The 50484-nt window shown below is 35.5% G+C and overlaps 3 protein-coding genes and 1 long non-coding RNA gene across 7 annotated transcripts; 3 read left to right on the forward strand and 1 right to left on the reverse strand.

The window, feature by feature from the left end:
- The first annotated feature begins 3613 nt into the window (after positions 1 to 3613).
- Ahcy (adenosylhomocysteinase) lies at positions 3614 to 10723 on the forward strand. Its single transcript, XM_090168111.1, has 8 exons — positions 3614 to 3844; positions 5440 to 5630; positions 7367 to 7495; positions 8986 to 9198; positions 9404 to 9611; positions 9951 to 10156; positions 10266 to 10460; positions 10530 to 10723. The coding sequence occupies exons 1-8, from the start codon at positions 3817 to 3819 to the stop codon at positions 10659 to 10661; spliced, it is 1302 nt and encodes a 433-aa protein (XP_090024237.1). The 5' UTR covers positions 3614 to 3816; the 3' UTR covers positions 10662 to 10723.
- Positions 10724 to 13311: 2588 nt separating this feature from the next.
- Positions 13312 to 19289, reverse strand: CCT1 (chaperonin containing TCP1 subunit 1). The gene is made up of 12 exons (XM_090168112.1): positions 19113 to 19289; positions 17525 to 17610; positions 16718 to 16846; positions 16186 to 16283; positions 15620 to 15730; positions 15118 to 15299; positions 14921 to 15047; positions 14619 to 14794; positions 14426 to 14549; positions 14143 to 14335; positions 13744 to 13907; positions 13312 to 13671 (listed from the first exon to the last, which is right to left on the reverse strand). Exons 1-12 carry the CDS (start codon positions 19180 to 19182, stop codon positions 13482 to 13484), a joined length of 1650 nt encoding a protein of 549 aa, XP_090024238.1. The 5' UTR covers positions 19183 to 19289; the 3' UTR covers positions 13312 to 13481.
- A 393-nt stretch (positions 19290 to 19682) lies between these two features.
- Cog4 (conserved oligomeric Golgi complex subunit 4) lies at positions 19683 to 43466 on the forward strand. 4 transcript variants are annotated; one of them, XR_016479865.1, is made up of 24 exons: positions 19683 to 19878; positions 21748 to 21830; positions 29295 to 29409; positions 29879 to 29980; positions 30332 to 30411; positions 30614 to 30960; positions 31338 to 31444; positions 31978 to 32027; positions 32098 to 32194; positions 32751 to 32793; positions 33400 to 33518; positions 33913 to 33998; positions 34071 to 34296; positions 34357 to 34419; positions 35780 to 35836; positions 35939 to 36085; positions 36150 to 36242; positions 36404 to 36505; positions 36569 to 36697; positions 36756 to 36847; positions 37369 to 37413; positions 37829 to 38043; positions 41780 to 41879; positions 42774 to 43466. XR_016479865.1 is itself a non-coding variant. In XM_090168115.1 (22 exons), exons 1-21 carry the CDS (start codon positions 19780 to 19782, stop codon positions 37409 to 37411), a joined length of 2280 nt encoding a protein of 759 aa, XP_090024241.1. In that variant the 5' UTR covers positions 19683 to 19779; the 3' UTR covers positions 37412 to 37413; positions 37829 to 38386. The 4 variants fall into 4 exon arrangements, 3 of the variants coding, with proteins under 3 accessions (XP_090024241.1, XP_090024240.1, XP_090024242.1); XM_090168115.1 differs by lacking the exons at positions 41780 to 41879; positions 42774 to 43466 and having other exon boundaries at positions 37829 to 38386; XM_090168114.1 differs by lacking the exons at positions 37829 to 38043; positions 41780 to 41879; positions 42774 to 43466 and having other exon boundaries at positions 37369 to 37461.
- Positions 20212 to 20836, forward strand: LOC149951627 (uncharacterized). Its single transcript, XR_016479836.1, has 3 exons — positions 20212 to 20280; positions 20400 to 20554; positions 20703 to 20836. It is a non-coding gene; the product is annotated as an uncharacterized LOC149951627 (long non-coding RNA).
- Positions 43467 to 50484: the final 7018 nt, after the last annotated feature.

The following is a 50484-nucleotide window of genomic DNA, read 5'->3' on the forward strand; positions in this document are numbered from 1 at the left end:
ACCCTTGCTCGTTCTTTTCTTCAAACCGGGTACTACTGGAAGTAGACCCTTGCTCATTCTTTTTATCAAGCCGGGTACTACTGGAAGTAGACCCTTGCTCATTTTTTTGGTTTTATTTTTGTTTTGAGTTCATAAATGATCCCACGAGTATGGAGGAAAGTAAAAGGTCACCACCCGGTAGTCCTACTCCCGGGTGGAAGGCTAATTACAACGGGGATTCGCCTGGTTCCCCGAAGGGATCGTTAGCGATACCGTATTTTCGCTTCCCCGGTACAATTCAGCCCTCAGCACGACACCTTACACCTTAACTTAAGGAAGAAGCAGAGCCTTAGTTGGCCAGCATGAAGGGTTACCCCTCCACCTGTTACTCCCTTCCACCACGAAGAGGTACAAGGTTGCAATTTATGGAAGGGAAATTTGTACTTACTTATAGCATTAGAAGAATAAAAAAACGAAATTCAATAATTCCCTTTCTTTAATAGGCGTAGTCATGCACTTAGAAACACCTTGTTATAGAAGGTTGTCGTCTGAAACCCTGCGACGTCACCATTGTAATTTGCCTATTGATAAAAAACTGTAACTGTCATGGCGGCCACTATTAACACTACAGCTGTGACGTTACAAGTTTTCAAAATCGTATCAGACGACAACACCCTATTGTTAAAACGTATTTCTACATGTAGCTTACTTCTTACATTTTAATAACGCACTTTTGATACTAGTTTTGTTCTTTATCGAAAAAGATAAGACACCAATGCTTAGTGAAAGGAATCAATTGGGTCAAAGTAATAATAGAAACTACGTTTATGAGCATAGATATACACTCTTATTAGAAACGTTTAATGGGCGCCGCCATTATCGTACAGGCAACCGACGAGCAAGCGCTCTACCGCAGAAATTTCATCCCCCCAAAACCGGTTTTTTCATCACCCTCCCCGTAGACTGTGGCGGTCGATTGGGGAGGCGTGTTTAAGAGTCTATAGGAAACGTATATAAAGGTCTAGATAAAATATTTCAAAGGGAGTGAATACGGAGGTGACAGTTAGTAGAAACGTGTAATTTCTGCAGGCTATCGGTAAGAAAGCTCGTGCTATCGTCGCGAGAGCCATTGTCTCCTGCTTAAAAATTATACTAAAAGTCACCAACAGATTTTGTCTAAAGACTACGGCCTGCGGAAAGGTCAAGCCATAGAAATCTCATAGGTAACTAGAATGCTGCCGTGTAACTGGCAAATGGGCCAAACGCCGTGGCAGACGATAGCCAGATCTCAGCCAATCAGAGCTCAAAGAGTGGTTCTGCCATCAATTTAATGTCACCAGAGAGAATGACGTCACCTATCTCCCGCTATATTAGCGGATCCAAGGAGGATTATTATCCTCCTTGGCGGAACCACTCTACGGCCTCTCATTGGCTGAAGGTTCAAGGCGAACTGGCGTCAAGCTCGGCCGTAGGCGGCAGCATTCTAGTTACCTATGAGATTTCTATGGGTCAAGCACTTAGTACTAAAATGCTAAGAGAGCTCGCGCTCTTGGTCACGTGCCTTCCTCGGTGTCTGCTAGGTTTCAATTCCGTATTTTATGTTAAGCTTAGACGCCCCGAAATTTATCTAGACCTTTATATACATTTCTTATATCTATGTTTATGAGGCCGATTTTTGACGGCCAATTACCCGGATACGGTACAATTTAGGAAAACTTTTTTCAGAACCTTTTTCGCTCCTTGTTACCCAAAGAACACGCCTGTAAATTTGTGCCAGACTTCTTTAAAACACCCGGTATAAAGAAGGCCTAGGTACGACAGTTATGGCGATACTTTCGTTATCCGCCAAACAAACAGCACTGTCAAACTTACAGCTTCTAATCGGTTCGCTTCCCGCCATTCGAATAAGCGTTCTAGTTATTTCTAGGAGGATTCAAGTGTACACTTGAATCCTCCTAGGTTATTTGTTCGATTTATATGCATGTATCTTCCCTTTTGCGTGACATAGATTCCCCTCAAATTCGTAATAAAAAAGAATAAACTTGTATTTTGTTACGGTCTTCACATCTCTAACTCAACTTGCATGTATCGATGCTCAAACCAAAAGCCCGTCCTCAGTTTTAGAGGCTTATTGAGCAGATGTTAAATAAATAAATTATAATTGACTTCCAAGGTACGACAGAGATGGCGATACTTTCAGCCATACCAAAAGCACGGTCAAAGCTATAGCTTCTAATTGGCGCGCATCACGCTATAGATGCTTCTATAAAATAAAATGATTAAATAAAAAGTAAAAAATTGAATATGTTGCTCTTACGTCACAAAACACGGCTTTATTAGTATATTCTTCGCACGCGCGCTAGAAAAACCTATATTCCTCACGACTGAAGTGCGCGCTCGTAGACTTGTAAAAGTAAGAGGCTGTGACGTAAGAGGAAATATATTCTAATTTTTACTTATTATTCATTTTATATTATACAAACCTCTATTCGAATGAGCGTTCTAGTTATTTATCTGATTTTTATGGACCCAGGGTCAAATAAGTGTATACCACTTGTATTTACTGGTGTATACATCTTGTATTTCCTGTGAAATAAACTACCATTATTGTTCTTTATATTCTGTGTTTGTAAATTTTTCTTTTATGGCTTAATTATAAAATTAAATAAATAAATTTAGAAGGCAAAGTTAAACCAATGAGGTAGAATATATAGAGATCCAAAACCAACTTTCAGGACCTACCGTTTCGCGGGACAGTATTTGTTGACTTGGAGAATTAAGCCTAGTAAATGAACTTAATCAAATCGTGTTGGCGCCATCAATCGTATTATTGGAAAACAAAACCCTAATATATTTTTCAAAAGTGTCTGCTTATAGAAACAGATGGCGCCAACACGATTGGATAAAGTTGAAACTTAAGCCTTATTCTCCTACTCAAATAAAACGTGTCCCGCTTATCCCAGATTTGTTTGGATATCTATTTATTCTACCTCATTGAGTTAAACGTCCGTCATTCACTATCTTCACCCACATTGCATAATATATTGAGGTTTAGTTTTCCAACAACATGATAGATGGCACCAGCACGATTTTTTTTTGCTCCTGTTCTAGTAAGAGCTAAGGCTGAGTCTTAGATTTACTAACCTTGGGCCTAACTCTCCAACTCACCAAATACTGTCCCGCGAAACGGTAGGTCCTGGAAGGCGGATTTGAATCGCTATCCTCCTTGCTCTTTTTTTTTCTATCTCATTGTATTGCACTTGCGCAGGGAGTAGTGGCGTACTCCTGTAATCCCAAGCGTCTGGGAGGGAGAGTTTGTGGATAGCCGTGTGAGGACGACCACCAATCCCCCAACGGGTGGTCGGAATACTTCCGCCACGGGTGTCCCCACCCCTGTCGCCACGTATCCCCCCCGTTGGCGTGGCCGTTACACATATATCGCCCTGATTCAAGGTTCATAAATACGCTAATAATTTATTATTAATCAGTTATTGTGTGCTGGTGTCTAAGGCCTTGGGTCGGCACCGATTTGTGTCTATCAAGAAAAAAATTGCTGTTGCGGCATCGTGGGGTTTGTGGAAGTTGTGGCGGTAATTTTGCTCTTAAAGATTATTCGGTGTACTACCACTACGACTGTATAGTCACGCCAGTGGTTCTGAGTCTACTGACTGAAACCAACAACAGTTGCTAATATTGTATTTCATATTTTTCGATTGATTTTATCTTATCAAAGCTACGGACGTCAAGAGTTTAAAGTCTATTATAATTAATCTTTTAAGTATAAATAGTTTTAAGTCTCTTCAATAAGTCCTTTTAGTTGCCCAGATATCCTTGAAAATGAGTCAAAAACCTCAATATAAAGTTGGTAAGTTTTCTTAGAATGGTAATTGTAGGAAATGAATAGGTTATTGAAAACGACAAATGTAATTAGTTTTAGTTGTTAATGATATTTAATATGCATTTTTACGTAAAATATCTTTTGGGAATTGCATAACCATTTTTGGTTGCAGCTCAGCATTTATTTTAAACTGGTTTCATTGGAAACCATGTATTTGGTACCAGCATAAGCAACATAATAACAATAAGTATGACAATTAAGGAGATTTACAACCTAACTGATTTTCATAGTTATTGCGTAATCAAGATGTTATCTCAGCACAGAGCCCTCTAGTGTCTAAAATATACGAGACTTCGCTAAGCTGAAATATCTGGTTTCTGATAGATAGGCGGAATATTAGGCTAAAATGATAAAAATTAAAAAAACAATCCTCGGCACAAGGAGCTCATGCTTTTTTATCACGCATGATCAAAACGGTAAGTCGCGAGTCCAAGTCACAGCTTGAAGAGAGTATTAGTGCCGAAAAAAGGTTCTGCTAGAAAATTAGCATTAAAGCAAAATTAAGTGTCATACTTATTGTTATTATGTTACTTATGGTACCAGTCTAATTTTATAATGTGAAAAAAAGACACAAATCTGTTCTTGCCCTATCAAGCTTCAAGTTTCCCACTTGTGAAATATAAAACCGATAAGGCACTATATTCCCTATGTTAAAAGCTTAACATTGTAAAATTTCTGAGCACTGAAATTATATTGTTGGCATTTTATGTAAAAGGGAATATATTTTTCTGTAAATGATAGTATTTAACATTTCCACCACATTTAATCGGGGGTGTGCCACAGATTATTTTTGTGAACTTGGAAAGTAGTGTTAATGTTACTGGTAGATTTGATCATTTTTAACCACAGAAATATCAACCATATTATATTTATTCTGCGTTTCATTGCTTAAACAAATGCTCAATTAAACTAAGATTCAATAACTCACACCACCAATGTTAGTTACTATTTAAATTTTTGTTACATCCAAACCAACTTCCGACGACAGCAGGCGCTAAAGCATCTAGCCAATGAAAATGTACACAAGAAAATCCACGACTTTTGACGGGTTGCGTTCTCTTTGTGTGGGGTGCTGGGTTTGTTGCTCATAGCTGCTAGCGCGTAGCACCCCCTGGTTTTGTTTGAACTTGTTAAGTTTGATAAAACAGACTTGAAAAAATTCACATGACATGGTAATCTTCGTATAAGTTAAAATTTTTATTTACCATGGTTTAAAATATTAATTTAATAGTTGTTTAAAGCATGACTGATACTTCATGGTATTCTTGATTTTATTAAAAACAGTTAAAATTTACATGTTTCGAAGCTTTCGGGTTCGAGACCCCTCGTCAAGCGGTATTTTGAAAACGAGGGGTCTTGAACCCGAAAGCTTCGGAAACATGTAAATTTTAACTGTTTTTAATAAAATCAAGAATACCATGCTTTAAACAACTATTAAATTAATATGGTAATCTTCATTAGCACAAGTGCATTATGTAATTATTTTTTTAAGTGCTATAACAAGTGAAACTGTATTAAAAGTTGAGGAGAATTAATTGTAATTTGAACATTATCCTTTTTAGCTGATATTAGCCTTGCAGCGTTTGGTCGGAAAGAAATTATCTTAGCCGAAAATGAAATGCCAGGTTTGATGTCTTTGAGGGCAAAGTATGGCAAAGAAAAACCACTTAAAGGTGCTAGAATTGCTGGCTGTCTTCACATGACCATTCAAACAGCAGTCCTCATTGAAACTCTGACTGAACTTGGTGCCGAGGTTAGTACCATACACTACTAAGATTGTAAAATTACAAAATTATTCGGTCACATTTAAATTAATTTAATAAAAATTGTCACCTTTAGTATATTTCTTTTTAATTTTAAATAAAATTATCTGTATCATTAAGTTTATTAATATTATGGTTATTTCGATAGATTCCCCAAATTGTACCAATATATAAAATAAATTAGCATTTTTTGTTTTTAAAAATATTTAAGGGTACAATAAAATAGCTTCAAATGTAACATGTTATGTGACTCTCCTTCTTCAAGTGCCTACATAAATGTAGAATATTAACACTTATTATGAGGATTATAAAGATAATTACACGTATTGTGTCCTGAATATGCGACCAACTCATTAACAAAAGTTAAGTACAAAAATATGTACGAGCAAAGGTACACATATTTTTCACTGAATCTGTGATACTCATAATTTACAACAGTGAAGTACACCAGCAAAAAAATATATGAGTAAAGGTAAAACTACATGCATACAGCAAACTACATGTAAAACTGATAAATAACAGCCATATTGGAGTATTAAATTACGACAAAAATGTCTAGTAAAAGTAATCAATCAATAAAAAGTAATGATAATTTAAAGAAAATGAAAGTTTCCTAAATCTAGCCAAGAAACTTGTTTAGTTTTTTTTTAAACTTTCATTTCAGCCCAAAATAGATAGAGTAAGAAGTTCAAGGACAAGGAAAGTTAAGGGAGTGTAAAATTGGGTACAGTTATAGTACAACGGCTTTGGTCAGATAATAATTTTTTAGGCATTGAGCATAAAATGTATGTTTTGGTCATTGAAAGTTAAAAAATTAGATTTTCAATCAATCGACATTACATACTATTTCTTTCTCATTTTTGGAAGGTTTTGGTACAGTAGGATATATTAAAACCAAATGATTCATTTGGATAATATTATAGCTTAAATTCTGTTTGGGTTAGTTCTAAAAATAACTTTTTTACCAAATTTATCACAGCTAACCAAACCCAATTTAAACCTCCTATTTTTACAAATTAAAATGCCACTTACAATTGTTAGTGACATTCCCCCAGGGTATTATCCTAGGTATGATTTAATTTGTGGTTCAGAGCTCCCTGGACAGGAGTAGGGTGGTATAAAAACCCTGAACGCAGGGCTCCCACCAAAATCTCCAAAAAAAATAGGGAAATAGGGGATTTTTCTGGCTAGAAATAGGAACCAAATATTTTAAAGTAGGAACCAAATAGGGACCATTTTAATAAACAAAAATAAGATCTTTATTTAAACTTTTAAAAGCAGCAAATTTTTAAAACTGACTTAGTTTTAATTTAAAAAAATGTTTTATCACAAAAATTAAGTACTTAGTTTTAATTTCTAAAAAAACTTTTATCAATCCCAAAAATGACTAAATTTTTTGTAATAATTCTATCACATTAAGTCGGGGTTTTTTTCGCTTTTCTACGAAATATTTTAAGCCGATGGTACTTTTCACCAAATGTACTAGAAATAGGGTGATTTATTGACCAAATCCTGATTTTATGGTGGTTTAGGGACCTCGAAAAAAAGTACGGGCTTTTAGGCATTTTAGGGACCTGGTGGGAGCCCTGTGAACGAGAAAATGCCGCCTCTAACATTTGAAGATCCCAAATCCCCCTAGATAAAATACCCATAGGCTCTTTCTGTAGTCGCATCTTAAATTGCATAGGTTGTCTATTCTATTTATACATTTTTTTCGTGACTGTAGGTTCAGTGGTCAAGCTGTAATATTTTCTCAACTCAAGATCATGCAGCAGCAGCTATTGCTGAAACAGGAGTGCCAGTATATGCGTGGAAAGGCGAAACAGATGAAGAATATATTTGGTGTATTGAACAGGCAAGTAATTTTAGCACATTTTACTCCATCCCATTTTGGCATTGGTAGTTAAAAATTGTCAACGAATTTGAGAATACCACACTTTAGTGATCGTACGGGGACCCTGACTCCAAACCGGTAAGTTGGGGATCCCCGAGTTTTCAACCCCCGACACGACTCTGGTTGGGTTGTTAAATTTTTGGGTCGTTTTTTTTAAGTCGGGTTTTCGAAATAAACAAAATTGAATACATCCCCTAGCGAGTGCTTAGCTACAGCATACAACCAAAACGGAGAAAGACAGGGCAAGCCAGCAGCTTATTCTCTCAGCAACTTCTCTCGTTTGAAAGTACAAAGGTTGCGTCACACTTGCCTCTCATTCACCCTGGTTTTGACTTCGTTCTTGGTTTTAGCATAAGTCTATAATATTGTTCTATAAGTTGGGGAAGATTTTACTGAGAGCTAGTAACAGAGTGACGTCATCACAAGAAGAAAATATCCTCCTAGTGAGGCGCTGTCAAAGGCTACGTGTGACGCGTTAGCAAGCGGACACAAAACAGTGCTGAAGCCTGTAATTCAGTCTGTCTTGTGAAGAATAGAAAGTGTCAAACTTATGGAACAATATTATACACTTATGGAACAATATTATACACTTATGGAACAATATTATACACTTATGGAACAATATTATACACTTATGGAACAATATTATACACTTATGGAACAATATTATACACTTATGGAACAATATTATACACTTATGGAACAATATTATACACTTATGGAACAATATTATACACTTATGGAACAATATTATACACTTATGGAACAATATTATACACTTATGGAACAATATTATACACTTATGGAACAATATTATACACATTTTTAATAGTCGGCCATTGAAGCGACTACTCTTGTCACTTTTATAATTAGAAAATGCTTAATTATAAAAATTCCAAAAAACCTCGACCAGTTTTTTTTAGTAAAATACATTAAATCAGATTTTACTTCACTCCCATGAAGTATAAAATTGTATATTCCACTTTTACCCATGCCAATGTTTTTGTTAGTTTTTCAACAAAGAGCATATACATGACAAACTACTCTAGTATCATTTCTTAAACAACTGATTTAAATTGTGTAATGAATTTCAATAGATATTTGAAGAAATAAGTTTTCCAAACCGGAGTAAAAAAAATTTTAAGATTCAATAAAAGTTTATTTTGATGTACAAAAATGTACATCATGAAAAAAACCGTTAATTGTATATAAATCAGTAAGGTTTTAATACAAAAAGTAAATTCTTTTTACTTTTCGTACAGTTTGTGCAAAAATTAGTAGAAGCATTGATTGAGCAGTCCTAGGTTAGAAAAAAAATTGTTTAAACCTGGTTTTATTTCTAATACTGGAGTAAATTTATTGTCGCTTTTGTAAGTTCATTTACCATTAGTGTTGAAAAAACCTAAACTACCAAGGTATAATTTTTTTAAATGTTTTTATTTCATTTTTAGACCATAGTCTTTAAAGATGGAAAACCCTTGAATTTAATATTGGATGATGGAGGTGATTTAACTCAACTTGTTCATGAAAAATATCCTCAACATTTGCCTGGAATTAAGGGTCTCTCTGAAGAAACTACAACAGGAGTGCATAATTTGTATAAAATGCTCAAGAACGGTACTTTAAAAATCCCAGCAATTAATGTCAACGATTCTGTAACTAAGGTAAGACCAAGTTTTGGAAAAATCCTTCGTCCGGTTTATTTGCTGGGGCTTTCTGTGAACTTTTTTTTTATGAAATTATGTGAATTTAGAAACATATTGGTCGATCATTGTATGTGTACTGGCGATTCTAAATGATTCTCAAACTTAAATAGTTATTTTTAGCGCAAAATCTCAAGGCCAAAATATATTTCATTTTAACTTTTAGAGCAAGTTTGACAATCTCTATGGATGTAGAGAATCGTTGATAGATGGGATAAAGCGGGCCACAGATATAATGTTGGCTGGAAAAGTGTGTGTTGTTGCTGGATATGGAGATGTTGGTAAAGGATCAGCTCAGTCTCTCAAAGCATTTGGAGCTAGAGTTCTTATAACTGAAATTGATCCGATAAATGCCCTTCAAGCAGCGATGGAAGGTATATCATTAAAATTTTTCATTAAAAAATTTTCCTTAAACAGGCGTTGGTAAATTGTTATTTTGAGGGTAGATGACAAATTTCTTGCTTTGCAGGATTTTTTGCACTGTGATCATGCAAAGTATATGAATCTTTAAAGTGATGTGAAATTTACTACCATCCTATAACCGATTTAGTCTGATCTTGTTGTTCAATTAAGTTGATAGGCTGTTTTCTAACTTTTTCTTTAGCATAATGTAGAACTATCGTTAGGGTTGCTTCTGGTTGATTTATACCAGGATAATTAGTTTTACTGTGGTAACCAAACAATATTTAAATTGCTTGCTTTATCAATTTTAGGTTATGAAGTTACTACTATGGAAGAAGCTGCTAGTCAAGCATCAATATTTGTCACAACCACTGGGTGTAAAGATATAATTAGGCAAGAACATTTCTTGAAAATGAGAAATGATTCCATCGTTTGTAACATTGGACATTTTGATTGTGAAATTGATGTTAAATGGTTGGAACAAAATTCTGTTGAGAAAATTAACATCAAACCACAAGTAATTATGGTTTTGTGTTCATTATTTAAATTGCTATGCAAAATTGAGACCAGTCAGATTCCAACTTCTTAAGTTGCTTTTAAAGTTAAAAGGAACTTGTGAATTTCAGGTTGACAGATTCAAGTTACCAAGTGGAAATCACATAATTTTATTAGCTGAAGGACGTCTTGTAAATCTAGGATGTGCTACTGGTCATCCAAGTTTTGTTATGAGTAATTCATTTACTAATCAAGTATTGGCACAACTTGAGCTTTGGTCCAACACCGCAAAATATCCTTTGGGAGTTCATTTTCTACCTAAAAAGGTACTGTATGATAATGCAATTTTGATGATTAATTTCTGGTAATTAATATTCATTCTGTATTCTTTATAGCTGGATGAAGAAGTAGCAGCTCTTCATTTGAATCATTTGGGTGTTAAATTGACTAAATTATCATCTAACCAATCAGAATATTTAGGTGTTCCTCAAGAAGGACCATTTAAAGCTGATCACTATCGCTATTAATATAAAAAAATTGTAAGCAATCATGGTAATAAATTTTTTAAGCGATTGCATTTCTCTAGAAAGTGGCACCTTTCTTATTTCATATTAATTTTAAGACAAAAATTTTAAGCACTAGTCTAATGTAATAATAATAATAATAATAATAAAAGCTTTATTTCAGGATATTCCTATCAGTTAGATACTGGTTTACATAGGTGTCCGTGTTATTAATTTTAATTAAATTAAAATCCAAAACCAAAGAAAGGAGAAATAAAATGCTACAATTTTGTCACCAATTTTCAATTACATATATTTTGAGGTCTTTTTTTTAAAATATTAAAAGAGTTCTGACTTTTTAGCACTGCTTCTAGTGAGTTCCATAACCTTATACCATTTACTCTTATGCTTTTATTACTAAATGAATTATGGTAATTCTGAGTATTAAAGTTAATATTCGTGTTTCTTGTGACGTACTTATTTGATGGCATTGATTGCAGAACGAGTCGAAAATTTCTAAAACATATCTGGGGCATTTTTTGTTATGGATTTTGTACATTAGTAGTAAGGTGTGATAGTTCGCTCTTTGCTGTAAGCTCATCCAACTTAGCTCCTTTCTTGCTTCTGATGCTGAAGATCTTGGTGGTATATGTAATATGGCTCTGGCTTCATTATTTTTCAAGGTTTGTAGTTTCTTGAAATTTGTGATGGGTGCAGCATTGTAAAATATATCACCATACCATAGTCAAACACTGATTGTACCAGGGCGTTATACAAGATACATAGGGTTTCTTGGTTGAGGCTTGATATATAAGGTTTAAATAGCCAGAACTTTTGTTTTACTTTGGTAAATGTATAGTCAATGTGACAAGACCATTTAAGCTCATCGTCAAAGATTAGACCCAGGTATTTAAATGTATTAACAATCCGAATTTCCATTTTTGGCAGCTCCGTTATAATTGATGCGATTTGTTTTTTGGCCTTATTTGGTGAAAAGATCATAAAAGCAGATTTTTTGATGTTGAGGTGTAACCCTTTAGAAAGTAATACATTACGCATCATGAGGATATCATTCTCCAGATTTCCTATTGCATTATTTAGGTTTTTATCTGAATTGAGCAGTGTCATCGTAAGCGTATTCAATTGACTTTGATGTATTTAAGGCTTTGTGGTTATCACTAGTGTATAAGTTAAAGAGTAGTGGTCCGAGCACACTACCCTGGGGAACTCCGGTTTTAACCAATAGTGGCTTAGAGGTGTTCCCATTGACTGATACTACTTGTGTTCGTTCACTAAGATAGGAGTTAAACCAATCCAGTGATGCATTTTCTAGACCAATCCTCTTTAATATTTCAATTAAAGTGTTGTGTTTAACACTATCAAATGCTTTGGACATGTCGAGGAATGCTACTATGACATATTTGTCAGCTTCGAGTTGCTGTATGATGGGCTCATGCTAACTCAGGGTACATGTCATAGTAGAATGGCCTGGAAGAAAGCCGGATTGCATGTGGTAGAATATCTCGTTATTGATATAGTACTCCTAAAATCTGATTGTACGCACATTGTTCTGGTGTCTTAGATAATGCTTGCAGGATTGATATGCCTCTGTAGTTTCCCGGGTCCTTGTGATCACCGGCTTTATGAATTGGTACTACTTTAGCTTCCTTCCACCTAGATGGAAACTGCCCCAGTTGGAAAGATTTGTTTATGATTTGGGTCAGGACTGGAGCTATAATAATTGCTAGTCCTTTAATTATTGACACTGGAAGTCCGTCTGTGCCTATGGCCTGACTGTTGGGGAGTGATTTTAAGTGATTGAACACGGTTTCGGTGCTTACCTCCTGGAAATCGAATTTGGAGTTCCTAGTCTCTGTTAATGCCAGTGGATCTTGATGACACCCTAATGGACTGGGTGCTTGGTGATTAATGAAGTACTCATTTAGGCAGAATGGGATGTCGGATAGATTATTTATTAATTATTTGATTGGTGAAATTGTCTCCTCTCTTTTTAAGTGATATTTTGAAAAATAGTGCTCTAATTATCTAACAAGATGGCACAGCCACAATAGAAGCCTCTTCCTCCTAGCACTCTTGATTTTACTCCATTGATTAAAAGCTGTGGCTCAGCACTGGCATAGGTAGATAGAGGGATCTAAAACCAATCGCATGACACCTGAAATAAATTTATATCGAGTGCCATTGAAGATAATTTGTTGATTTCCAGGGACCTTTACGCCGTAATTTCCAATCGGGGGCGAAATATGCCCCTTTGATTAAAAAAAAGCTTAAATGAATTGCCTCGGAGATTACAACATAATTTTGGTAGCTGTTTCACCCATACGCCATGGACTTCTCAAAGAATTTAAAATAGATACAAAATTAAAAACCAGAACAATCCTGTCATGAATAGGTACTCCCATGCATGAATCTACATGGGTATTCTTGTAGTTGGTTTTCAAAACAATTTTGGAGTAGTAAGGTTGGCGCTTTATTTTGCAATTATCTTCCAATTTACTGTAATCAATTACAAAAATTGTATCTTTGGTTTACATTTAAACAAATGCAATAAACACTAGCTTCTCAAATTTCAGTGTTTTTGCAAATCTGCATAATTTACTTTTCATTAGTCACTTACAAGTTGGTAGTCATAATAAAAGTGCCCAAAAATCTTGTTCATCAAAATTTTAATAATGAAAAGTACAAATAAAAAAGGAAACTAAGTATGATATAAATACATTTAAGGTTTATGCTCATATCCAAACATGGTGTTAGTATAATTTATGGTGAAACAAGTCATAACGTAACTTGTACAAGGTGGACAAGAATTTTTTATTTTAGTAATTACATATCACCGCATTCATCTCTGCCTTGTTCTTTTGCTGGATTTAATTTTATTAAATCATCAATTCTTAAAATTGTGATTGCTGCCTCTGTTGCAAATTTCAGAGATTTGACTTTTGATATAGCTGGCTCTAAAACTCCGGCTTTCTTGTTGTCTCTAACAGTTCCTTCAAAAAGATCGAGTCCAACACTATCAAAGCAAAAAAAGGTATAATTTCAATATAAAATTTAAATTCAACAATCTAATACTATGATTGCTTACCACTTGAGGTGTGCATGCTCTGGTTTTGTCTGTGAGCTATTATGGTAAGCCCTTAACTTTGCCACTAAGTCTGTTGCATCCTTAGCTGCATTTACTGCTAACGTTTTCGGTATGACAAGTAGAGATCTTGCAAATTCTGCAATAGCGAGTTGCTCTCGAGAACTCTTAACATTTAAAAAAAAACAAAAGGTGTTAAGATATCAATTAGTCTTGGTTTTACATCATTTTAGATATTTTACTAAATTATTTTCTTATCAAAAAGGAAAGTCATGTGAAAATTATTGAGACTTTGGTAATCAGTATTCAAGCTTAACTATACAGATACTTAACATTTAGCCACATGCATTCCAAAAAGTTTGATGACAAAAGTAAATAGTCATTGTTATATTATGTACTTACAAGGGAAGTAGCAAAGTTTTCCAAATAAATAGACAATGCAGCCTCAACAGCTCCACCTCCTGGTACAACACATTTTGACTCCATAACTCGCTTAACAACACAGAGTGAGTCATGAATGGACCTTTCCATCTCATCAACAAAAAAATCATTGGCTCCACGAAGAATAATCGAGGCTGCTGAATGAGCTTTTGGTCTATTAAGAGAAATAACATAAGAAACACAAATAATTGAGATTTACAACAGCGATTGACAAAAAACGCAACAACGCAATTTTTTAAAATACCCTTTAATAAGGAGGAGTTCATCATCACAAATTCTCTCTTGTACAACTTCAGTGGCTTCACCGAGGCTACTAACCTCAAAACTTTCATCTCCTTCTATATTAGCCAAGCTCATTAGGAGTGTGGCTTTTAAAGGAAATAAGAATTTAGTTTTTATTGATATAATTAATTTTGTATTTAACAATCAGAGCATACCTCCTGTAGCTTTGGCTATTCTTCTCAAATCAATTTTCTTACATCTGCGTATTGCCATAGCACCAGCTTCCACAAAATATTTTAAACACAAATCATCAATTCCACCAGTGGTAAGAATTACATTTGCACCAGTGCTAAGGATTTTTTGAATCCTCTCCTTTGTAATATCCGACTCTCTATTGAAAGAGTCAAAAACCAGGAAAACAAATTAATCTACAAAAACTAACTTATATTTTAAAAGAAATTTCACATCATGAAATAATATATGATTTAACCATGTAAAGAAAATCTAAACGACTGACCTCTGTCGGATTGCTTCTAGTTTTCCAGGATCAGTAACTAAAACCTGGACACCCAAATGCATTTTCACTCTTTGTAGACTGAAATCCAAGCATGCAATTTTAGCACCTAATATCTGCTTAGGCATCGCTAAAAAAGACACTAGTATTAAGGAGACATATAGATATATATTGAGCAAATTTTTGAAGAGTATGCTCACCTTGAGATGCTACAGTACAATTAAGTGCGTATCCATGAACTAGAATGCTTTCTCGGGTACTTCGTCCATGCGCTTTCAAAACGTTAACAGCTTTGATTGGATACTTAAAACCCCCTTTACCATCACTAATTTTTACAGCATTTGCAGCATCAACAACCATGTTGGCAAAGAAATCAGAATCACTAAGATGTTTTGTTAAGGTTATTTATGCATACATGATTATTATTAATATTTGAAATATTTAATAAACCCCACCCAGTTTACCAGGGATTTTTCCCACCAATCTCTTGACAAAATCTCAGTTAACTTGAAACTATATTGGCCAAACTTTCTGCAACTTCAACCTCTATTTGATTTCTTTCTTGAATATTAAATTACACTAAAGTTAACACATTTTTAATATATATTAAATAATTTGTGATGCTTTATAATAGTCAATAATTAAATATAAAATATTAGCTTAAATGATTGAGTTCCACAATTCAATGAATGAAAAGGATACGGTCCAATTATCTTTGATGACATGGAAGTTTTAGCGCAATTAACTATTGAATCTCTTCCTAATTCATCAACGCTTATGGTTAAGTGATCTTGAATATATTTACAGGCTTCCCTGAAAAATTGTAGAAAAACCAAAGAAAATTTAGTTACATTTGGCTCAGTTACAAGTTATTAAAAACAGAAGTTTTTTAAGAAGTTTCTCATAGTCTGCCTTAAAGTCTCAGCACCAAACACCAAGAAATCAGAATTGATTATAATCACAGAAACCAGAAAAAGGGTTCCCAATAAATTCATGCAAACATTCTAATAAGTAAAAATGAAGTCATCTATAGGCTTCGAGTGCAGAATATTTAGTGGCATTTACGGGAAATAGCAGGCAACTTTTATATAATTCAGGCTGAAACTTTCAGCTGCTGTATGGAATTAATTTTGAGAAGACAACTATCAATTTAAAACTCAGTCAGCCAATGGACTTCAACACTTCTGACAAAAATTTAAACTACACTCGAACCCTATGTTTTGAATATTCAAGACATCTTTGCTTTCAATGAAAACCCTAAATCTTACTTGCAAGCTAAACGATATCCACTTATGATTGAAGTTGGATGAATCTTGCATTTCACTAATTCATCAGCATTTTTTAGTAGCTCAGCGGCAATAATAACCTATAAAAATGGCAAAAAAAATCAAGAATAATAATACTGGTATTGGTAAATAAAGTGACGTGTTTCATAAGCTTATTAAACATTCTGGCTTTCCCTATTACATTACTTATGTATTAACATTGTTGTACTGGTTTAAAATTTTCCAATTTTAAATAGTGTCATACACTGTCGAGATAAACTATTTTTACAGAGATTTAGTAAAGCATATGCTGAAATTAATAATAGCATTAAAGATGATTAAACTTCATATAGCATTTTGGGAACATAGGTAATATAGGAAACAAAGTTTTCCATAATCATGGATTTTCAATACATTTACTAAATCAATTTCCATGGTTTTCAGGTTTAGTACTACCCTACCAAAATTAATAAAAATTGCATTCTAACTCTAATAGTGAGTCCTTATGATAAGCTATTTCATTAGATCTACTTACCACAGATGTTGTACCATCACCAACTTCCTGGTCTTGTAAATCAGCCAACTCTACTAAAATTTTTGCAGCTGGGTGTTCGACTTCCAATAATTTCAATATGGTTGCTCCATCGTTTGTTATTGTTATATCCTAAAGCAAACGAAAAAAGGAAAAAACCAGGGTATGTCTTAAGATCTTCTGCAGGGTCCCAGGCTTTTTGGTGGAGATCGCGATTATCACAATAAAATGTTATTCATTCTAAAATGCATTTTAAGGGGAGTTGGAACTTTACCAAAAAACCATTCACTAATAATCGTACACCTGACATTTGGCAGTAAATTTAAGTTTTGTGGGAAAATTAATGTTAAACTTAAAAAGTCCAAGTTCTTTAAAACAAATTTCGACTGATATACAAATATCTAATGTCAAAAAGTTGCAGTCTTAACCGGTTTTCAAAAATAGTGTACTACATAATACGCCATTAAAATTATCTTATGGTTTAAAAATTGTCTAAAAATTATCTACATGTACAATAATTGTCATGTCTAGCAATGCTGATGGGGGCAGAAATGTAAATTCATTGATCAAACATAAATATGGAAGTTCATACTTCCTTTAAGGGAGCCCTTGGTTACATATTAGTGATTACTCTGCCTTATGAGAGAGGCGCAAATAGCTCATTCAAAAAATGAGTTTAATTTCAAGATAATGATACTTCAATATATCAATTTTATTTTGATAGAAAATAATTTTTTTCAATTTAAATGTACTTTTCTACCATAATTATTGTGATACTTTAATGATGAAAAATGGGAGGATAAAACTTACTCCAATATCATCTACTAACATCTTGTCTAAGCCAACAGGTCCCAATGAACTTTTGACAATATTAGCTATTGAGCTGGCAGCCATAACTGGAAAATTTTTAAAATTTGAAACATCCTTTAATTTCACCAAAACCATACCAATTGTCATAAAAACTAAAATGCATAGATTTAATAGACCTGTCTCTATTTTGAATTTTAGCCACAATAGAAATACATCAGGGTAAAAAGTTTAACAAATGACCCATTCGCATTGGAAATCAAGCACATTTCCAAAGGGTGCCACAATGGACCTCTGGTCAAAGTACTAGTATTTAAAGTATTTCTACCAAACGTAACTGACGCAAACTGAAGAATGACTTCAAATAATTGTGGAGGGACTGGTAAAGGAAGTGGTATGTTATTAGTAGAACACATTTTTTGGAGTAGTTTGGGGTCATTATAGGTCCACCTCCTAAAATCAGGCCTGGATAAAATGGTAAGATGGAGTCTTTCTAGGAAAGCATATACATTATTCTTGCAGGGCACAGCCGAGTTAGTTACTGAGTTGGTAATCTAAAAGATCATGATGTTGTAAATACTATAATTTTCTGTGGTGGTTGGAAAATAAAGTATGAAATACAGAAACAGGGATAAAATTGGAAAAGTTATAAAGTCTAGTTCAGGTGATCATGACTGTTCATAAAAATAAGGAGATCCCTCTTGAAAAGGTTGACGGAGCCAGCACTAACAACATCTTCTGGGAGGGAGTTCCAGGGGATAATGGTTCTACGGAAGAATGAGTATTTTAAGTAGTCCCTTTTAGAGTGAGGTAGATGGAGTTTCCTGCTATTCCCACGAGTGACAAGTGTAGAGGCCGTGTAGGAGAAGTAAGTCTGACCAGAATTACGTAACAGTTTGTACAACAGTACCAAATCCAAGTATAGGCGGCAAGACTTTAAAGGCATCCAATTTAGGGTAGCAAGTCTGTCAGAACGAGATAAAGTCTGGAGAACGAAGGGAATTTAAGAGTCACGAGCTTGAACATTTTCGAGTTGATTGATGTGGTGTTTTTGATAAGGGTTCCAAAGACAGGATGCAGCCTCCAAAAGCGGATGAACGAAGGTGTTATAAAGCGTGGTTAGATTTTTTTTTTAGATGAGAGACCATTTTCTTACAGTTTTTAGTTGGAAAAAAATCCTGTACTGTAACAGTTCTTAAATAAAGCTTATAAAAGTTTTCTCCATTATTTGATCATTTTACAACTTGCAGTTCAACCTTTGAACTTTTATCAACTGGTTACGAGCTCTCATTCACTTAACCATTGGCTATAGAAAAGAGAGCGAGATGAACCTTTCCCTTTCTATTTCAGAGACAATGATTGAATAAATTACGTGAAATAAGTATCTCTAATACCAGAAATTTAAAAACGGAATTCTTCATAATATTATTTTAAATCTAAAATTAAAAATTGTAAACACGATTTTGTAACATATTAAAAAATAAAAAGGGTGCGTCATGTTTCGCATTGTCACTCCTTATATAGGCTTTTCTCTCCCACGTGCATCTGAAGCTATAAAGGATTTTTAGTGCAAATTTCATTTAACACTCACCATTTTGGCTTCTTATAGAAGACCCCGAAGTTCTCGTTCCACCAACACTTAGAGCGCTAATTGCAGACATCTTAACTAGTTAAATTAAATTATGAGATAACAATTAACACAGATATTTTATTTCAATTTAAATCAGTCTGACTATCCTTCAACCGATGAACCGAATGTAACGAGGCAAAGATAAACTAATAAAGAGACTAGCAAAAACAGGACCAAAAACTTTGATAGACGACGTAAAACCTGATTATTTCGTTTTCTAATTGCTCTGACAGCACTGCAGGCTTGGAAATAAGGTTTATTTCTAAACTGGTCTATTTGGCCAATGACTCCCAACTCTTGAATTATTTAAGTGGTCACGTAGAACAGTTGGTTAATAATACGGTAGATAATTTTGAATTAATAAACTGGACACTGGACCAGTGAACCCCTAGCTTTTGAATAAAAAAAATGGTCCGAGCAATTAATAAACTGGTCTTTGACCCAGTGACCACCGCTTATTTCCAAGCCTGATTGGGGGAACGTATTGGTGTATATGGCCAATGACAGTTACCATCGTGTAAATTCAAAAAACAAATGAAAATAAAAATAAAAAATTAGACGCGTTTGATTTTAGTTAGTAAAATTTATTTATAAAAATTTCTGTATTAAACTATCAATAATACTGAAAATGTCATCGGAAGTTCTAGAAGATCGGTTTGTGGACCTTTCAAAACTGCAATCTGTAGATGATATTCAAAAAGCTTTCAACGACATTATCAACGAAGAAGTATGCGATTAATTTACCTAGTATTCAACTTGGAGTAGAAGACCTAGAGCGGGAAATTTAAATTTTTCCCTCTATTCATACTCCATCAAAATTCATGCGGCCATGCCCGTCACAAATTTGCTAAATATTTTACATTTGAGTTTAAGAAAATAATTTAAATTTGTAGTTCTTTTATCAATTATAATGTCAAACTTATAACATTTTTTGTTGAAGTTCTCACTGATTAATCCTGTTCTTTTCACCTGCCTTCATTTTTAGGTCAACAAACAAATTTTAAAATTAACTCTTCATCACACTTTTGATTGTTAGGGAATGTTTGATCATGTACTAGTAATTTAATAAACTTTGGGCAACTATACGTTGAGTGCGTCTCACCGCACATTCCATAATGGATTGCTTCTGGTGAGTAGCGTTGAATCTGTGGCTAGATTTTGATTGTTGCAGGTTCCCTTTCGCGGTTGAGATAGCTTCAAAAGGTTGACAACGCTGCTCAATAAACTCTGTTATTGTCTTGAATGTAGCTAGTTTGTTCTTCGGAGATTCCAATTCCCACTGCTGACGAGAATCTGGATTCTGCTCAAGTACATTTAAGGACTGAATAATATCCACAGTGGTTTCAAGCAACTTATGTAGATCTGACACCGATTCATGTTGCAGCGTCCTTTGAATTAATAAGGTATCCAAATGTGACTGGATGATGTAACGATTGTTAATGACCAAGCTTCTTCATAATTCACATCATTGATGACAAATGAACGAATTAGAGACGCTTATTCTCCCATTAGTGATGTCTTCAAATACTGTAGCCATTGTGCATTTGTCAGATATAAATTGATGAATTACAGCTTGGAAGAGATCTTGAAAGTACAACCAGTCCTGATAGTTGCCGGAAAATGCTGGTAAATCTAAAGGAGGCAACTTGACATTCAAATGTAGTGGATTAATTCTTTGCACATTAGGAATTGGTACCGTAAGGTTTTCATTAGATCCCTTAATGTCTGAATAAGTTTGATAATACTTGGTTTCAAAGCCCTCACGATCAGGTTCTCATCTTTGCATAGCGCTTCTATTCCTTGTTGCACTGTTTGAAATTTGGCTCCATTGTTCTTCAAGGTTTTTGAAACTTGCTTCGAACTGGAATTTTGATGTTGTAGATTGAGTAAGAGACAATTCAATTCTTGTAGCAGCTCCCTTGACACTTCCTCGCTTTCTTACTTATGTGTCCATTTGTTAATATATCCGGCTTGAAGGGCCAAAAATGTTAGGAAAATACTTGTTGAAGGTTGATTTATAGAAATCTTGGCTGACTGATTAAAGTTGATGACAAATATATACTGGTTCAAGACGACTTAAGACCATTATTAAGACTAAGACCAGATATAATTGACCGATTTCAAAAGTACGTTTTTGCATGCAACACTACCTTTATATCATGAGGTATAGCAGGCTTATTTACTTGCTTTTATACCCTAACATGGCGGCGTATTTTCATGTGGAAAATTAATTTTAAGATCCACCAATTTAAAATGTATGCAAGTTTAATAAGTGAAGCTATTATGAATCATTGAACACTAGCTCTATACAAATATCAATTACTATTTATAAACTATTTTATCTTTGTAATAAATATATTTTCAAACATAACTTCAATATCAAACGCGTATCTAGTTTTTGACTGCCTACCACGGTGTCATATTTTTCATTTGGATAACAAAATGCTTAATCATTTTAAAAATATTAAATCCTTAACCCTCAATATCTGTTAAAAGCTATAAATCTTAGTCTCATTAATTTATTGTTTAAAAATTATTATCATTTTTAAAGCTATATTTTATGAAATAATACTTATTTACTAAATAATATTTTCAGACTAAAACTACAAATGAAATGGAAGTACTTATGAGTCAGCATGTGCATTTGGAAGCAAAAATCCTCTCTCTTCATAAGATGTTGTAAGTGGTTACTTAAAAATTGAACCCAATTAAGCTATTTTAGAAAAAGCCATTTTGTAATGTAATTTTTAACAGTGGGGGAGGCAGGCTAAGCCCAGCTGTTACAAAAGACTTTTTGATGATAAAAACTAAAGGGCAGTGGCGTAAATAGCGCCCCGCAGAGCCCGCGGAGCAGGGGGGCCCCCAAACGTTTATGATTATTATTATTATTATTATTATTATTATTATTATTGATGAAGGGGTGAAGGGCTTTGGAAATGCCCGTTCGTGCACGTCGACCAGAGGTCCATTGTGCAAAACCCGAACCTTAAGACTTAAAAAGTCCAATATCCGACACAAAACGGAGAATCCTCTTGGCCGGCATATTATAGAAATCAGAAGTTTCCAGTTGATGCATACGAAGATGCTCGAATCTTTGGGCCGCGTAGTAATCGCAACTACAAAGCACATGAGAGGCGGTTTCCTCCTCAGCCTGACATGCCCTACAGATTGGATCATCACTGATTCCAATCAGGTGAAGATGTCTGTTAAGGAGACAGTGACCTGTTAGTAGGCCAATGACCAACCTGATATTAGATTTGGAAAGCGAGAGCAGCTCCTTAGCTCTCTGCCTAGAGGGGCCTGAGATAAACTCTTTAGCCTGCCTTTGGCCATCGATCTCAAGCCAAAGCTTGAGTTGACGGTCAGTCATGGAGTTAGAGATAAGGCCGCGAACTATGCTAGAGGGGATAGGAACGGCAGGTTCAGGACCAAAGAACCCAGCCTCTGCCCCCTTCTTGGCTAAGACATCGGCCCTCTCATTACCATAGTACCCCCGATGGCCAGGAACCCAATAGAGCTGAACTTTATTATTGGTGCCTAGCTCCGAGATGAGGTTCAAACAGCTGTAAACCAGTTTTGAAGAGACCTGAAACTGGTTGAGAGCCTTGAGGGCTGCTTGACTATCCGAATAAATTTGGATAACCTTGCCATGAAGCTTCTTCTTAAGACAAAAATCAACACAGAAGCAGATAGCGGCAATTTCCGCCTGGAAAACACTAGCATAGACACCAAGGCTTTCAAAGAAGCAGAGATTGCTAGTAAGACAATACATCCCCGAACCTGAGCCAGAGCGGGTCTTAGAACCATCGGTAAACCAGACGATTTCTCCTCTGGCCCCGAGGGTACTATGATTGGCCCACTCTGTACGGCTTGGAAAATAAGTATTGAAGGACTTACTAAAATGCAGCTTCGTAGTCATCAAATCAGAACCCATGAGATATACAGGTAACTGACATGAAATTTCCCGTTTATGATTAAAATCGGTGCTATTTAAAAGGGCTACGAGTCGTTTTTCGCGGGGGGGGGGGGCACCGGAGTTCCTACTTACGCCACTGCTAAAGGGCTAAAGTTTTAAAATCTTAGGAGCAGAATTATCTGAAAGGCCATTGATTATTTGCAAAATTTCATTTTCATGTGTCTAATAATCTCATTGTGTAAGCGTAAACTATTACAATTTGTTTGGCCATGAGAGCTAAAGAAGTTATTAAGGACATTAGGGTGTACAGTAGTATCAGTCCCGCAGCCCTTATTTCTACCCAAAATGTTATTCATAGTCTCCCACGATATTTTAATATTGATACTTTCGGAAGTAATTATTCACAGTATTTGTTATCTTACTGTTTAAAATATTGCGGAGATATTTATAGTTACTTGCATTATCTATTTTGTTTGTTATAACCTTAGAATTTTTTTTTTACTTAAACGTAATTTTTAAGTTGTTCTGTAATCCAACTGTGGGATTTTTTTATCACCAACATTAATATATGGGAAACATATATTGTAAAATTCTAAATAATTAAAAGCACAATTAACGTAACTAAATTTATATAATGATATGATAATTATGATATTGCGGCAGACTGTTAAATCTTTTAATGTTAGCCTCAGATTTGTTCCTAATTTTGATAATTTTTCCTATTTTTTTTCCAATGGGTGAAAACTCGGAACAACTCCTTCTGCGTTGAGTTTCCAAGTTCTCTCCCCACTGGTTTAAGGGGTTTTCCCCGAGCTCTTTAGTTTGCCCTTCCATAAAAACTTGTAGAGGTTAACCGTAATAATTAGTATAGGGAGCTGTTGGATCGCGTTGCATGAAGGGCTTGCCACCACCCTCCTACACATTGTAACCCGGCCACCTGAATTATTGGCTTTAAAAGTTGCTGGATGACTTTGGCCTATGGTGGTGCCTTGGGTATTAGCCTAGCTGATTATTATTATTATTATATACACTGCAATATCCCAGTTCTTTAATTCTTCAATAATTAATGTGAAATTTATATCAGTAAACAAACTTCAATAAGTTAATCAGAAATACGATTTGGGCTTTTTAACTCTCTGTAGAAAATGGTAACAAGTCTATATTTATATCACCTAAAACCAATTTTTTTAATTGCGGATTAACAAATTTTGATAGGTAGTTTTCTAGACACCCAAACAAATTTCTTATTGTTCCAGAAGGATGATAGATGACACAAAAGTGGAGGCCTTCATTCATTGTAATTTCCCAATTAAGCTTTAAAAAAACTTCATAAGAATATGTAATTTAGTCCAGAATTTGTACCTCAAAAGTTTTTTTAAGCAAGAACCCTTCTCCACCACATCTGCGATTTTTTTGGACTTGGCTGTAAAATGTACAAACATTAAGTGTAAATCTAGTGTGAATATGTCAATTTCATTCCCATGCTATGCTTCCACATGACTACCCAGCTTTTTTATATTACAAGACACTTTTAATAATATCTTACTGGGAAAATTTACATTTTACATGTATTAGTGGTCAAATATGAAATTATCCGTAGCAGATGGCCAATTTTCCCCTAATACTTATCAATTAATCATGTAACATATCTGAAACAGGTGGTTCTAGGCTTCATTTGCTTTCAATACTATAATAATAATAATAATAAAAGATTTTTATTTAAATATCCTTTTCAGTGTTACACTGCTTTACAAAAGGGTCTAAAATTAAATTAAAACAAATTAACATATTTTATTCAAATATTGAATTAACTCTCTGTTGAAACTCTCTAAGTTTTTACATTTTTTAATTTTATCAGGGATTGTATGCCATAGTTTTATGCCGGTTTCTTTTATGCTCCTATTTTCTGCCATTCTTTAAAAGTTATATCCAATACCACGTGTTATAACTGCAATTAATTCCCTTTATGAAAATGGTTTGGAATATAATCTGGTTGATTATTGTTATGAGTTTTATCATACGTAACATAATCACTCATAAGTATGCCATAAAAGCATTTTTGTTAATGAAACCTTGTTCACGGGATATGACGTAAATTACGTCACTTACAATTCCGTGACGAAATACGCGTCATCAACTTTACTGATGGGAAACGGAAGTTAGTGAAAATTCCTCGCGCGTTTCTGGCTTTGCTAATGTCAAGTTTAGCTCGTGCCTCGTGATCACATGATTTCATTCCCATGGTAACCTTTTCTATAGCGCAAGGATTATAAGCATTTTTGCATTTTTGGGTCCGCTTAATGTATGTTCCGCGTGAAACAAGGTCTCATTGAATTTTTTTCAATGGAAATGTTATACAGAGGCATACTTATGAGTAATTATGTTACATATGGTTTTATGCATAAATTGTATAAGAACAAGTTAATGTAGGTTTTCTAGGGCTAGCCAATTTAAAGCTTGAAGTGCTTCTTTGGAACTGTAGTACTTACGTCGTTAGTCATTTTCATAACAAAGCAGGCACAGTAATGATAAATTGACGTTAATTTTTTAATTTGTGTTGAACTTATTGAAAAATAAAAAATGATTCCATAATTTATTATAGGTAATATTAGGGATTTATACAGTATATCATGAATCTATTTAACCCATGAATATTCAACTGGAATACCCTAGGTCACCTCTGGCGACGCGTGGGGCGGAGCCAATTTATAGTGACGGAGTCGAAGTAGAACTCAGTTGTGTCAGCTGTTATTTATAAGCTGGCTTGTGTCAGCATCACAGGAGCTATGAGAACAGCCCCAAGTGCTTCTCTAGAAATTCTCCTGAACATTCTTCCTCTTCATCTTTTTATAGAGGAAGCTGCTGCTATGAGAGCCTATAGGCTCAACCAGAATGGTTGGTGGAAGGCGAATACTTGGGATAATAGCCACACCAAGATCTTTCGGGAAATTTCATGTCAGTTACCTGTATATCTCATGGGTTCTGATTTGATGACTACGAAGCTGCATTTTAGTAAGTCCTTCAATACTTATTTTCCAAGCCGTACAGAGTGGGCCAATCATAGTACCCTCGGGGCCAGAGGAGAAATCATCTGGTTTACCGATGGGTCTAAGACCCGCTCTGGCTCAGGTTCGGGGATGTATTGTCTTACTAGCAATCTCGGCTTCTTTGAAAGCCTTGGTGTCTATGCTAGTGTTTTCCAGGTGGAAATTGCCGCTATCTGCTTCTGTGTTGATTTTTGTCTTAAGAAGAAGCTTCATGGCAAGGTTATCCAAATTTATTCGGATAGTCAAGCAGCCCTCAAGGCTCTCAACCAGTTTCAGGTCTCTTCAAAACTGGTTTACAGCTGTTTGAACCTCCTCTCGGAGCTAGGCACCAATAATAAAGTTCAGCTCTATTGGGTTCCTGGCCATCGGGGGTACTATGGTAATGAGAGGGCCGATGTCTTAGCCAAGAAGGGGGCAGAGGCTGGGTTCTTTGGTCCTGAACCTGCCGTTCCTATCCCCTCTAGCATAGTTCGCGGCCTTATCTCTAACTCCATGACTGACCGTCAACTCAAGCTTTGGCTTGAGATGGATGGCCAAAGGCAGGCTAAAGAGTTTATCTCGGGCCCCTCTAGGCAGAGAGCTAAGGAGCTGCTCTCGCTTTCCAAATCTAATATCAGGTTGGTCATTGGCCTACTAACAGGTCACTGTCTCCTTAACAGACATCTTCACCTGATTGGAATCAGTGATGATCCAATCTGTAGGGCATGTCAGGCTGAGGAGGAAACCGCCTCTCATGTGCTTTGTAGGTGCGATTACTACGCGGCCCAAAGATTCGAGCATCTTGGTATGCATCAACTGGAAACTTCTGATTTCTATAATATGCCGGCCAAGAGGATTCTCCGTTTTGTGTCGGATATTGGACTTTTTAAGTCTTAAGGTTCGGGTTTTGCACAATGGACCTCTGGTCGACGTGCGCGAATGGGCATTTCCAAAGCCCTTCACCCCTTCATCAATAATAATAATAATAATAAGCATTAAGCAGTCGAAGCGTTAGTTCCTAAAATGACGCGTTATGGTTATGTTTCCTTTTTGCAGTACTTATTATTAATCTATTTAAATAAATAGATCTATTTCATATTACTATTAGAATAGATTTTATTAGAATAAAATGATAACAGAGCATTTATTATTTAATAATAATATGGCAAACATTGACTCAGGTTTTCTTCCAAAGTTTCACCGAGGCTTAACTTTTCAGAGATAGTTTGTATGTTTAAATTTTTATAAATCTCACAGGCACTCGATAGCATTGCCTTCAAAACATCGGAGTTACATTCCTTTTCATTTTATATTTATATTCTAGAAAGATTTATAACTGTAAAGTTTATTTTAAACAAAATAACGTGAACCGTATCTGAGAAGTCATTTCGCGGCTATTCTGCTCTCGTAAACTATCTGGCGCTAAAATGACATTTCCGAATTCGTTCTTATTGGCTTAAAGAGTAAATCACTCCGCCCCACGTTCCCTCAGAGTATACTGTGGCTAATGATAGAGTTAGATATTCATGGGTTTAATAGATTCATGAGTATATTCAATGTTTTAGCAGTTAAAGATCTTTTTTATGGTATAGTCAATGTGTTCATTAAATGATAGTTTTTCATCGATCATAACACCTAAGTATTTAAAGGATGATACTCTTTCAATATCATGTTTAGGTAGCCTTTTTATACCTGGGAAAACATGTTTAAGTTGAGGAGAGAAAATCATAAATTTAGTTTTTCATTTCATTTAACATTAACTTTCGATTTATTAATTTATCTTTAAGAATTGTAATATCACTTTCTATATTGCTCATTAGATTTGCGATACACGACTTTAGGCACGTATTAATATCCGCGGTATATATATTAAATAATAATAGGTACCAACATGCTCCCTTGGTAAGTGGAGAGGTGAGATATACCCATTAAGGGCAACATATTGAGTTCTATTTGTCAAGTATGACTTAAACCAAATTTTTTGGATTCCTTTTATCCCATATCTCTCCCAGATATTAAGTAAAATTTTGTGATTCACGGTATCAAATACTTTTGATAAGTCAACAAATACTAGACCAACATACTCTCTCACTTTTAGTTTGTCAATCATGGATTCTAATAGATCCGTCGTGCAAGTTGTTGAGCACCCACTGCGAAAACCCGATTTCAGGGTTGGCACAATTTTGCCAAGGGCGGAAAAAACCAGTTTTTTCCACCTATTGTTTTCCTGTTAAAAACCGTGTGGAAAATCGTACTTCCATGGTTTTTTCCACCTCTAGTGACAAAATTAAATAAAAAATAAATAATAAAAGCAGTATATTTTTCTATTCTATTCACTCCTCTTCTGGCCTTTTTTTCACCTCTCCTATTTGCAATGATCAAATTAGTCACTTAATAGATATATCTATGATTAATTTAGCATGAAAAGAGTATTTTCCTGTTTTTTCCATTTTTTTCAGTTTTTACCAGTTTTTAAACCTGTTTTTGCCAACCCTGCCCTATTGTCTAGTATATAAGTAATAAATTGACAATATCCACCAGTAGGTGGTACATCAAGTATAAATTTATCCCCCCTCATAATACAACTGTTTTTGTTTTTACTCTATTACAAACGCCACTTTCAATACATTGAAGATTATACGGTATTGGTGGTTTAAAATGTAAATCAAAAGAAAATTTCTAATGGTTTGAAAGTATTTAATAATGCAATGGCAGTACAAAACTGCCCTTTTTCATTCAAGCACATTGTTTGAATCAATATTTGAAATAAAATAGGACCTAAAGGTTGAAACAGCCGTAGCATTTTTATTAAATGTTTTCTTTTGTACAATAGTGGTTTTTCAATAATATAGGTTGTAATATTATGTGCAAGACAAGTCCGTATATCATTTGTAGGTTTAAATCCATTTTTCTCTTTTATTTATCATTCTGTTTAAATTATTCTATGAAGGCTTTAGTTCCTATCACCTTCCATTTATTTCCGTAGTTTCTTGGATTTTCTCCCCTTTTGATTGAGGCTTACCATTTTTGTACATTTTTTTAAACCAATGCTATGGCTAAGAAACTAAGTATATTATTGGATGTTAGAATGACAAGTAAAAAACTGTCCACCAGATACAGATAGAAATTGGCCATAATAACCATTCCCATGTCGAGGTATGGATTCCTATACGGTTATTAATGTTAACTTTTTTTCACAAGGCCAAATTTGCAGTTGGTTGGATCTGATGCTGAACAACTTTCAAATATGATTACTTTCACATCAACACTTGCAGAAACTATCAGTAGCAAGGTGAAGCGACTAGATGTTGCAAAGGTTGGTTTTACAAATATATTTTCAATGTGCATGATTACTGGTTAGTTATATTATGATTGTACGTAGGATATGTCAATTAAAATATATTAGGAAAAAAGGTATGAAAATCATTTTTTTTAGGGGGAGAAAATAATGGAGGTAAATGATACATTCAGATTTAACAATCTTAATGCATAACTGTGGTATAGCACTTCTTGGGGCATTTGTAGAGAAATCATAATTAGGGGTAGGTTGAGAAGATTAATGCTCCAAAGTTATTTGTAATTTCTAGTTCAAATCCCAAGTAAGAAAAAATTATAAAATTTTGAGCCTATGGGAAAAAGGTTCATTACATTTGTATTTCATCTGGCACCAATTTTATCAGACTAGGTGGAATTACAAAATTAAAACCTAAGTTACACTTAAATTATACCACAAATAGCTGAATTAATGTGATAGATATGTAATTAAAGTATAATATAATTTTAAGAATCATGTGACTGAATGTTTACAAAGAGTTGAAGATATTCTTGATTTGAAATTTTGTACGGATGGAGTTCAAACAGCACTTCAAAATGAGGACTTCGAACAGGTATAATTTGAAAATTAGGAAGTTTTTGAGAAATGAATTTATACTATTCAGCTTTTTTTAATCAATTGTCCAGCTTTTGGTAGAAAATAACAATTTTTTAGAAATGTATTATCTTATGGCACGCAGTTTAGGGGTGCATCGATATGGATACAGTTGATATATTGGCTATCCGTGGCCAATATTAACAAATTCATCGATCAGAACCATAGTGTATATGATAAAATCTTTGATTTTATTTGTTTACAAAAGAAACCCCCTGTCTAATTAATTGCTAATGCAGTGTTTGATAAATTGACTCTTATTGTTTCTTCATTAAGGCATTTTCTTTTGTATCCACAATTATTTCCACAGGCAGCTGCACATATTCATCGGTTTTTAAGTCTTGATCAAAGTGTTCTTCGAAGATCAGCTGCTGATAGCAAAGAAGGCACGTACCAATTTTTGAAAATTTCCTTGTAGAGACTAGCTGTTTTCCATAAAATTATCCTCTACTGTAAAAAAGTAAAAAACAAGTTTAACTCTAGGGTGCTAGACTCGCTTAATTTGGACAGGCACAAGTTGTCACTTGGAGATTCATCCAAGGTTACAACAAATTTATTTTAAATTAATCAGTAAAACTTTTATTTTAGGTAGCAGCTTGGATGAAGCATTTACTCAGTTACATGAAGCTGAAAACAAACTCAAATTGATTGTCATGCAAAAATTTGATGAAGCTGTTAGAGATGAAGACATTGCATCAGTAGAAAGATTCTTCAAAATATTTCCTCTGTTAAATCAACATTCTGAAGGCTTAAAAAAGTTTTCCATATATTTATCATCTCAAATTGCTGATACTGCGCAAAAGAATCTGAAAATGGCACAAAGCATTCCAATTGGCGATAAGAGAAACAACATAATTTATGCAGATACTTTAACACTTCTTTTTGAAGGGATAGCTCGTGTTACTGAAATTCATCAGCCTTTGGTTGAAACATATTATGGTTAGTTCAATTTATTAAAACATCTAACTCCACTCTGACCCTCTGGGAATAGCTAATCATGCCTTGGTGTTGTGTTAATAATTATTTATAAGTTGAATAATAAAAGACGTGCTGCTTACACTCAGTGAGCTACATGGTAAATCACTTAAATAAATGCTTAACCCTCCTTGGCTCTTCACTAATTAATATCAGCCTGGTGAGATATGTCAAACTCTTCATCATTATACCTTGTAATATTAATGTGAAAACTAAAAAATGTCACCCTGCTTCTTTCCCATGATCACGGAAATTTTTGGAAATCTTTTACTACTTAATAATTTAAACCAAAATTTATTATAATGATTCCATGATTAAAATTTTTTCAACTATTTTAATAGGTCCAGGAAAGTTATTAATTGTTATTGAGTTGCTGCAAAAAGAGTGTGATAGACAATCCAAACGAATTTTGGATGAATTTAAATTATGCAGGAAGCTCACTGAAAAGGTATGATCAAAAATCGTGCAGTTATAGAGATTTGAAACTGTATACCTTTCAGTAACTCTTGTTTGGTTGATGGTAGCCTCAACAGATTTGGAAGAGTTGGTATCTTAGTTATATCAGTATTATTATTATAGTCTTAGCTAATTTTTCTCCTCTATTGCGTATGATTTCTGTCAGAAATATGTAATGGAAATTGATGTTAAATGAAAGCTAACTTAGTGGTTCATAGGTGCATAGAAAACTGGTTTGATTGAAGTAAAGGCCTTTTCACAAGAGTCAACTTTTTGATACAACTAGATGAGTCAACTTGAGTTGTGTCACCTAGTTGGTTTGTGTGAATAAAAGTTCGATGAGTTGATCCACCAAAAAAGTGCGCGAGAAAAAATGGATCAATGATCCATTTTTGCTGACTCAGCCTTTTTATTTGAAAAGTTGGCTCGTGTGAAAAGGTCTTTAGCCAGAGTTTTAAATCTCTATGGATCTGTGAAAATATTTTATGAATATCCTCGCACTTACCCCATGTTGAACTTTTTAAGGTAAAACTTGTCCAACAAGTGATGAAAAATCCAAATAAGTATCCTGAACGGTACGAAAACAACTAATGTTAGAATATTTGTAAAAAAAAATCTGACTACTTAATTGGTATTATCTTATAGAATTGATCCAAGGGAACTGGATATTTTGTTGGGTGAAATGACATTGCTGAATACTAGAACAGAACTTTATATAAGATTTATACGCCGTAGAGTATTGGTAAGCTATAATTAAAGGGCAATGCAACTCGGGATGAAGGTAAGATTCGATTCCTACCTGCATCATGACTTGCGTTGCCTTTTACTGCATCTGTTTTTTTTTATCTTTTGTGATAACCGTAGGCGGGGTGAAAAAGTGGTTACCACTCTTGCCTCACAGCAAGAGGAGTCTGGATTTAATCCCAGTATGTTGTACTGGTTGAAAACCTGGTAACCATTTATTCTAAGTTGAGTTTGTGAGTTTGCGAGTTCTCTCCTATCTGTTAAAGGGGATTCCTTCTATTACTTTGTTTTCCCCTTTTCATTTAAACTTAGAGGCAAGAGTCGAACCGATGCTCGGCTATTTAGAAGACCGAATATTTTTAAACCATCGGCCGCAGTCTGAGGTAGTTTTTGGCCTCTTGGTCGATCCTTGCTTAGAGGTTTTAAAGCAATAGTTATTGTAAGGAAGCTAGTAATTAGCTGTGACAGGGTTAACCGCAACCACATGGTTTAAACAAAGCTTATTATTATTATTCTTATGTAAATGAATTCTTGCTTATATTTTTTTTCCGAAGGGGGACATTGAAACTGCTAACCAAGAAGAAGATAATAGAAAAGGTTGGTTAGTTTATTTCATAATATGAATTTAAATTAATTAGCATTTATAGTTTACCACAATCGGGGTTAGTTACTGGTAATGTTTGAAATTCATCTAATTTGGGAAGGCATCTTACCTGAGAAGAAATGTAAAAGCCGTCTTAGCTTATCACAAAATTTATTCACGTCCCCCATTAGCAATAAGGGACAATTGTCACTTGTGGCTAGTGGAAGGCATGAATAGGTTTATCATAAAATTAACCAAAAATAAATCGTGCTTTTTTAATAGCTTAATGAGAAAAATAAAAAATATAAGTTGCTCTTACATCCCAAGACAGAGCTTTATTATAGTCTTAGCTTATGCAATTTTTGTGCCTGAGAAAATCTTAAATTCTTTGTCACTTTAGCACGCACTTAGGACTTGTAAAAGTAAGAGACAGCCACATAAGAGCTTCATTAAAACAAAAACACCATTTTAATTTATATAAAGATCTTTTGCTTTCTATTGTTTTTCTAGGGGGGTTACATGGTAAATAAAATTTAATGTACTCTAAATTTGTTTTGTTTGTTTGTAAAAATAGTTATTACACCATAATTAAAAATTTCATCATAGTCATTTATTTTCAGATGGAACTAAACAGCTCGAAAAAATGATAAAAGACTGCGAGCTAAGTAAATCAATGCAAGAACTACTCGGTCAATATATTATGATGGAAGAGTATTTTTTGAGGGAATCAGTTCATAAGGTTTGTGGAAGTATTAAACTGTACCATAAATTCTGGTGTGTTGTTATAGTCACATTGTCATTGAAGACTTGTCCTACATGCAGTTTTTAAAATGTATTTAATTGGATATAACAATAAATACTGATCACTGACAACTAGAACAAGAGGTTGTACTATAATTAATACCTCAAATATATGATGTAGCAATATAAACAACAATTTAATGTAAATGGTGTAACAAAAAATGCTTGAACTTTATTTTTGGCCATTATGAATTGAATCATAGGCAAATTTTTCAATACAGAAAAATCCAATGGGTTGTACTTGAGATTTTAGTTTCATTTTTTATTGTAATTGTAACAGTGGTTATAATACTGTACAATGCACTAACAACTTATTTTGAATCTCCTATTAGGCCATCAACATGGATACCATTGAAGAAAGCAGTTTAACATCCAGTATGCTTGATGATGTTTATTACATTTTAAAGAAATGTGTTAGGTATGCTTTAATATTTTACCTTCCAGGAACCAGTGTACAATCTTAAAAGCTTAAAATTTTATCGTATTCTAGGCGCTCTTTAGCAAGCTCAAGTGTAGATGGTATATGTGCAATGGTTAATCATGCAGCAACTCTCTTAGACACAGTGTTCTATGATGTACTTGATGAAAGATTACAGCAAGGTCCATCTGGAATGTTGGATTTAACACAAGCTTATAATATGTTACAAACAACATTTCAACATGGTATTTATCATGTTTCAACTGAGAGTTCAGAAAAGTCAAAAGCAATGTTTCTGGTAATATCCCTTCAATTGACTTTGGGTTATTTTAACTATGTTCCATGTTTTTTCCTTTAGTCATCTCTTAATAATGTGGAAGTTGCTTGTGAATACACTGTTACCCTTCGAAAAAATCTGGAGGTAAATATAACAACTATTGCTATTTATTTTAATTGATTACACCAGGATGATGCAGTTTAAATATATTAAAAATTAAATCCACAAAAATAATAGCTTTCTATAGGTCAGCTGCTTTTCCCATGAAAAATAAGCTTCGAAATTCTATTTTACTAAAGTACAAATTCCAATAGAGGGTGTCCACTAAAATATAGACCACGACGAATTTCTCCAAAACACTTTTAGGTACGAATTGGAAATTTTCATGTAGCATAGAGTGTGTAGGGAGAAACCTACTTTGAAAATTTCGATGACCTTGGACCATGTCTTCAAGATCATTCAAAAACTGTCTCGAGAACCATAAGTGTTAGAAAGTTGGTTCCAATTACAAGTGTGTTCCCCATCACGTTTTAGGCTTAAATAGCGTGGACCCAATTGGATTCAACCAATAGGAAGTCGAGAAAAATTTTACCAAAATCACAAAGGTCATAAAAGGGAAAATTTGCAAGAAAGCACTAATAACTCTAGAGATAATTTTAGTATTACCTTGAAGACATGGTTCAAGTTTGGAGGAGAGAAATATTCTGGAGTGGAAAAGTCGGGCGCTACCTGCGGCTTTGTAAAATTCCCATCATGCACTTTTTGGTCGGACGTCATCAAGCCAGAATGATGGCAGATAAAGCTGACATCCGACCAAAAACCGGGGTAGTCTGGGTAATTCTAACAGCAATAGGCGGGAAAGAACGTTCTTATTACCACTATGGGATTTTCCACTCCAGAATACTTCCCTCCTCCAAGGTTCAAGGTCATACAATTTTCCGAATATTAAAATCTCCCACCATGATGAGATCGTCTAGCATATTTCGATAATGTAGCACAACTTGTTTTGGAGTTATTAGTGCTTTCTTGCAAATTTTCCCGTTTATGACCTTTGTGATTTTGGTAAAATTTTTCTCGACTTCCTGTTGGTTGAATCCAATTGGGTTCTCGCTATTTAAGACTAAAACGTGATGGGGAACACACTTTTAATTGGAACCAACTTTCTAACACTTACGGTTCTCGAGACAGTTTTTGAACGATCTTGAAGAAATGGTTCAAGGTCATCGAAATTTTCAAAGTAGGTTTACCCCTACGCACTATGCTATCTAAAAATTTCCAATTCGTACCTAAGTGTTTTGGAGATATTCGCCCATGTTCATATTTTAGTGGACACCCTGTGTAATTAATGCATAATAGTGCTAGATTTTAGACTTCAATTTAAATAGAGTAATAAAATAATAATAAGTCTGATATGTTTTGCAAACTTTGAGAGTTGTGTTATAGCTCAGCCAGCGCTAATGCCCTAACTATCCCTTAATAGTACCTAATAAGTTATTATGTTTAGGAAGAAATTGAAAAGAATCTGGGTCAACTTCTTCCTCAGGAAAAAGCCAAACTAGAGGTCAGTATTATTGTAAAATATTACTTCACATAAACAAAAAATATTGAGCTAATTATGTAACATTCACTACTAAATACCGTATTTTGGTAAATTCATTTATAGAGCTGTTTATCAAGCCTTAGTGGGGTAACAACAAATTTTAAAAAGCTCTTGGAACCTGGTTTAAAACAGTTATGCAAGACAGTTGTTGAACCTAGAATTAAAACATGGATAGATGCGTTTTTAGCAGCTAGTCATGAAATAACTGATGTAATATTTAGATATTGAAGTAAGAGATACATATTGTTAATAATAATAATTTAACTTTCTTTAGGATGAATTTTGTCAGTATGAAAGTAATGATGGTATGAGACCATTTGTTCAAACTTTCTTGTTGAATGTGGATTTGTTGCTTAAATCTTTAAAGGTACTGAGTAACATTTTCATTTACTAACAGTTACTGGCACTTTTAAGTAGTTTTTGACAGTATTTATGTATAGATTAACTGAATTGTATATTCAGTTGTAATACCAGTAAAATGTTAGTTTTCATAAGTAAACACAAGGCAATAAGTTTTTTTTATTACAGGCAAGTCTTACTCCGAACAATTGTGACACTTTAATTGGTTTGTTGGTATCAGACCTTACAGTACAGCTTGAAAAAGCCATTCTGAAATGTCATTTCAATAGAGTAATATTATTTTATTTAATAAGCTAATCTTTGAAAACTGAAGTGCATTTCTCTACCCTATAGCTGGGAGGACTACAGTTTGACAAAGAACTACGAGCAATAATAACATACCTAACGTCTGTTACCACGTGGACTATAAGAGATAAATTTGCAAGACTTACACAGATTGCAACAGTTCTCAATTTAGAAATGGTAGCATTTCCCAATATTTGTATAATGCATTAACCTATTAACCTTTTTAAAACCTAAGGTGTCCGAAATATTGGACTTTTGGGGACCAAATTCGGGATCTCTAACATGGAGGCTAACACCAACTGAAGTTAGGGACGTATTAAAGCTAAGGTAAAACTAATATTGGTGCAGCCCAAAATTTTATCCAATATAACGTTTTTACTAATTGATTTACTTTCAAATAAGGCTGCATTTTTAAGATATTAAAGGGGCTCCAAAGTTCGGTGGCAAAATGTGCGTAAAGTCAGTAAAGTGCAAAATTTACGGTTGACCCTGCCCGCCTCTGCCAAGGCCGACTGAGGGGTTGGGGGGAATGAAAAGCGTGCTCAATTTTCTTTTTTTTACCACCAAACTTTGGAGCCCCTTTAATATCAATAGGTGTTTCTGTAAAATACAGGTTACACGTAAATTTTTTTTCTACGTCACTAGCTCTAGCTATTGAAGATGAGTACGCGCTTCAATCGATAAATATTTTTAAAATTAAAGTCAATGTGTAAAACTTGTGTGCCAATAAAGTACTAAAAGCTTAAACTTGTGACGTAGTGAACACATGTTATACTTTTTGTTTTATGGAAACACCTTTTGACGTTAATTAACCTTCAGGTATTATGGCATATCTATTTTTTTTTCAGAATGGACTTTAAAACTGAAGATATTAAAAGATTGAAGTTGTAGATGTAAGCATTATTTATAAGGTATTATTTATATAAAATAAAATAAATCTATATAATATTCTAGTAAAAGCTTAGTTATTATTAAACTACTAATAACAACAACAATACTTTAAGTATGCCATATCTGAAAAATTTATTTTATTGGTTAACTCTTGCAGCATGGTATAGTATTCCCTAAATACCAGGTTTATTAGTACCTTTTCCAAATTTTTGCTTATACAGATCATTGAAACCAAACGTCCATTTGGAATAAAAATAGTGGTCACTTATCAATGGTTTCTCCTCAAAAAAATATGCCTTCCTCTATTGCAATTAGTTCAACTGATATGGTGTTTGTTTCATAGATGGATAATTAAAATGAGTTATTTATTATAGTCCATTATGTCTATAAAGACTGACTGGGAAATCCCCTTTTTAGATCTCTTGAGGGACCCCTCTCCTGTCGACATCTATTGTCAGGTCATAAGGTCATATTACAACAACTTTCTTGTTACATTGTCCTTAAGATGTGGATCAGTGTGGTGGTGGTGGTGGGAATGGCCCACGGTATACTGAAAAACAGTGAAGGAGGTATTTTCTGCAAAGCTTCAATACAAGGTTTAGGAGAATTTGCATGGACTACAAGATCTGGTGGTAAGTTCTTCAGGACACCATTAGGATATGGCGAGTTCCCTGGGTAGATAGTATGATGTGAAGGTTGCTGTTGCATCAGTGCCTGTAATCCCAGAGCCTGTTGGGATGGTGTGATAGAAGAGTCGCGTTTTGGTCTTGTACAGGGTGGCTGTGGAAATTCTGGGACAGTGGGTCATGAAGGCACTGTTTCAGTTGCAACTGTCATATTTGCGTCTCTGTTCTGTGCACCTGTGAATTGGACTTGTTTATTATTATTATTATTGATGAGTGGGGAGAAGAGGGAGAGATATGCCCATTCGTGCACATCGACCAGTGATCCATTGTACAACCCCAGACCTTGTGACTAAAAAAGTCTAATATCCGACACAAAATGGAGAATCTTTGGCTGGCATGTTATAGAAATCAAAGGTTTCCAACTGATGCATATCAAAATGCTCCAACCTTTGAGCCGCGTAATAATCTCACCTACAAAGTACATGAGAGGAAGTTTCCTCCTCAGCCTGACAAGCCCTACAGATTGGATCATCATTGATTTCAATCAAGTAAAGATGTCTGTTAAGTAGACAGTGGCCTGTTAGTAGGCCAATGACCAACCTGATATTGGACTTAGAAAGTGAGAGCAGCTCTTACGCTCTCTGCCTAGAGGGGGCCGAGATAAACTTTTTAGCCTTCCATTGGCCATCCATCTCAAGGCAAAGCTTGAGTTGATGATCAGTCATAGAATTTGAGGTAAGGCCGCGCATTATGCTAGAGGGGATAGGAAAAGCAGGTGCAGGACCAAAGAACCCAGCCTCTGCCCCCTTCTTGGCCCAGACATTGGCCTTCTTATTACCATAGAACCCCCGATGGCCATTAACCCAATAGAGCTGAACTTTATTATTGGTGCCTAGCTCTGAGAGGAAATTCAAACCACTATAAATCAGTTTTGGATAAATCTTAAACTGATTGAGAGCCTTGAGGGACACTTGACTAACCTAATAGATTTGGATAACCTTTCCATGAAGCTTCTTTTTAAGACAAAAGTCAACACAGAAGCAAATAGCGGAAATTTCCGCCCGAAAAATGCTAGCATACATAACAAGGCTTTCATAAAAGCCAAGATTGTTAGTAAGTCAATACATTCCTGAACCTGAGCCAGGGTGAGTCTTAGACCCATCAGTAAACCAGAGGATTTCTCCTCTGGCACCTAGGGTTTTATGATTAGACCACTCAGTGCGGCTTGAGAAATAAGTATTGAATAGTTTACTAAAATGTAATTCTGTGGCCATGATATCAAACCCATTAGCCCTCCACCAACAATTCTGGTTGAGCCTGTAGGGTCCCATAGCAGCAGCTTCCTCTATGAAAAGATGAAGAGGAAGAATGCTCAAGAGAATTACTAGAGAAGCGCTATGGACTGTTCTCATAGCTCCTGTGATGCTGACACAAACCAGCCTTTGTAGGGTGAACAGATCACTCAGGACAGAATTAATACGGACTCTAGGCCACCAGAGCACAGCAGCATAAGAGAGCAATGGTCTGATGATCATGGTGTACAGCCAGTAAGTCACTTTAGCCTCTTTAGGGCTAAATCTCCAAAGTAATACCTTAGCCTTCTTAACTACAAAGTCAAGATGAGGCTTCCATGTTAGTTTGCTGTCTAGAATAACACCAAGGTACTTCACATCCGTGCTTTTCCTCAAGATATCCTTAAAAGAGTTTTGTATCCTTTTACGAGTAAAATGAACAAGAACCGTCTTATAAAGATAAACTTCTCTGCACCAGCATTCCACTGACGCAAGAGCCCTTCTTACTAAATCGCTAATAGTGTTGGGGAACTTTCCCATGAAGATGATGGCGATATCGTCAGCATAGCCGAAGCAGCGGCATCCATCTCTGTTTAGTCTCACCAATAGTTCATCCACAACCAGGCACCACAGCAATGGTAAAAGAACACCACCTTGCGAGCAGCCACGGCTGGTGGCGACCACAAGGAATTCACCAACCAGGAAGGATACCACCACATGATTCGTCAGCATGGCTTTGATCCAAAGACACAAAATATGTCATTGATGCCAAAGACACAAAATATGTCATTGATGCCAAAGCACTTTGCAGCCTTCATTAGGGCTGCACTAGACACATTATCAAAAGCGCCTCAACATCAAGGAAAACCGCTAAAGCTATCTCCTTAAAGTTAATAGCCCTCTCAATGCAATTACTTATGCCATGGAGGGCAGTCTCAGACTTGACTTTTTTTAAGCATACTGAGGCGTTTGAGAAATAATCTCCCCCCTAATTTAATTGTCCACCAGTTTTTTAGGAGAAAATAAGTCAAACTTGCAACGGTTCTCACGCCCTCCGATAGAGGTCGCTGCGTCCCGTGCAGACCGCAACAGCCGCTACCAGCGGTGGTATGACGTCAGGGGGGCTATTTAAAGAGTGACGATGCCACGCGGAAGGAGAGTGTGCGTTTTTTCCTAAATTATTGGCCCTGTGCAAAGACGTTTTTAAGAATCGCAAAATAGCGATTCCTCGCTAAATTTAAAGAAAAGGGGCTTGGTTTCGGAAAATCGCGAACTTCGCGCCAAATCGGTGTGCAGAGACATCTCGATTGCAAGAATAACAGGAAAGCGTTCTGTTTATTTTGCGAAAGGTCTATGGCAGTCGCTAGCCGCCTTAAAGCTTGCAAAAAGATTGTTAGAACCGAGAGAATCAGATGTCATCCGCCTACAGTCGGCTTGAAATAGATGGACTTGACTATCACTACGTTTACATGGGGGAGAAAATAAGTATTACAAGAATACGGACTTCTCTCCCCGCGGGAGGTTATCGAAAGTAAAGTCGCCACGCTTGTTTTCATTCCAAGAAAACTCGGATTTTCCTAGAAAAAAACCTCCTAATATGGGTATATAAAACCTACTGGCTACTGTTTCATTCTGAACATGGACAGGAGACGCGCTTTTCGAGCTGCTCTAGCACTTGTTGTTAGTAAATTTATTTTTATTAGAAAATTGTTATTTGATGTAGCGTTTCGAAATACCAGAAATGTTATATCTCGTAGACGCAAACATTTATCGCAAATTATTAAAAACCGCAAAGAATATATTTCGAAATTAATTCTCGAGACCAATGATGATTCTTTCCATGACATTATTCACCAAGTTCCGAAGCCTATACGTAACCCTAAGCGCTATTGGAGTAAAAAGAGGAGCAATGAATGGTGGGACAACATAATGAAACCCTCTAACGACGACGTCGACTGGCATGAAAATTTTAGAATGAGAAAACCAACATTCGATAAACTTGTAGAAATGGTAAAGCCGTACCTAGAACCGAATCTTAGATGGGTCAGAAAACCCGTCCCTATTGATAAGCAAGTTGCAATTGCCCTATACTCTTTAGGGAGCTGCGCTGAATACCGCGTTATTGGAAATCAATTCGGGGTACATAAATGTTCAGTTCATAAATTCATATACCGATTTTGTAACGCTATCGTTGACCATATTATGAAGGAAACTATTGTTTTCCCTAATGAAGAAGAAGCGCTAGAAATTTCGCGAGGTTTTGAAATTAAAGGACACATTCCCCAGATTATCGGCGCCATCGATGGAACACATATTCCAATATTACCACCCGGCGAGGGATATCGCGATTTTATTAATAGAAAAGGGTGGGCATCTTATATATTACAAGCTATCGTTGACAACAAATTTATGTAAGTTTTAAATTTTGTACTTTTTGAAACAATTTACAGGTTTCGAAACATCAGTTGTAAAGTTTCTGGAAGTGCACACGATTCAGCCGCTCTACAGAATTCACATATTTACCGAAATTCTAATACCATTATCCCCAAGGTATGATAATTAATTAGTGAAGGGAAAGGTTATAAACTTAATAAAAACTACCATTGCGCAAACGTTATGTTAGAACCCTACTTTCAAACTGACTAATAGGTCTTTATATAAATTTATGTGTTCTTATTGTTTCCGGAGAAAACGTTGCCTTCTACGTCACCGCGCGTACCTTCCACAGTACTACGAGTAGACCGAGAGCCCGTGTCCCGGAATTTACCTCATCGAGTACATGAACAAAAATTCGCCAGAATATTTTCTAAAATCGAGTCAGTGAATTTGGGCACAATTTCAATTTCTCCTTTTCATTACTTCGGCAATTTACATCTAAAATGATGATCGGTTTTTGTACAGTCTGATGACGAAGGACGACGTCTCTCGATTGATACCACACTCGATGGAGTGCAATTTGGTAAGGAAATCTGATCCGCCCCCTAAATAGCTCGAGTTTAGAACATTTTACTGGTGATTTGTTTTTCAAGAACTCGATGAGGTAAATTTCGGGACACGGGCTCTCAGTCTAGAGCGGTGACGTTGAAGGCAACGTTTCCTCCTGATTCCCGAAATAAGAAGGCCACATTGATATTTGAAAGACCTATTGTATTCGCTTAAAACCCTCTCAAGGTTATTCTATTTCGTAAAGGGATATTAATGTTTTTTATTTTAACCGGGTCGGTCAAGCTTCCAATATAGCGCTTCCGCCTTTGGGTTAAAATATTTTTGTTGCCATCTAGTGTTTTTTCCTTGGGTCTTTCATAAATGAAGACTTGGGGTTTTACTACCTTTTTCGTAATTCAATTGAAAGCGATGTGTAGTCTAATTATCTCTAGTACAATAAACTATTAATTAGAATTGTAGTTTTATGAAAGAACATTAAAGTATCTTTATATTAATTAGGGCACCAAAACTGTAGAAGGTGTTGACGTTCCGTTTTTAGTTTTGGGAGATCCTGCGTACCCACTGTTACATTGGCTCTTGAAAGGCTACACCATGACGTCAAATATTTCGCCAGAAAAAGAATCGTTTAATGTATATTTGAGCTCTTCAAGAATTTGCGTGGAAATTGCATTTGGTAGACTGAAATCGAGATGGAGACGATTGTGCAAAAGGAGTGAAATTAATTATAAATTCATGCCAAAAGTTGTCGCGACATGTGGCGTTCTTCATAACATTTGCGAAAGAGCGAAGGAAAGTGTTAATCAGTCGTGGAGAGATGCCGTCAATGAAACCAACCGCCATTATCCCCAACCAAGGCCTACGGAAGATTTTAGCCAACCCACAGAAAATGCCACTAACTAATATCAGAGACGCGTTATGCAAACAAATGGCCCAATTCTAACTATTGAAAACAATGAGACCATTTAATTAAGACTTGATTTGAGAAAAAATGTCCTTTAATTAAAGAAATTATTAAATTGTCAGACAATTCCTGTTAATTATTTATTTAGAGGGGCGGGTAGCTGGATACACGGAATTATACAGTTGAGAGAAGAACGAATTATTATCGCTCCTGGGTTGATTAGTTAGAGGGTGATTTCTGTACCTGGGAGGGGGAGAGTGGACGGTCGAAACATGGTGCAAATATGGGATGTTAAGTGGTACATTTTGATTATAAGTGTAATCAAAAGTAGTGCGAGGTAACAACGTTGAGTTGGTATGGGCAGTAGAGGGAGTAGCGGGTGGGTTAGCAGGGAATATATTAGAAAACGAATTTTGGGAGTCGTTTGAAAATTGGGTAACAAGCTTATCGACAGCGTCACTAAACGATTGAGCCATGGATTCGGATAACGTTTTCAAATCGCTATTCTGTTTTTCGGCCATCTTCTCTTCCCACTTTCTCTGTTCTTCCAGTTGTAGCGTTTGCCATTCGTGATTAAACTTCAAAATTTCAATCGTGTTCTTCTTTTGTTTATCCAAGTGTCGCGATGACACATGACTCAATGTCTCTTCGTAATGGCACTTACGATTCGGCCTGGAATCTAAGAAACTGTTTTATTGCAATTGTTCAAGGTTCTAAATAACTAACTACGCTACTGAGCCAGTTTCAGCAAAAGTTCCCCAAACGCGAACGTCTAGGCTTCCACCGTGCTTTTTCGGTGACGTGTAAGCGCCTAGAAAATGTACTATTGAAGCCTAGACGTTCGCGTTGAAGAAAATTATGTTGAAATTATAGACTGAATTATCAAGCCGAAATAACAAAATCAAAAAATAGTTACCTTGAGCAACGTTCTGATCCTCGATAGAATCTACACCAGACTCTTCCATAGTCGAAATTGGGCGATCACCAAGAACGCGGTGCATCTCGTTATAAAATTTCACCTTTATACATCCGCTACCCGAATACTTCCCGGTTCGTTTTGGGTCATTCCATGTGAACTCACCCAGTGATGTCACCATGGGTACAGCGATTTTATTCAAATTTTATACCCGTTTTATACAATATTCAAAACTACTATTTATAAATTTTGAGCGCAAAATAGTTAGTAGTTTTAAAAATACGACTAAATAACCACTACCCCCAGTTTTTTGGGTTACGCGTTCAACGAAATCGCCCCCCTCGACCAAATGTTGAATAACTTTCTTTTAAATCATTATAATTATATGAAATTTTGGTTTATATGGTATATTTAGATGCGAAATATCATGGTTATGCTCAAATATTTGTAGACCCTGGGGGTTTTATTTTAATGACCCTGAAATTGAATAAAATGGTTTTTTGGGGGGTAGCGTTCGTTGCGCTATATAGTGACGTCGACAAAAGAAATACACCATTTTTAAAATACAGTTATAAAGTATACCAAGAGGGCTTTCTAGTGATATCAAAAAATCTTTGCGTTTTTAATTTTTCTTCATTTTATAGACGAATACCGATATTTTAAGATTTTACAAAACTACTACTTTTTCCGAACAAAGAGTAAAACTGGGTTTAAAATTAAAAAAAATTTCATTAACTAATTAATTTCAAACACTAAATAATTATAAATTAAAAAAAATTCAATGATTCAAATCAAATTTACTACAATTATTTATGGCAATGGATTCGATAGACTCTATTTTGAGCCACTCACGAAAGAACACGTAGTCGAGTGATTTCTTGATTCTTCGGGATCCAGAGTTTGCTATTTTTGCATTAGAATAGATTGTATTTGGGTTTCACGTCTCGCCGGTTCACAATACAGAGTTGACAGTTTTAAAATAACTGATTTCACATTAAACTCAAAACCTTCATAATATTCAGAAAAAGAATAGAATTTTTAACTAATTTTATCCGACCTGGTTGGGAAGAACGCGATTCGCGACCAAGATGGCGGCGGCTGAAACTGGCTAATAAAAAAAACCAAGGACCGTATATTTTAACACCTTGTCCGTTCAGTGTGACTCTAGAGTCGTTGCCTTAGCAGACGAATTTGGTTTTTCCCCCAACTGCCTGTACTCTATGGATTCGATAGACTCTATTTTGAAAAATTAGCAATTAAATCACTCACACTTTCTTTAACATCAATTAATTTTGTTCGCCCATCCACATGTAGCCACAACTTATGTGAAATGTCATCATCTAATTCCACGTCCGCGTCTTCAAAGAGTGCGATTAGGTATTTTTGAAAATAACTTCTTTCCAGGACACCTTTCACATCCGTGCATTGTCGTTCGTCTGCGGTGCAAACTTGTTTCAATATAGACTCCTAAACGCGCCTTGCCAATCGACCGCCATTACCTTACAGTCTTCGGAGAGGGTGATGAAAATACCGGTTTTAGGGTGATAAAATTTCTGCGGTAGAGAGCTGTAACTTCTACATCCAATGATAATTTATTCCCACGATTTTGATCTATGCCTGGTAAAATTCCTAATTTATTCTTAAGTCCACGCGCTTTCTTAACTAGGTGTTCGGATATGTCAAACTCCTCCGAAACTTAGCTATCGTCCAAGAATTGGGGACTAAAGTAAGCAATTTGGCACTTAACTAACAGAGAGGAGTATCTAACCTTTTCCTTCAAGTCGTTACAGGGCTGTAGCCAAGACATCGATATAGAACGGGCGAACCATATTTTATGAGGGGCAAATTGTCCCAAAAGGGGGCGTCGGAGTTGAGTTGCAGAAAAGGCTAGGTCGGGTGAAAGAAATCCCAGTACTGGAATTAGAAAAACACGGGTCGCAAGCCTCTTCTCTAATATTCAGAACTTTAGAAACTTTCTTTCTGATCCCCGCCAAAGTCTGCATAACCGTTCGTTTCCCATATTGATTTCGCTGATGTGACGATAAACCATGCAACTTTATAGGTGATGTATCAAAGGCATGTTAGGTTTCATTCAAGGCATCGAGTTCTAATTTTTTATCCTCTTCTGTGTTTGGAAGTGGCTGGTTTTCTCGACTTAAACTATCGGTTACCTCGCTCTGTGACGAGCTTAATTCTGTAGTAGCACTAGATGTCTTAAGGGTATAAAATTTCTTGCAACAATTTGAGCAGAGCTTCTGACTCGGTTTTATTTCCTTATCCGTGATTTGGTTGATGATAATTGACTCTTCCAAAGATATGACCTGTCAGATAGAAGGCCCAGATATTGATTTTTGTGAAAATCAAAGGGATCGCAACATTCCAGTTGTCGTGACGAATACGTTGTTAATAGAGCTCCAAAATGATGGTAACATAACGTTTTTATACAACTTTTGTCGATGCTTCTGCTCTTCGCAATGAGGAAAATGTCTTCGTCATCAAGAATTTATTTATATTATTTATCCCATCTTCTTAGTATGCCCATTTCTGTGACAAGGTTCGTTATTAACTTTACCGATAGAACATCGCGGTGAAAAACTTTCATTCATTTTTAAACCGTTAAATTACCTGAGCAAATAAAATGTTAAATTACTCTCAGTTATTTTAAAACTGTCAACTCTGCATTGTGAACCGGCGAGACGTGAAACCCAAATACAATCTATTCTAATGCAAAAATAGCAAACTCTGGATCCCGAAGAATCAAGAAATCACTCGACTACGTGTTCTTTCGTGAGTGGCTCAAAATAGAGTCTATCGAATCCATTGCCATAAATAATTGTAGTAAATTTGATTTGAATCATTGAAATTTTTGTAATTTATAATTATTTAGTGTTTGAAATTAATTAGTTAATGAAAATTTTTTAAATTTTAAACCCAGTTTTATTCTTTGTTCGGAAAAAGTAGTAGTTTTGTAAATCTTAAAACATCGGCATTTCGTCTATAAAATGAAGAAAAATTAAAAACGCAAAGATTTTTTGATATCACTAGAAAGCCCTCTTGGTATACTTTATAATTGTATTTTAAAAATGGTGTATTTCTTTTGTCGACGTCACTATATAGCGCAACGAACGCTACCCCCCAAAAAACCATTTTATAATAATCATAATCAATTCATAATTCAATTTCAGGGTCATTAAAATAAAACCCCCAGGGTCTACAAATATTTGAGCATAACCATGATATTCCGCACCTAAATATACCATATAAACCAAAATTTCATATAATTATAATTATTTAAAAGAAAGTTATTCAACATTTGGTCGAGGGGGGCGATTTCGTTGAACGCGTAACACAAAAAACTGGGGGTAGTGGTTATATAGTCATATTTTTAAAACTACTAACTATTTTGCGCTCAAAATTTATAAATAGTAGTTTTGAATATTGGATAAAACGTGTATAAAATTTGAATAAAATCGCTGTACCCATGGTGACATCACTGGGTGAGTTCACATGGAATGACCCTTTTGCTTTATAATATTGGGAGTTAACAAGCTTCCATTTGGTTCTTAACTGCTCAAAAGTACGATCAACATCCGAAATTTCATTGAACTTAATCGCGACTTCTTTAAACACATTACTATTTTTATGATGCTTTCCATCTAAACTCTCTAAAACCTTTTCACCTGCAATTATATTAATCAAGCTATAAGTGTCATTATCCGACCACTGTACTTTTTTACCTCTCCGAGGGGACAAAGTCCCCTAGGAGGGGTTATACAACCACCGTGTCTGTCTGTGGGTCTGTCTGTCAGGCCTGCGAACGCGTTCGCATTTTCGGTGCAAAGTGTAATCACTGCGTACGCAGTTTCTCGAGATCTCTGCGTTCGCAGTTTCTCGAAGGGTTGGCAAAACCACCGTGTGACGGTGAGCGTTAACGGATTCATTTGCGGTTTGGTCTGGATGGTGTTTTTTCGTTCACCGTCGTGACGGTTTGGTGTATTACGTTTTTGTAATGTTTATGCGTAGGTTGTCAGTGTTGAATTTGTTGTGTTTGTGTTCTGATGGTTGTGCATGTTGAGTCTGTTGTGTTTATATGGGCGTTTTCTCTCCAACTTCTTCTTAATGACTTTGGGACGGACCGAGTGCTGAGTGTAATGCTACCTCTCAACGTCCAATGGCAGGGTTTCCACCAGTTGTACACGGTATTCATCTTAGTATCAATTTGCGATCGCATCGGGCGGGATTTGAACCCGAGACCTCCTGCTTGACAGGCGGACGTTCTACCACAGAACCACCGACACTTTTTACGCCTTATTGAAAATTAGACCTTCAGCTTTATCGGAAGCGTATTTAATAGAGTACGAAATTTTGGTTTAATTGAAATAGAATTGAAATTGAAATTATTGCATCGAAGAAATTCTAATTTAGCGTTTCTCTATTGATTAAAAACAAATGCCCCACCCAGGTTTCGAACCCAGACCATTCGGCTTGGCAGTCGAGCGCTCTACCACAGAACCACCGATAGCTGCTTAGGTTCACACACATCGTAAGCATAATAGGTAATAAAGTCTTTTTTTATTAATGAATTTATGAAGGCCATATCTGGTTTTTTTACGAATGAAATTTTAAAGGTTAAATCTTGTTTTAGCGCAGTCAGCCGAGATAAGAGGGTTAAAGGGTAGACCCTGTGTTAGTTTTTTGTTATTTATTTACGGGTATTATTAACGACCTATATATAGTTGTGTTAATTCAAAGGAGATAATTTAAAGTTTATTGCTTTAAGAGCTGGCGGTTAGTCAAGTGGCTCTCTGTGCTTTGTTGATGGTAAGGTTTTTGCTTCTTGTAAATATATTTGGTGTGGATATTTGGATATCTACGATTTCTAACGCAGTCAATGATTTCCTGGGTGTGCGAGTCATTATATGATATTGGAAATTGGACGGCATTGGTCTTTTTCATGCGGTATGTGTCACAACGTCAACTGGAAGTCTACGAGTGTTGAAATAAAATGTGCGTTAAAGATGCGGCAAGTATTTCGTAAGCGAGAAAAATACAATTACCATCTGTAGATATTTCTTTCATTAAAATTTGCTTAGTATTATATTCAACTGATAAGCATGTACTGTAAAAAGGGTTAAATTCAATTGTGCATTGTTTTAGTAAGTCTAACTCGCTGTTGTAACTACTTAATTTATAATATTCTGAATAAATTAAACTCGATTGTTTCGTCTCAATTATTTAAATTAAAATAAATATTTTATACCGGGCAGGGTTTGAACCGAGAATACGTTTTTCGTAAATAACTCTGAATTGCGGAGATATCTTTGGGGGTCGTGTCGAGAAATTAATACCACTAGGAACAATACTTCCGAGGAGAGGTATATTTTGGCTTGCCAACTTGTTTTTTCTTCAAATGCCACAAGTACAAATTTTACTGAATTACAAAATGATCACCAGGGGCAAACGCAAATCATTCTTAAACCCGTTCGAAGATTCGAGGCGTGTTACGAATTTGCGACCGAAAACTATGGTTGCGCCCCCTAACGGCGCCGGGAGGAACTACTCGTCGGAGGTCAAATTTAATGCACTGTGGAAGCTAGCAAGTTAGAAACTTAAGCAGACGCTTGACGTAATTAGACCCTAGTAGTTCTGCACCGTTGCGTCATCTAGACACGTTTCGGTCACGAATATGTAGTTTCACAGGGATCAATAATGCGTTGTCGTAAGTCGTCAATGTTGCGGACTTCAGTCTTGTGTACCATTTTTTCTTCCGAGGAGAGGTATATTTTGGCTTGCCAACTTGTTCTGTTTGTCCTCCATACCGAACGGCGAGCTTTAACCTAAAAACGTAACGGGAAAACCCCTACTTTCAAAGAAAATCCCCCCAACCCACCGAAATACGAGTTGAAGTGTTTTCATTGTATTGTAATCTGATTATTCTGAGCAAATACGGGTAAAAAATCCGACCTACCGAAACACGGTTTTTCTCGCGCCGCATGAGTAGAGAGTAACTAAATATGAACATGTAAATCCAAGATGGCCGCCAAAACAACCCTCCACCCCCCCAAAATATTTTCCAAAAACAAAATTTTTGTCCTTGGAAAAAAAATCAAAAAACATATTTTTGTTTTCAATCTCAAATTTCACCTTGAAGATGATCCTTGACCTCGACGCTCGAACACTGTCCACAACCACTAAGCCTCGGTCTATCACCCCAACAAGTTTGGTCACGATCGGACAAGGTCGGCCCGAGATATCGGCGGTAATATGTAACCCCACCAAATACTTCCACTTATTAACTTTTGATATCGTTTTTTCGTTTTTTTCGTTTTTTCGCCGTTTAAAATGCTAATTAGTTATTTGCGAGATGGGGAAACGAATTCGCGACCTTCGTT

Source organism: Leiobunum rupestre, chromosome 3, assembly GCF_980474605.1.
Source record: "Leiobunum rupestre chromosome 3, qqLeiRupe1.1.hap1, whole genome shotgun sequence".
Classification (NCBI taxonomy): domain Eukaryota; kingdom Metazoa; phylum Arthropoda; class Arachnida; order Opiliones; family Sclerosomatidae; genus Leiobunum; species Leiobunum rupestre.

What these genes read in the sequence shown, in the direction of transcription:
- Ahcy (XM_090168111.1), top strand. Translation starts at nt 3,817, where the DNA reads ATGAGTCAAAAACCTCAATATAAAGTTG. An exon ending in ATATTTGGTGTATTGAACAG is followed by an intron (nt 7,496 to 8,985) that starts GCAAGTAATTTT and finishes TTTCATTTTTAG; the next exon opens with ACCATAGTCTTTAAAGATGG. An exon ending in TTCATTTTCTACCTAAAAAG is followed by an intron (nt 10,461 to 10,529) that starts GTACTGTATGAT and finishes TATTCTTTATAG; the next exon opens with CTGGATGAAGAAGTAGCAGC.
- CCT1 (XM_090168112.1), bottom strand. Translation starts at nt 19,182, where the DNA reads ATGTCTGCAATTAGCGCTCTAAGTGTTGGTGGAACGAGAACTTCGGGG. An exon ending in AAAACTTTGCTACTTCCCTT is followed by an intron (nt 13,908 to 14,142) that starts GTAAGTACATAA and finishes TTAAATGTTAAG; the next exon opens with AGTTCTCGAGAGCAACTCGC. An exon ending in GAGCATGCACACCTCAAGTG is followed by an intron (nt 13,672 to 13,743) that starts GTAAGCAATCAT and finishes TTGCTTTGATAG; the next exon opens with TGTTGGACTCGATCTTTTTG.
- Cog4 (XM_090168115.1), top strand. Translation starts at nt 19,780, where the DNA reads ATGTCATCGGAAGTTCTAGAAGATCGGTTTGTGGACCTTTCAAAACTG. An exon ending in AGTCAAAAGCAATGTTTCTG is followed by an intron (nt 34,297 to 34,356) that starts GTAATATCCCTT and finishes TTTTTCCTTTAG; the next exon opens with TCATCTCTTAATAATGTGGA. An exon ending in TGAAATGTCATTTCAATAGA is followed by an intron (nt 36,506 to 36,568) that starts GTAATATTATTT and finishes TCTACCCTATAG; the next exon opens with CTGGGAGGACTACAGTTTGA.